At 44.6% G+C, this 71,893-nt stretch overlaps 1 protein-coding gene and 1 pseudogene across 1 annotated transcript; one reads left to right on the top strand and one right to left on the bottom strand.

Moving 5' to 3' along the window:
- Positions 1-26,763: 26,763 nt before the first annotated feature.
- On the bottom strand, positions 26,764-26,868 carry LOC145530742 (5.8S ribosomal RNA; annotated as a pseudogene).
- An 18,334-nt stretch (positions 26,869-45,202) lies between these two features.
- On the top strand, positions 45,203-67,970 carry OLFM4 (olfactomedin 4). Its single transcript, XM_081547768.1, has 5 exons — positions 45,203-45,409; positions 50,995-51,147; positions 57,172-57,384; positions 58,617-58,767; positions 67,118-67,970. The coding sequence occupies exons 1-5, from the start codon at positions 45,227-45,229 to the stop codon at positions 67,918-67,920; spliced, it is 1,503 nt and encodes a 500-aa protein (XP_081403894.1). The 5' UTR covers positions 45,203-45,226; the 3' UTR covers positions 67,921-67,970.
- Positions 67,971-71,893: the final 3,923 nt, after the last annotated feature.

Below are 71,893 nucleotides of genomic sequence, written 5' to 3'. Positions count from 1 at the left end.
TCACAGCATCATCTTTCAGGATTTGAAATAGTTCAACACCTAGTTTCTCTCTCTATATATATGTTTTTTGAAAGTGAAAGTGAAGTCACTCAGTTGTGTCTCACTCTTTGTGATCCCATGGTTTGCAGCCTAAGAGGCTCCTCTGTCCATGGGATTTTCCAGGCAAGAATCCTGGAGTGGGTTGCCATTTCCTTCTCCAGGAGGTCTTCCTGACCCAGGATCGAACCTGGGTTTCCCGCATTGTAGGCGGATGCTTTACCGTCTGAGCCACCGGGGAAGTCTATGTGGAACCTAAAATATGACATGTGTCTTTATTTTTTGTTCAAACTTTGTTGGATATCTTACTTAATTTTTGAAATTTTATTTTATTTTTAATTAGAGGATAATTACTTTACAATATTGTGATGGTTTCTGCCATACTTCAACATGAGTCAGTTACAGATATACATATAACCCCTCCTTCTTAAACCCCCCTCCCACCTTCCTCCCTATAGTTCCTCTGTATTAAAACAGGAAGTTAATACTTTTAAGACTGTTGCATTAGCAATAACATTTGTAGAGCACCTGCCCCATCAGAGACACTCTAGGAATATTGTTATAAGAATATTATATATACATTATTATATTTTGTATCTATATTATAATTTAGCCCTTAATAAGAGTTATGCAAATGCTCAGAGACTGAAGGGAACAGTGCAAGTCAGAAGAATGGGGAAATGAGTGTAACTAACGTAAAACTTAGAATTGACAGAATCAGATTGTTAGAAGGGACCTTAGAGGTGAATGGGTCCAAATGAGTCATTCTACCAATGCAGATACAGAGGCTCAGACACTGACTTGCTCAATATAGTCAGTGAATCAGGAGTGCGGGCCAGATTGACTATACCCTAGGCTTTGCTTTGGGAGTTAGTGTTATATATATAATGTGGTTCCCCAACCCAGTGGCATGTTAGGATATTGTGTGAGCTTTTAATAAAACAGGCTTTCCAGATGCAAATTATTGTGTATAGGATGGATAAACAACAATGTCCTACTGTATAACACAGTGAACTATATTCAATATTCTATGATAAACTATAATGGAAAAGAATATTTTTAAAAAATGTATGTCTATGGGATGAGGGTGAAAGAGGAGAGTGAAAAGGCTGACTTCAAACTCAACATTCAGAAAACTAAGATTATGGCATCCGATCCCATCACTTCATGGCAAATAGATGGGGAAAAAGTGGAAACAGTGAAAGATTTTATTTTCTTGGACTCCAAAATCACTGTGGATGGTGACTGCAGTCATGAAATTAAGACACTTGCTCCTTGGGAGAAAAGCTATGAAAAACCTAGACATCATATTAAAAAACAGAGACATCATTTTGCCAATAAAGGTCCGTAGAGTCAAGGCTATTGCTTTTCTAGTAGTCATGTATGGATGTGAGAGCTGGAACATAAAGAGGGCTGAGCACCAAAGAACTGATGCTTTCGAACTTTGGTGCTGGAGAAGACTTTTGTGAGTTCTTTAGACTGCAAGCAGATCAAGCTAGTCAATCCTAAAGGAAATCAACCCTGAATATTCAAAGGGAGGACTGATGCTGAAGCTGAAGCACCAAAATTTTGGCCACCTATGCAAAGAGCCAACTCACTGGAAAAGACTCTGATGTTGGGAAAGATTGAGGGCAGGAGAAGAAGTGGGCAACAGAGGATGAGATGGTTGGATGGCATCATAGACTCAATGGACATGAGTTTGAGCAAGGTCCAGGAGTTGGTGAAGGACAGGGAAGCCCGGCATGCTGCAGTCCATGGGGTCTCAAAGAGTCGGACATGACTAAGCAACTGAACAGCAACCACAATATGTATGTATATCTGAATCACTTTGCTATATTATGCAGAAATTAACACATTGTAAGTCAACTATATGTCATTAAAATTTGTTTTAAAAATTAGTTAAAATAGGCTTTCAGGAGTGTCTGATTCAGGAGGACTGGAGTGAGGCCCTGAAATATATTTTCTCAGCTTGCTCCTGGCTTGCAGATCAACCCACTGGTACAGCAGAAGGAACACTCAGCTAACTGGAAACTTCAGTCCCAGCATCAGTGACTGTGACTGTGTGACTGTGTGCTGTGTGACTCAGGCAAACCAACCTTTCTGCTCTTAATTGTCTCATCTACCTCTTGAAGGGGTTATCTTGGCTGAGATTCTGGTGTGAATAAAAAATGTTGCCTTCCATAAACAAAGGATGTCATAGCCATTAGCCACGACCACTGCCACGACAGTGAGCCTGAGGGAAGTCAGGATGGAAACCAATAGTATGCCTGCCATCCAACCCTTAGACCCTGCAGCCACCCCCGATGGTGCACCCTGAGGGGACTCAGGATGGCAGAGTGGGGTACTACCCCTGGATGGTTATGGTGCATATCAATGGAATGATTTTAATGAGCCCAGACTCTTGCATCTTCCCAGTCATAGGAAAGGACTAAATTCATTGACTTGAGATATCTGATTTTCTTTTATTAACAGTAATCTTTTGATATTCTGACTATTAACAGTAAACTTTTGATATTGGGTCTTTGGTGCAAAAACTCCTGTTTTCCTCTTTATCCTAGGTTTTCCCTTACCTGTTGGGAGCAGTCCCTCAGAGCTATATGAAATGTTGCCTCTCAGGGGCTTGAGTCCTCAAAAAGCCTGCCAAATCAAACACAATTCTCAACTTTTAGGCCATGCATTTTTTTTTTTTTAGTCAACACCGGTCATTTTCATCTCTTCTAATCACTCCATTCCATGACACCACTTCAGTTCAAGCTGAGACAGAAGTGTGGTGAGGATCTGGCTTGCAGGTGAGGGGAGGGCTAACAGGAGTATAGAGGGAAGGTGGGCCCATGGGAGCAGCCTGGCGGAGAGGAGGTGTCCTGCGGGGCAGGAAGAGGAGTCTTGGTCCATGGCTAGGAGAGGAGAGTTCTGTGGGATAGGCATATTGCAGGAAGGGGCACCCCTTCCAGGGCCAAAGAGTGGGCTCCTGTCTAACATTTGGAAATGAATTGTCCGAGGAGACACATGTGCTGATGAAGCAAGAGATTTTATTGGGAAAGGAAGCCTGGGAAGAGAGCAGTTGGGTAAAGAGCAGCAGCCAAGCCCCTGCCAGGTGGCTGGCGTCTCAGGTTTTATGGCGATGAGGTTAGTTTCTGGGTTGTCTCTGGCCAGTCATCGTGCTTGGCCCATATTTGGTCTGATTCAGGGTCCTTCCCGGTGGCGCACGCATCTCTCACCAAGATGGATTCCAACGTGAGGGCTTCTGGGAGGTTGGTGGGACATGTCATCTCCTCCCTCGTCCTGTTGGCCCCTCCTTATTTTTCCTCGTTAGACTTCGAGGCAGCACTGCATTCTTTATCAGGACCTCCTGTGGTGGGACAACTCACGCAAGCAGGTATCATCACGCCTGGCCAAGGCAGTCTAGGCATGCTGGTCCGGCAGATACATGGGATCAAGAGGTCATACAAAGAGACCCACCCCAGTGTAAGATACTGTTGATGAATTTGGTAGGATAATGGACTCTCAGGAAAGGGCATCATGGGAAGGTGTAAGGAATTAGAAGGAGTTGGATCTATAATTTTTTTAGGTCACTGAGTGCAATAGCCAAAGCTGCTTTGTCAATCATATTAGTAGGGGAAGATGTGATGATGCAGGAGATGTCACAGCAGCCTCCTGTATCATGTCCTCAGCAGTCCTCCTACCATTGTTACTGGGGACAAGGAGGCGGTTTCCAGGAGTACTGTGTTGGGAGTACGTGTGAGGCATCCTTGTGGGAGTGGGCAGGGGTGACTCAAAGAAATACTGTTCATGACTCTTACAGGGACCGCGCCCACTCCCCAGACCTCACCAGGCTGGAAACATGAGCCAGATTGTATTTATTTGTTCAGTTCTTTCCTTCTTCCAATAAAGAATTGCATCAGTCAGTTTTTCTTATTCAGCAATCATGTCACCCAGTTAACAAAAATACTTTTTTCCCCCACACTACTGAGTTCTTTCTCAATATTGCAGTAAATTCTTCGAGCCTAAATGTAGGATTTTACATTTGTCTCAGCTACATTTAATTTTATTTGTATGACCTTACTGATATTTTTAAGATAGTTTTTTTTTTTTTTTTTCTGAAGTGCTAGGTTTTCCTCTTTTTTTGGCACATCTTCACTTTTGATAAATAAGCCTTCCGTTTCTTCCTCAAAGCCATGGAACAGGCCCCTTAGGGAGAGTTTGCAACATGCTTCTAGAGACTTCGCTTGAGTGAGACCCCAGCCTTTTAATCAGCTCTTTGAATTAAATGGTCTGCTTGCCATTCATTCACAGAGTAGGACTATTTTTCAGTGTGTATTTCTCCATCTTGTTCATGGGGAAATCAAGAAAGATTATTGAAATATTTTACTTAATTCAAGACACATTATTTTACACTTTGATTTTCATCCTCTTTTTTTTTCATTCTCTCTGATATGCATAGGACTTTGGGCTTGATAGAAAACCAAAAGTGTATTTTACAGAAAAAACCCTTGCTGCCTTGGGGTGATGTAGGTCTTGCTCTCCCAGTCCCAGGTATGCCCAACAATTCATAGTGTAACAAGCAACGACAGCCTTTTACAAGCATCGAGTTCAAACTCTTTAAGCAGTTTACAAGGCCTTAACTCGCTGACTTAGCTTTCAAGTCTTGTCTTTCCAGGATTTCCCCTCACGCTCCCGTTATCTTTAGTAGGTTGCCTTCTCTAAACTTCTGGCGATTGACACCTTGCCTACACTTCCTGGACGCTCTTCCCCCTTCATTTTGTTTGACTGCCCCCTACTCATCTTTTGGCTTAGATTTAACTCGAGGATGCCAATCTTGATCTCTCAAGGTTGGAATAGGTGTCTTTCCCACATTCTCCTTCCCATCCAGGGCTTACCCGTGTGGTAGCACCTGCCACTCAGGTGACCTTGCCTGTTGGACTTCTCCCACATGGCCTGAACTCCTTGAAAGTACAGACTGTGTCTGGTGAGTAGCAGACTTGCAGAGAATCAATTAAAAACTCCAGACTGTGAGCTCCTAGGGCACCAAGGCACCGAGAATTCTGAAAGACCTCAAGGTCCTTTGCCAGTATTTGGAGGTTGGCCTTCTGCACGTCATTGTCTTTCCTGGGCTTCAGGTTCTTTATCTGTGAAATGAAAGTGATATCGAAGGCTTTAGGCTGACACAAAGAGCTTTCGACTGGAAACAAGGAGCTCTGACCTGGATCTGCGGAGAGACTTGGGAAGGCACTTAACCCTTTCATTCTCGGGATCTCAGTTTCTCTGTTAGATAAAGAGGCTGGACTCCATGCCATGGAAGAGCGTGGAGAGGGAGACAGATAAGTCACTTCATACCCGTTTCCTTATTTACAAATTGCTCCTTACTGGGCAGCACCCTGGTGAGGACTAAGTGAGTTAACCTTAGTAAGGAGGGAAGAAAATAAAAATATATTGAAAACCCACTCTGCGTTAAGCGCATTCATGATGTCAGCACTTTATCCTGGCCACCACCTACATGTAGGTTTTATAAATCTCCCTTTTATAGAAGGAGGAAATAGTTCAAGGTCAGGCGTCTGTGAATGGCAGGGCTGGCTTCCCCAGGTGACTGCAAAGCCCACGCCTGTCCCGTTTCCCTCTGCAGCTCCTTCTTTGTTCAGCGCTCAGCACGGGGCCTGGCCTGACATCTCTCTGCGCCTTTCCAGGCCGGTCTGGTTGGAGGATCTGCTCCGCCCCGGGAAGGAGCTGGGGCCAACAGGAGGCTCTCAGGCCTGCGCGCGGAGCGAGGTCTGGCCGGAACCGGCTGGAGCCATCGGCCTGGCTGGCTGGGAGCCCGGTCCGCGTTCTCTCTCCGGAGCCAGGAGGATCCGGCACAGAGGCGTCCAGGCTGCGTGCACGGTTTATAAAACGCCATCAGGAGCGCCGTCCTGGGACCGCAGTCATTTATCTGCACTTTTTCCTTGTAAAATGTTACTGACTGTTTTACACCAAGGGCAGTTTATCCTGAATGGGATGTACAGGCATTCAATTCACCTCTGCTTTTTGCCAACTCGGCGCTTTTCCCCTCCTCCTTGCCTTGGAAGTTATATACGGTTCTGAGAGAGGGAGCCGTTTTGTCTCTGGGGCGGGGGGCAAAAAAAAAAAAAGCTGACGGCTTTAAAGAGGAACCTTCCATCATAGGAAAGAACATTTGGTTGGAGAGATAATGCCTTTGTTTTTAAAAATGGAATCCTGCTTCCAGGGGTATTACTTTCTTCTCAAATTGACCCCATTTCCGGTCAGATGCTCAACACCTCCCTGAGGTGATCCCTATCGGTGTACTTCGGGAGGGGGAGATGGAGGAGAGATGTGATCAAGTCCATTTTTCAAACAGGAAAAGGGAATCTCAACAAGAGGTGAAATCAAGACTTTCCTGGCGGTTCCCTGGTTAAGAGTCTGTACTGCCAATGCAGCGGTGGCTGGTTCGAGTCCTGGGCAGAGAACTAAGATCATAGATGCTGCGGCAGTGTGGGCAAAAGATTTTAATAAATAAGTAAATAAATAAAATGAATATGAGGAGGGAAGCTTTAAAAAGAAAAACGATTGAAGTTAAAAAAAAAAAAAAGGTGGACTCACTTAAGACCACAAGGGAAGTCTGCCGGGGCAAGTGGGGATTCATCAGGGAGAAACAGAGAGGAAACACCCCCGAAGCAGGTGTTTCCCCTCTTGCACCCCCTCACTTACCTCGGGAACTTCTCCCCCAGTTCATTAGACTAGTGCTGTGCTTGGTTTGCCGATGAGGAGACTGAGTTTCTGTGACATTAGTGTTGGGCTGAAAGTCACATGCTTCATTACTATAAAGCGAGTCTCAAGCCTAAACCTTGTCCAGACCCTCCAGCTGCTTTCATGAGTACCCGCCACTGGCTTGCCCCGTTCACAGAGAATCTAAATATAATGGATTGCTGCTGCGGAATGCCAGGATATTTTAATTTATAGAGAAGAATAATGGAGTTCAGGTGAATGCCCTCTTTTGTAGATTCTCTTTGGAATGAGGCCTTGCTTTATTGTTCTTTCACTTCCCGTTAGTTCTAGCTAAAGCCATTCCATGATGACATATAAACCCAAACATGAGTAATTGATGGCAGCCTCAGGAGCTTGAGCAGGATAAAACCAGACTGACTAGAATCTCCAGGGTGAAGAATTAACATTTATTGGTTTAGTGAAATGAATTTATGTCCCAATAAAGCCAGTTACAGACTAGACAGTGATTTAATGAGGTGCCTTCTGTAAAAAGAGCAAATATGAACTTCTGAGCCTGGGTTAGATGCTAACCGATATGGCACCTACCAGACTGGTTTTTCAGAAATATTCACAAATGTATTCTATTTCCTTAATCCGTGAAATTTGTGTTTAACCCATTGTGTCTATAGAGTTGAAGGTTGGAGGGGAATTGCATCAGCCTCTCTAAACTCATCAACAGTACATTTGCTCACAATCAGGGCTTTTGAGCTCTTTTGGAAGCTTGAAGAATAAAGATAAGGACAAATGCCACCATTAAAAAAAAAAAGGGAAAAGAAATGAAAGAAACACTGAATCTGTAGATGCATGACAACTTTTGAGTCTAGAGGATTCTTGCTGTGGGTCTGTCGGGAGAAGGGGAGGGGGAGGAGCAGAGGGCTGAGGATCTGAGGTGCCTTCTCTGGGGTGGGCAGTGGGCAGAGAAGGAAGTCCTTGGCTGCGATCCCTGGGCCACTAGACAGTGTGCATGCACCTTTGCAAGCCAAGTTGATCCCTGCCTTCCACTGAACTCTTTGCTTTTTTGTGAGTAGAGATGAGGGCTTGTTCTTTGTTTTTCTTTCATTTTGTTTATTTTGGCTGTGCTGGATCTTTGTTGCGGCTCGGGCTTTTCTCTAGTTGCGGTGAGTGGGGGCTACTCTCTAGTTGTGGTGAGTGGGCTTCCCAGTGCTGTGGCTTGTCTTGGTGAGGAGCACAGTCTCTAGGGCACTCGAACCTCAGTAGTGGCAGCACATGGGCTCAGCAGCTGTGGCTCCCTGGCTCTAGAGCACAGGCTCAGCAGCTCTGGCACACGGGCTTAGTTGCCCCGCGGCATGTGGGATCATCCTGGACAAGGGATGGGACCTGTGTCTTATGCGTTGGCAGGCAGATTCTTTACCACGGAGCAACCAGGGAAGCCCAGGACTTATTATTTTTTTTTATGATAAAGTTCTCAGGGCAAAACCCTCTGCCTCATTTCAAATCTTCCTTTTGTATCCCCATATTGAATCCATCAGGAAATCCCTTAGGCTCTCCTTCCAAAGTAGGATCTGGGCCCTTCATAGCATCTCCCTTGCTGCCTTGCTCATCGGGCTGCTACCCTCTCTTTGCCAGGGTCACTTGAACGGCCTCCTAGCTGGCCTTCCTGCTCCAATGCCTGATTCTCCTTCCCTACCCCGACACAGACATTTACAGTCTGGTCTTAACACGGCAGCTGGAGGGAGATGCTTTGAGAATTAAAGTCGGATCCCGCCTCCTCTCTATTCCAATCTGCCAGTGACTTTCCGCAGCATCCAGAATAAAGCAAAAGCCATCGTAACAACCTGCAAAGGCCTACGCAACCAGGTCCTCTCCCCGCCACCCCCGCTCTCTGACCGCCTCTCCATCCCCATCCACCAGGTCTGGCTCTTTCTGCTACAGCCTCTTGCAGCTTCTCAAAGGCACCCAGTGTGCTCCTGCCTTAGCGCTTCTCCTTGAATTGAGCTTCTCTCAAATATCCACGTGGCTTGTTCTCTTTCCAACTTCACATTTTTGCTCTCACCTTTTCTACCGACGTCCGCTGTGATGACTGTATTCACACTGTAACCCCTCCTAGCCCCTTAAGTACCCCTGATCCTCCAGATCCATCTTTGCCTTTTTTCTAGAACACCTTACTTTTTGATAGGTTATCTAACTCACTCATCTGTTATATTTTTTTGTTTGTTTTCTGACTCTCCATTTGAACATAAGCTCTGCAAGGGCTGGGATCTGCCTGTTTTGTTTAGGACGGTGCCTGACACAGTATCTGTTTGTTGGGTGAATGAATGGATGAGAAATCTGCTGAAAGCCATCCTAAAATAGATTTAATACTGATGTGAGGAGCAGGACTAAATTAATTTATTTTCACCGTCTGATATTTTTGCAGCTCCATTGTCATTCTTTGTTTTGCTTTTAACTCTGGTGAATCATATTGAGTTGCACGGAGGCTGTATTTTCTGTGACGTTTTGAGATCTTGTGCAAAAGAATTGCAGTTAGATGAAGAGGATTTTTCATTGAATAATTGCCATTAAATCCTCTCTTGGTGGGTCACATGAGAAATTTTGAAATTTGAAATGAAGAGGAATAACATTAGGAAAAATGCACCCTTTTATAATGTTGCTAATGACACTGACGAAATATTTGAGCGCCCACTGGGTGCAGAGCACTGGGGGAAAAAAAAACACATTAAATGTGTGGCACACACATCTGTGCTGCTGTGAGGCCAGATGTTCTAGTTGTGGGAGTTTTATGCTTCCAGTAGCTCCAAACAGGGCTGTCAGATTTTGTGCATTTAAATTAACTTTTTGAGGAGTAGTGTAGAAAGTGGTCAATAGCAAAAGCAGAGAGCAGACTGGTTGAAGCAGAAATATCCTGCGGTACTTGGCATGCTTGTTTCTTTCATTATACTTTATCAGGCCGAACGTAGACCATAGTTGTCAACCTAATTCACATTTGTATAGCACCGTGCAGCTTACAAAGCACTTGCTTAAATTGGATCATCTCAAGTGTATAGTCTCTGGGAAAAGATTTGCCAAAACCATTGTCTTTCCAAGTGCAGTCACTATGCAGTTTGCTCTTGCAGCCCGAGATGAATGGTTCAATGTCATGCTGTGATGAGTAGTCCCCAGGAGAAGCTCACGGCTGTGGGGATGGTGCCAGACAGTCAGATACATGGTGCAGTATTGAAAGCATATGTTAGTCTCTCAGCTGTGTCTGACTGTTTGTGACCCCATGGACTGTAGCCCACCAGGCTCCTCTGTCCATGGGATTCTCCAGGTGAGAATACGGGAGTGGGTTGCCATTTCCTTCTCCAGGGGATCTTCCCAATCCAGGGATCAAACGTGGGTCTCCCACATCACAGGCAGATTCTTTACCATCTGAGCCACCAGGGAAGCCCAGTTGAGAGCATAGACTCCACCACTATGCTGCCTGTAGTGGAATAGGGGCTTGCCTCATACTTGCTGTAATTCTTGTTGCCTCAGTGTCATCATCTGTAAAATGGGGTTAATAATAGTCATGCCTTCCAGGGCTCCTGTAACAATTAAATAAGTTTATAAATGCCAAGTGTTTAGAGCAATTCCTGGCCCATGGGAAGCCTCCCATGCACGTCAGCTCTTAGTATCACTGGACGTAAAATGACCTGCCAGTTCCTCATCTCTTCCTCAATTTTTTAGTTAGAAAATTTAGTGTTAGAAAATTTCTCCTTGGAGTCTTTCCCTTGGATATATAATTTTTAACATTGTTGAGGAATAGAACCTATGAGAGAATCAGATGAAAAGTGTAGGCCCTTTCTCCAGAACAATAGTTAAATTCACCAATATACTCAATTTTGCCTATAATATAGGGGGTTTATAGATTCCTGGGGCTTCCCTGGTGGCTCAGTGGTAAAGAATCAGCCTGCAATGCAGGAGCTGCAGGAGACTTGGGTTCAATCCCTGGGTCGGGAAGATCCTCTGGAGAAGGAGATGACAACCCACTACACTATCCTTACCTGGGAAATCCCATGGACAGAGGAGCCTGGGGGGCCAGAGTCCATAGGGTTGCAAAGAGATGGACATGACTGAAGTGGCTTAGCATGCATGCATGCACATAGATTCCTGAGGTCCAGATCAAGAATCTCCAGGCTAGAGTATTCTGTTTCCAGATTAAATTGTCCCTGGTTGAACCATCCCATTAAGCCACCAATACCTGACTCCATGCAGGTATGAGCTATGTGACCCCTCATATCTAGAAGGGCTTCCAGAGTATTGCCCCCGCCCCCCAGAAATATGCAGGAGCAGCTTGGAGTATTAATAGATGGAGGAGGATGGAGGAGACAGAGGCAAGGAATAAGTGTCACCAAAAAGCAGCTTCCCCAGAATAATTACTCTCTTGAGACATTCTCCTCACCACCTTCCAGCTGCCTTGCTCGCCTTGGGAGCCAGGAAAAGCCTGACACTGTCTCCCCTTCTGCCTTCTCCCACGTTCAGTCAGTCATTTCTCCCTGGGGTCAGCCAGCTGCTGAGAAGCCCCGAGAGGGAGCGTGACATCCTTGTGAAAATGAAGATCTGAGCACATCGTAGCAGGGGCTGGAGAGTGATCTGACGGAGTTACACTACGGAGAGCAGAGCGTCATTGATTGCCAATATATCTATTTCAAAACACAGTCAAAACTCAGTCTCCAGGTATCCCAACTTCCCAGAGAGATGAAAAGAATCTTTCAGTATGAAAGCTTGTTGCATCTCAAAGAAAGCACGCGGGTGCTTCCCAAGGACATAGGGGGAATTCGGAGTCATAGAACTACACAATATGGGATGTCTGTGACATCTTCTCCCATCACAGCTAGAGGAGCCTTGAGATTTCTGCTTTGTGTCCCTTCCACTTCTGCCGCTTCCGAGGGTGGGGCGGGGTGGTGTGTGATGGGCAGTGTTTGGCTTGCGGAGGTAGCAGCCCTGTCGTTTGGACCCAGATCCTCTCTATAAAGGAAAATGCTGATTCTCCATATTTTCTCGGCTACTCCGAGAGGATAATAAAAGCTTTTCCCCTCGCTCCTCTTGGGGACTTGGTGAAGATTAATTAGATGCTGCCTATGAAGTGTTTTAAGCTCTGGCAGAAGAAGGTGCTAAGCATTATTTCTAAAGTTAACTTCTTTAACCCATTATATGAAGTAGGGATCTGCGCTCTTGAACTGGAGTCTGGGTAGATAAAATCTATTGTCCAAAGTAAAAGTGAAGCTGAGTGGCAGTGGTCATGGGGCTTTAATGATGGAAATAGTGATGAATTTAATCCATTCAATCCCTGGGTTGGGAAGATCTCCTGGAGGAGGAAATGGCAACCCACTCCACTATTCTTGCCTGGAAAATCCCATGGACAGAGGAACCTAGCAGACTAGAGTCCATGGGGTTGCAAAACAGTTGGACATGACTGAGCATGCCTTTTTATACTGTTCATGGGGTTCTCATATCTCATAAACTCAGATATGCAGATGACACCACCCTTATGGCTGAAGGCAAAGAGGAACTAAAGAGCCTCTTGATGAAAGTGAAAGAGGAGAATGAAAAAATTGGCTTAAAACTCAACATTCAGAAAACTAAGATCATGGCATCTGGTCCCATCACTTCATGGCAAATAGATGGGGAAACAGTGGAAACAATGACAGACTTTACTTTGGGGGGCTCCAAAATCACTGCAGATGGTGACTGCAGCCATGAAATTAAAAGACGCTTGCTCCTTGGTAGAAAAGTTATGACCAAACTGGACAGCATATTAAAAAGCAGAGACATTTCTTTACCAACAAAGGTCCGTCTAGTCAAAGCTATGGTTTTTCCAGGAGCCATGTATGGATATGAGGGTTGGACTATAAAGAAAGCTGAGTGCCGAAGAATTGATGCTTTTGAATTGTGGTGTTGAAGAAGACTCTTGAGAGTCCCTTGGACTGCAAGGAGTTTCACCCAGTCCATCCTAAAGGAAATCAGTCCTGAATATTCATTGGAAGGACTGATGCTGAAGCTGCAGCTCCAATACTTTGGCCAGCTGATATGAAGAACTGACTCATGTGAGAAGACCCTGATGCTGGGAAAGATTGAAGGCAGGAGGAGAAGGGAACGACAGTGGATGAGAGATTGGATGGCATCACCAACTCGACGGTGAGTTTGCATAAACTCTGGGAGTTGGGGATGCACAGGGAAGCCTGGTGTGCTGCAGTCCATGGGGTTGCAGAGTCAGACATGACTGAGCAACTGAACTGAGCATGCATGTGCTTTGATCCATTCACTTCCAATGGGGTACGTTTTTATAAACTGTGCGTGCTGGTTGAACAAACCTGTGGGAGAGAGGCAGATTAGGCCCCGGGTCAGAGCCAGCAGAGCTCTGGCTGAGACTTCTTGGCTCAGGGGTTGGTGAGGAAGGGAAGGGATGTCATGATTGAGACTCCAAATGGAAGTTTCTGCCTGACTTCCCGCAAGGCAGAGGGATAGACAGAAACACCCTGACTTGGAAAAGTCAACTCTCCTTCTTGGTCAGGCCTAGTGTCCAAGCCCAGAAGTAAGCTGTGGTTGGAGCAACGATACCCTAAGTTTTCCCAGGGTGTGGTGAGTCCTGGTGTGAGAAAGGTCTTCTCGTGAGTGCATTCTTGGGTGTCTTGTACACTTTCAAAGAGAAGCATAATCGGATATCTCTTCTAAACAGGGAACAAAGTCTTGAATCAAGAAAATTTTCATGTATTCATTGAATAAATATTTACTGAGCATCTACAATTAGTCACAGTTTTAAGTGCTGGGGATACAGTTGTGATCAAGATAATCAAGGTCCCAGTTCCCTGGGAACTTACATTCTAGAAGGTGAGATAGTCAATATACAAGTCAAACAAATTCCCCTGTTTGTCTGCACTGGTATGTAAGTTCTACAAGGGCAAAGTTTTTAAATTTTAAAAAAATCTGTTTTGTTCATTGCTGTATTCTCAGCACCTAGAATAGGACCTGATAGCTAGATATTAGATGCTCAATAAGTATTTGCTAACTAAAGGAACGAAAAAGGTAATTTCAGATAGTGTTAAGTACAGTTGAGGAAGTGTACTGTCAAAGTGTAGGTGGGAGATGAAGACAGGGCAACCAAGAGGTGGAAGATGTAAGGTCCTATAGGCTTTGCTAAGAGTCTGGGTAAGAGCAGTGGATTTTAAGCACAGGAAGTATGCAGTTTATTTTATTTATTTGTTTTCTCCAGCAGCACCATGGAGCATGTGGAATCTTAGTTTCCCAACCAGGGATCAAACATCCGTCTCCTGCATCCCTGCATTGAAAGCAAGGAGTCTTAACCACTGGACCACCAGGGAAATCCCTACTTTATATTTTAAAAAGACCTTTGGATTACTGGTAGAGAAAGGACAGGAAAGGGGAGAGAGGAGAGGCAGGGAAACCAGTTAGAAAGCTGTTTTGGTGGTGGAGACCACAGGTAGTGATGGCTGGTCCCAGGTAGATAGCTGGGCATGTGGTAGGAAGCAGTTGGGGTCCAGACGTGTTTTGGAGGTTGAACCAGTGGGATTTGTTCATGGACTGAACGTGGGAATGAGGCAAAGGGAAGAGTCATGGATGATTCTGGGGGTTTTACCTCCCTGAGTATATAGATGATGGTGTCATTAACTAGTAGAGAAGGAAATGGCAACCCACTCCAGTATTCTTGCCTAGGGAATCCCATGGACAGGGGAGCCTGGTGGGCTGCTGTCCATGGGGTCGCAAAGTCGGACACGACTGAAGCGACTTAGCATGCATGCATGCATGCCATTAACTAGGGGATGAATGTGGAAGCTTCTGGAATACAGGCCCCAGAGGTGGATGAGATTGGGCAAGGTGGGAGTAGGAAAGCCTTGAAGTTAGTTCTTCTGAGATGTGTATTGAGCACCTGAGGCATTTTGGTCAGACATACAGAGGAGTAGCAGGAGAAGGATTGGGTGTGCACATCACAGGGCTGAGAAAGATCTAAACACAGGAATCATACAATTTTTTTCAGCTTTATTGAGATATAATTGACAAAATTGTAAGATATTTATAGTGTACACTGTGATGATTTAATATATGTATACATTGTGAGAGGATTCCTCCCATTATTAATTGACAGATTTGTCACCTTATTTATTTGTTAATTTATTTGTTTTTGTGAGAACAGTTAAGTTCTACTCTGTTAGGAAATTTCACTTATAGAGTACAGTGTTATCAATCATAGTCACCAAGTTTTACCATAGATCCTCAGACTTCATTCCTCTTAGAGCTGAAAGCTTATACCCTTTTCCTGGCTTCTCCTTATTTTCCCCTCCTGTGGCCCTTGGCAACCCCTTTTCTACTACCTGTTTCTACAGTTTGATTTTTTATTTAAATTCCACATGTACGTGCTATGAAGTATTTGTTTTTGTCTATATTTCACTTAGCATAATGTCCTCAAGTTCATTCCATATTGTTATAAATGGCAGAATTTCCTTCTTTCTTATGGTTGAATTATATCCCATTCTATACATACATATATATGCATACACACACAGACACCAAATCTTATATTGTTTCCGTATCTTGGTTGTTTTGAATAATGCTTCAGTGAACATGGACGTGCAGATATCTCTTTGAGAATATGTTTTCATTTCATTTAGATATATACCCACAGGTGAGATTTCTGGATAATGTGGTTGTTCAATTTTTATTTTTTGAGGAATCCGCATACTCTTTTCCATAGTGGCTATACCAATTTACATTCCCATCAACAACGTACAAGAGTTCCCCTTTCTCCACATTCTTGCAAACATTTGCTATTTTTGTCTTTTTTACTGACACTCATTCTAACAGGTGTGAGGTGATATCTCATTGTGGTTTTGATTTGCATTTCCCTGATGGTTAGTGATGTTGAGCAACTTCTCATTATCTATTGGCCATTTGAATATCTTCTTGGAAAAAATGTCTAGTTCCTCTGCTCAGGTTTTAATTGGATTGTTGGAGTTTTCTTATTTTTGAGTTGTATGAGTTTTTATACCTTTTGGATATTAGCTCCTTATCAGATATATAATTTGTAAATATTTTTCCCATGTTATAGGTTACCTTTTCAATTGTTTGTGGTTTCCTTTGCTGTCCAGGAAATTTTTAATATATGTAATCCCACTTGTTGATTTTTGCTTAAGCTGCTTTTTTGCTTTTGACATCAAATCCAAAAGGAAAAAAAAAAATCACTGTTAAGAGCAAAGTCAAGGAAATATCCCCTATGTTTTCTTCTAGAAGTTCTATAGTTCCAGACCTTACATTCAAGTCTTTAATCCATTTTGAGTTGATTTTTGTGTATGGTATAAGGTAGGGGTCCAGTTTCCCTCTTTTGCATATGACTGTCTAATTTTCCCAAGATCTTCACTGAAGAGACTTGCCTTCCCCCATTGTACAGTCTTGGCTCCTTTGTCATAAATTAATTCACTCTTAACGTATGAGTTTAATTCTGGGCTCTCACTCTGTTCCATTGGTATATAGTCTGTTTTATGCTAATATCGTACTCTTATGATTACTATAACGTTGTAATATAGTTTGGAATCAGAAAGTGAGATGTTTCCAGCTTTGTTCTTCTTTCTCAAGGTTGCTTTGACTGTTACTTTTTAATTTGTGGTTCCATACAAATGTTAAGATTATTTTTCTATTTATGTGAAACATGCCATTAGAATTTTGATAGGAATTGCCTTGACTTTGTAGATTGCTTTGGGTATTATGAATATTTTAGCAATACTAATTATTCCAATCCATGACCACAGAATATCTTTCCACTTATTTGTGTCTTCTTCAATTTCTTTCATTAATGTCTTATTGTTTGTTTCCTTGGTTAAATTTGTTTCTAAGTGTTTTATTCCTTTTGATGCAACTGTAAGTGAGACTATTTCCTATTACCATATAGAAATGTGACTGATTTTTGAATATTATTTTTTTATTGTGGAACTTCACTGAATTCATTTACTAGTTCTAACAGATTTTTTTTTTTTTTTGGTGATGTCTTTAGGCCTTTCTATGCTGAGCGACTGAACTGAACTGAACTGATGCATAATACCAGGCCATCAGCAAATAGAGACAATTTTACCTCTCTTTCCAATTTGGATGCATTTTATTTGTTTTTCTTGCGTAATTGCCCTGGCTAGGCCTTTCATTACTATGTTGAACAGGAGTTGAGAGAATGAGTATCCTTGTCTTGTTCCTGATTTTAGAAGAAAAGCTTTCAGCTTTCTTGCATTAAATATGATGTGGATTTGTCATATATGGTCTTTATTATGCTGAGGTATGGGCTTCCCAGGTGGCTCAGTGGTAAAGAATCCACCTGCCAAGGCAGGAGACCCAGGAGATGAGAGTTCAATTCCTCCTGGGTTGGGAAGATCTCATGGAGGAGAAATGGGCAACTGGCTCCACTATTCTTGCCTGGAGAATCCCATGGACAGAGGCGCCTGACAGACTATGGTCCGTAGGGTCGCAGAGAGTTGGACATGACTGAGGACAGCGTGCCCGCATGCTGAGGCACATTCTCTCTATACCTGGTTTGTTTAGAGAAAAAATTATTGAACTTGAATTTTGTTAGATGCTCTTTCTGTGACTGTCGAGATGCTGACATAATTTGTATCCTTTATTTTGTTAATATGTTTTATCACAGTATTGATTTGCAGATGTTGAGCCATCCTTGCATCCCTAGAATAAATCTCACTTGATCATTGTATTTGATTCTTTTAATGTATTGTTGAATTCATCTTGCTAATATTTTGTTGAGGATTTTTTACATTTATATTCATCAAGGATACTGGCCTGCCACTTTCTTTTTCTGTAGTGTCCTTGTCTGGTTTTGTCATTAGGATAATGCTGGCCCCATAAAATGAGTTTGGAAATTTCCCTCCTCTTCTATTTTTGAAAGAGTTTAAGAAGAATTGATGTTAATTCTTCATTAAATATTTGGTTGGTGATCTGGTTTGGAATTTTCTTTGTTGGGAGGTTTTTTTTTCTTTCTTTCTTTCATTCTTTCATCTTATTTTATTGAGACCAAGCTTTACATGAGATTGGTTGGTTTATTGGTTTATTCTTGGTTGGTTTCGCTAAAAGTTTGTCTGTTTATCTTTTTTTTTTTTTAAAGCTTTTACTTTCATTGATCCTTTTTTAGATTTTTTTTTTTTTTATTTAGACACTAAAGGACCTTAGAAATCCTTTAGGGATTTTTAAACCAAAGAGCTTAACTTGTTTTCTCTGCTTTTAAAAGACAAGGTATCTTTTCTCTAAGTGGAAACTTATAAAAATCCTGCCATAGAAGATGATTGTTCTCCAGACTCCAAGTCCAGATCTTCTATATTTGGCTGCACTTTTCCATGCTTGTCCAGATATGCTTACAGAGGCAACAAAATATGTCTCACTCCAACCCACTGGTGGATTGATATCAGAAATTGCTCAGTTAGAGATTCATTCCTTTGACTTTATATTTCATTATTCATAAAAAACAAAGCCCATGCGAGAAAAGCACAGTAGGATATCTTTAAGCCCCACTAATTCTTAAGACTTTAGTGAAACCAAGTTTACATTCTTTCTTTGGAGTCATTTTTTGTTGGGTAGATCTGTGGAACTGAATCATGAAGAGTACAAGGGGGAGAAACGGGACAAGGTCTAGGGAGAAGCTCCAGTGAGAAGAGGGGGCCTTATATGGTTATTTCAGTGAGGCCTGAATCTGAACTGTGTGGTCATTTTTTCTAGATTTGCCTGTCTCACACCAACTATGGACATTTTCAGTGCCTTAACTTCTTGTTGGTTTTGACACATTTTGCTAAGACACTATGTCTTCCTACTTCTACTTCTGGGAAATATTGCATGTTTCTTTGAGTGGGGGATCGTTCAGAAAGGCCTGAGTCTCCATCCAGGTGAGACATTCGTAAAGACTGAATAGATCCCTCCACCTACCCTCTTACTCCCCAGCCCAGATATAATCTGGGGGACTACTAGCAAGAGCAAATCATGGTTCTTTTTCTCGGTTAGCTGCAAACCACCAGCAATCCCCTAAACTCTGCCAGATGGCTTTGCACACTGTGAGTTGGAGAGAAATCGTCTCCAGGAAATAATTGCCAGTCAGGTGGTCACCCTGCACTGCTAACATTCCCTGAGAATCGATGAAAGCTGCAAGCATTTTCCTCAGTGTATTTATGTCCACAAAAATTGTGTGCTGTTTTCAGAAGCCAGTGGAACCCTTGAAATACTATCTCTAGAACCTCTAGGGTGCATGGAGGCCAGATTAAGACGCCCTGAAGGAAGCTGGACTCTCTAGGCCATCAATGTCTTGAAGACAGTCACTGGTGATTGCTACCAACCTAGCCTATCGAAGCCTCACAAACCCGGCCAACATGGACCTCAGAAAACGGTGACTGAAAATGGCAAAGTCGTTCACTTCTTCCCTGGCCTTCAGTTTCCTCAGCCACAAAATAGGGAAAATAATAATAACCCCTACTTAGCTCAAGGGGTTATTGTGGTCATCAAATTGTTTTTAAACAGTTACATATTAATCAAGAATGAAAAATCCAAATGCCTCTCAGAGTGAGGGTGAGGGGCAGGCAAGTAACATAAATCTGTTGCTTACAAACAGATGAAAATAATAGAGAATGGTGAGGTCTGTGGCACACTGACACAGGCCTCATGTGAAATTCAGATTTTATGAAATAATGCGCAGCCGTATAGAACATCTGTGGGCTGAATTTGGCTTTAGACTGTAAGTTTTAGATTTCCAAAAAATGTAAAGTAGGGCACTCTATTAACTGATGTGTGTTGTGGGTGGGGGTGTGGGGGGTTCCAGATGGGACCACCAAGGCCTATTTTTTATGTTTATGTGCCTAGCCTAGAAGACTGATAATTTAGTATGGTTTGGAGGGGCTTTTCTTTAAAGTATGTCCCTCTTAGGCCTTCCAGGAACTGAAATCTTAACACTAGGGTGTAGGGACTTGGGGGGAGGGGGAACAGTGATGATTAAGAGTTCAATGGTTCTCATTGAAATGCAAATATGTTATCTATAATGGAAAACCTATTGATTCTCTTTTGGCTGTTAACACTTAGGCATCTTAAGACAGTAATCAAAAACCTCTGTAAATTGTCATTATACCCTTTAACTTTAATATTGCTGTTTGAGTACCTACTGTGTATGAGAGACCCTACTAGGGGCTGGGATTAGGTGCATGAATACTGCCCGGTCCTGCTTTCAAAGGCTTGTGATTGCAAGGCCCAAGGTGGTGCTTGTTGTTCATTACTGGATACCTGGTGCCCCATGGTGCCTGGAACGTAGTGGGAATTTACGACACGCGTGGAGGCCAGGCACTGTCATAGCCCTGTGACTTGCATGACAGATGCCAAGAGTGAGATGTGGTGGGGTCTCTGGGTTTATCAGGAAAGCTCTAGGAGGGAGAGGAGCCTGGGGAGATGGATACAGGCTGGGGGAGAGCAGGGGGTGAGATTGAAGGAGAAAGAGGGGATCCTGCTGGGAATCCCTTTCCCTAGCGGATCTGAGAAGCTTGAGAGGTGGCGACCCCAGGAGGCGAGGATGTCAATGAGCAGGGGGAGCTGGGGAAGGGCTGGAGTTTGGGGGCCAGCAGGGGCAGAGCTGATGGCAGGATGGCTCTAGGGACCCACTGGGGCTAGTGGTGGCCAGCTGAGAAGGCTCTGCTGAGGGGCCGGGGGCGCGCAGGCCAGGCTGTTAGCAGGCTCCTAGCCTGCAAGGGCTTCCCGCAAGGTCTTACTAGGTGCGTGCAGAGCCACACACGCCCGGTGTCCCAGGTGGCCCTGGACTCTGTGATGTCTGCCGCTGGCCTCATGAGAACGCTCCTTGGGTAGGAGTTAGACACCTTTCCCAAGCCCTTTCCCTTTTTCCTGGCACTTAGAGAAAAAGGTTATCTTCTAATCCTCTTCCAGACTTCAGTGATAATTTTAATAATTGCAGGCTTTTATGTTGGTTATAAGCTCCTGATAACAGAGCTCTTAATTGCATCTCTTATCAACGGCCGTTAGAGCAAAACAGTCTGAAAGTGAAGACAGGGGTTTCAGGTGTGACTTGGATTCCCTCCCAGGCTGGGCACCTTGACTTAGTTTCAGATCAGGACATCCTGTTCCTGGGAGTGAGGCTCTAAGCTTGACTCTTATCTGTGCACAGCCTTAGTGGTTTTTCCTGGTTTATGCAATCTCACCGACAACATTTCAGCCTTGTTGCCTTCCGTTTCAACCTGCAGGATGAGAGGCTTGAGTATCTGCAGTTACTGCACAAGCCTGATGTTTTCACACCTGGAGCTACTGAATGATTCCCTTCTTCTTTAGTCTTTAGAAGCCTTGATTTGCTCATTTAAAAAATGAGAGCAATCACATCTAACTGATAAGTTGCTGTGAGGAAGCGTGGTATGGTTGAAAAAGCATGGATTTCGGAGTCAGATGGACAAAGCCTGTAATTCTTCTCTCCCATTTACCACATTACTCTGTAGTGTTGGGTTATTAACATGATCTCAGTTTTCCTCAACTGGCAAATTCACATCATCGTGATGACCTTCATTTGGCACATACAAGCTTGGATAAGCACACTCCTTTTCTTCCTCATCCGTATGGCTCACCCAAGTCTCAGCTCCTTGTGGACACATAAGGAAGACTCACCATGGTGTCTTATCTCTCACCTTCCCTGGGCTCTCAAAACACTGCAGAACTTGGCGGATCTCCCGTTCTCTACTTACCATTACCCTTTCTTGCAAAATGACCACTCCTCTCTCTCTCACCCCACTCTTCCAAGAAGTTGGCCTCCAACACCAAGAGGTGCTGGGAGGAAAGCAATCTGATTAAATTGATTCATATCAATGTGCTAAGGAATGATCCACCTCTCGGCTTTATAGGAGTATTTGCATTTTCTAACGGAATTCCTATTCAATGGCAGCATCACCTTGGTAAGATTTCTGGCCAGAGGACAAAGGAAAGTATAGAATTTCAGGCATTATGGATGAGGCAATGGTGTTAAGATTGGAAAGGTGTTGGGGTTGGTCAGTTAGGCAGCCTGCAGTGTCTTGCACCTAAATCTGCAGCTGGACAGGATATGAACAAAGAGCACAGCTATTTGAGAGCTAAATCTAGAGGGAGATGCTATCTATCTGCATCCAAGTGCAATTCATTCAAAGATCTGAAGGATTAAGTTCTGGCCTGCTGTTAAAATTATTGTTTAGAATTTGCATGCCCCATTTTATTTTCAGGGTTCTTTTTATTCATTAATTAGTTATTCATTTATTTAATGCAGTTTTTAATTGTGTGCTTATTCCATCTTGCAAAGGTGGAATTATTCAGAGGAACATTTAAAAGAAATTAACAGTATGACAGGGCTTATAATTGTGCTTTAATCTTAAATTAATATCCCTCCCATTTTCACGTTACCAGGACAATTATCCCGAACGGTACCAGAAGCAGGAAATTATGTATTGCCCTATATATGGCATTCCCTCCCGGAGAGCACACCATTTATCACGGCTTTTTAATCTCCTCCATGTGCAATGGAAGATAAAACATCTCCACAATATTTCAGGGTTTGGAGAAGATTAAAGCCCTACACACACTGTGTTTGTTTCCCCCAGTTCCTCTGCTGTATCTAACTGGGTCAGAGTTTCGGTGGGTTTAGATACACCTGTGGACCTCCCTGGCGGCTCAGTGATAAAGAGCCCTCCAGCCAATGCAGGAGACTTGGGTCTGATCTCTGGGAAGGGAAGATTCCCAGGAGTAAGAAATGGCAACCCACTCCAGTATTCTTGCCTGGGAAATTCCGTGGACAGAGGAGTCTGGTGGGCTACAGTCCATGGGGTGGTAAGAGTTGGACATGACTTAGCAACTAATAACAAGACATACTTGTAGGAATGTGGTTGTTTATTGGGGGTTTCTGGGGACCCTCTGAAAAAGTCACACAAGTAAGCCCAGCAGGAAAAACTGGAAGCATGTAGGTTTCTCTTAATATTTTCTTCTCCCATAGCTTCTTTATCAGTGCTAATAGAATATGCCTGTGACATTTGCTGAATTAAGAGTAAAGAGGGCAAAGCCACCATGTAGATCCTTGGACTGGTTGTGGATTTCCTTTTTCTTAGAAAAGAGACCCTCACTGTAGGCTCTAGGCCTCAAATGGAAGAGCTGCGCCTACCTTGTCTACTTTCAGAGGAGGCCTGAGAAAGATGCTTTGAGACCCTGGATAACAATCTACTGGAACCTGTCTTCATCAGGGACCTCCAGAGAAACAACAGTGTTTCTCTCCAGAACCAGTAGTGTAAACCAATATAAATAGGAACCATATAAACCAATATTTATATAAATTGGCTCATACCACTGTAAGAGTTGTCAAGTCCAAAGTCTGTAGGGAAGTCTGTAGGGATATTCACATGAGTTTGAAGTTTGTCAGCCCAAGGCAGAATTTCTATGTTTCAGTCTAGAGGCAGAATTTCTTCTTTTAGGGGAAACCTCAAGTCTTTGCTCTTAAGCCCTTCAACTGATTGGATATGGCCCACCCATATGGAGGATAATCTGCTTTTACCTTATGTCAACTAATTGTGACAAACGATCTCAGCCAAAAGCCTGAGTGATAAAAGCCAACTGATTGTAAATGTTAATCATATCTTCAAAAAAAATGTCCAGTAACACCCTGGTGAGCATTTGACCTAACAACTGAGCATCATAACCCAGCCAAGTTGACACATATAACTGACCAGCACCGAGAAGCAAGCATCCTGCTCAGTGTGGAGTCTGCAGTGCCTTCCTCACATGACAAGCAGGGGACTCCAAAGCTGCCTGTCACCCTGACCATACCTCATGAGCTTGTATAGTTGGCAGTTTTCGCCATCAAACTGATTCCCTCCTTTGGAGAAAAGCTCAGCGTGGCCCTTTTGCAGGAGGGCCAAGGTTTCTTTCTGTGTACCTTTACCCTCTCTTTGGCATCACTGCCCCTCTTCCTAACTCAACATTCCTGACCTCTCACACAGGGGCAAGGGCATTTTCACAATAGCAGTTTTGAAAATAGCAGTCTTTCATCCACATGTAATATACATCCAGAAAAAGATACAAACCATAAGAGCACAGCTTGATGAGCTTCACCTTCACAGAACCAGTCCCACACCCAGAGAGAGGGCATTCTCAGTCCTCAGAAGCCCCCCTTGTGCCCACCCTGGTCACCACTCCTGACCCTTAAGGTGACCTCTATACTGACCTGTGGCAATACACATGAATTTACCCTTTGTGTTCCATATAAGGAGATGGCACAGTACATCTCCTTGCACCACAGCTTCGTTTCTTGTGGGGAAATACCATGCTGGGAAATGCCCTGGGTTCCTGGTCCTCCTCTTTCATCTCTCCTTGCACACCACAAAGCCGGCAGCTCCATTGCACACGGGACATTGTGCCAGAGACTGTGGACACACACAGTTGCCTAAAGGATGTTACAGAGAGCAGCCGATGGGGACACCAGAAATGGGCCGTGTAGCCTCAGAACTGGCTTCAGCCCCGAGTCTGTCATCTCTGCAGTGCCCCCTCCAACTGTGGGAAGCCCTCCTGACCTGCCCGGTGGAGAAAGGGAGCTGATAGTGCTCTCTCAAGCTTTCCTTTCCTGGCAGAGCACGGGCTGGGAGCTTCTGACCTGCTGTTCTTGCCTCTCAGAGCCCTCCTGGCTGTTTGTTTCCTGATAGCCTAGGACTAAACAAAAACAGCTTGCTGATAGTAAGTGCTGTGGATGGTAACAATTTATCACACCACCTCCCTGATATGGTGCTTGTATCTTACTAACATCATCGGGTGCAGGGCAGCCCCGCACTGGGAGGATGACCCGTGTGGGCTGTTTGCTTCCCTCCCCTTCAGCGGCTTCTTCCCTCCACCAGACCCCTACAGAGGCCATCACCCAGTGTTGAGTCCACGTGTCCCTCTCTTTGTGACACTGCTCTTGATCATAGATATTAGCTCCTTCCGCACCTCCAAGAACTCCTGATGCCTGCGTTGTCATGGCCAGAGGACCTTTCGCTCCTGGGATCTTGCCCGCACAAGACTCCTGTTCCTAAAGTGTCTCTTTCCTTCCTTTGCCCATCACCACTGCTGGGTGGCTCTCCTCGCCCACCTCTCCACAGCCCACCCATCCCTTCATTCTACCTGCGAGATGCCCATGTGTCTGAGCCATTTTTGTTTTTACATTAGAAAATGTCAACTTTATTGAAAAATGGGCTATATATGTACCATCACCACCTTCTCTTCTGTTATAATTTTTTTCCTTTAATTTCTTTCTTTTTTTAAAAATAAATTTATTTATTTTAGTTGGGGGCTAATTACTTTACAATATTGTAATAGTTTTTGCCATACGTTGACATGAATCAGCCATGGGTTTACATGTGTTCCCCTTCCTGGACCCCCCACCCACCTCCCTCCCCATCCCATCCCTCTGGGTCATCCCATTGCCCCGGCCCTGAGCCCTTGTCTCATGCATCGAACATGGAATGGTGTTCTGTTTCACATATGATAATATACATGTTTCAATGCTATTCTCCCAGAACGTCCCACCCTCACCTTCTCCCTCAGAGTCCATAAAATTGTTCTATGCATCTGTGTCTCTTATTCTGTCTCGCATATAGGGTTATCGTTACCATCTTTCAAATTCCATATATATGCATTAGTATACTGTATTGTTTTTCTTTCTGGCTTACTTCACTCTGTATAATGGGCTCCAGTTTCATCCATCTCAGTAGAACCGATTCAAATGTATTTTTTTTAATGGCTGAGTAATATTCCATTGTGTATATGTACCACAGCTTCCTTATCCATTCGTCTGCTGATGGACATCTAGGTTGCTTCCATGTCCTGGCTATTGTAAACAGTGCTGCGATGAACATTGGGGTACACGCGTCTCTTTCAATTCTGGTTTCCTCGGTGTGTATGCCCAGCAGTGGGATTGCTGGGTCATATGGCAGTTCTATTCCCAGTTTTTTAAGGAATCTCCACACTGTTCTCCATAGTGGCTGTACTAGTTTGCATTCCCACCAACAGTGTAAGAGGGTTCCCTTTTCTCCACACCCTCTCCAGCATTTATTGCTTGTAGACTTTTGGATAGCAGCCATTCTGACTGGTGTGAAATGATACCTCATTGTGGTTTTGATTTGCATTTCTCTAATAATGAGTGATGTTGAGCATCTTTTCATGTGTTTGTTAGCCATCTGTATGTCTTTGGAGAAATGTCTGTTTAGTTCTTTGGCCCATTTTTTGATTGGGTCGTTTATTTTTCTGGAATTCAGCTGCAGAAGTTGCTTGTATATTTTTGAGATTGTTTGTCTGTTGCTTCATTTGCTATTATTTTCTCCCATTCTGAAGGCTGTCTTTTCACCTTGCTTGAGCGCGCAGCGGCGGGCAGACGCCGCGGCGTCCCGCGGGCCGCCGCCGGGGCACGCGTCCCCGGGGTGCGCACGCGCACGCGGACTCGGCCTCGGGCGCGAGCCGCCCGTCCCGACGGGGCGAGAGCCGCCACGGGGGAGGCGCGGGAGGCGGGCACGGGCCGCGGACGCGCGGCGGGGAAGGCACCGCAGAGGGAGGGGGGGCCGGCCGGGCGCCGGGAAACGCCGCCGCCAAGGGCGGGACGGCGCACGACGGCGGACCGGAAACGCGACCCCACCAACCCCGCGGGCACCCGCCGCGCGGCGCGAGACCGTCCCCAAACCCCCCCCCCGACACCCCAGGGGCAGCGACCCCCCAAAGGCCGCTTGCGGCGCTAGGAAGCTCTCTCCAAGGGGAGGTCCCGCCACGGAGGCCCGGCAGGCCTGCGGCCTCGGCGCGAGCTCACGTCCCCTTCTCTCCTCTCGCGGGCGGCGTCCCCCCGGCCGCGGAGGCGGGGGACGCCGTGTCTGCACTTAGGGGGACGGAGGGCCCGGCGGCCCTGCGAGGACACCCCCCCAGCCGCGCGACCCTCGGGGAGGCGTGCACACGACACGGGGCACCCCGGAGGGGCGATTGATCGGCAAGCGACGCTCAGACAGGCGTAACCCGGGGCCGCAAGTGCGTTCGAAGTGTCGATGATCAATGTGTCCTGCAATTCACATTAATTCTCGCAGCTAGCTGCGTTCTTCAGCCATTTTTCTGGTCCTCTTGCCACCAGCTTCATCCTGTCCCTTTTTACCTCCATCTGGGTTGATGAAAATGCAGCCCTTCTCACCTCAAAGCTCCCTGTACCCATAGTCCCTCCATCATCACTGGATGTGCTATTTAGTCAGCCTTCCATCGCTGCTCAGAGCCTCTGGGACAAAGCTGCGCTTGTTGGCGAGGCATCCAAGCCCTCTGTGGCTTGTCTCCTGGAACTCATCTCAGCGGAGATCCTGCAATTTCCTCAGGCACCTCAGCCCCAGCTCAGCCTTTGCCACTCTTGCTGCTTTCGCTGATGCCGCCTTTGTGGGACAAAAAGTTCTAGCACTGGATGGATGAGTGGGATCACAGAGATCAAGCTCTTCATCTCATGGAGTGTCTTGGTACCTCATGCCCATTACACAGCCCCTTTCCTGATGATCCTTGAAGGAAGTGATCTTTCCCTTCTTGAACTCCATGGCATTTATCACCTGTGCAGTTCTTACCTTATTCATAATTAATTTTATATCTGAGTGTTTAACCTCCCTGTGTTTGACAGTTACGCTCCCCACACCCACCAAAGATATCCATGTCCTAATCTGTGGGCTGGACTGTGATGTTACAGGCAAAGGGGAATGAGAGTTGCAGATGGAATTGAGATTCCTAACCAGCTGATCTTGAGATGAGGAGATGATCTTGGATTATTCACACGAGCTCAGTGTAATCACAAGGATCCTTAAAAGTAAAAGGGAAGTCGCTCAGTCGTGTCCAACTCTCTGCAACCCCTTGGACTATAGCCTACCAGGATCCTCCATCCATGGGATTCTCCAGGCAAGAATACCGGAGCCGGTTGCCATTTTCTATTCCAGGGGATGTGTCCGACCCAGGGATTGAACCTGCATCCTCCTGTGTCTCCTGCATTGACAGGCAGATTCTTTACCACTGTGCCATCTGGGAAACCTTGCAGACAGCCTCTAGAAGCTGAAAAGTTTACTCCAGAAGGGAACCCAGCCCTGATAACACCTTTGATTTCAGCCCAGTGTGATCTGCCCTAGAATTATAAGACAATAAATTTGTGTTGTTTCAAGCCACTTTTGTGGTAATTTTTAATACCATCAACAGAAAACTAATGCACTCCCAGCTGAAGTTTGAGCACACACAGGACAGAAGACATTCCTTATACTTTTCACATGTCCCGGGCAGTGTAGCATACTGCCTTGTACACGTTGCGGGCTCAGCAGATGTTTGCTCTATGGCTGCAGACTAGTTCCAGGAAACTGAGGAGCACAAAGCCAGCCTTTGTGCCTTCCTGTCACCCCCTCAGAGCCCAGGGATGCCCTCCTGGGCTCTCATCCTGGCCCCTCATTACCAACGTTTTCTGTGCCCCATTCCTGATCTTATGTAATTTCTGTTAATGGATAATATTTTAAGATTGAACACTTCCTGGGAATATTTAGATTTAAAAGAGTAGCCCTAGATCTGTAAACACAACCACACCCCAAAGCATTAAGGCATAACGGTGGAAGAAGTAGGCTGTGAACAGCTCACCTGTCTGTGGCCTTGAACCAGCCTCCTATGGGGTTGTTTGTTCTCCTTGCCCATTTCTACTCTGGTGGACAAGAAATCAGAAGATGTGGGTCCTAAACTTGGTTTCCCCATCAACTTCCCAGGTGTCTTTAGAGGAATCACTTAATCTTCCTGACCCCGAGGAACAGGTTCTCCCTACCTCACAGGCCATCTCCTGTTTGACCACTTTGAGTTTACCTTGATTCATGGACCGAACATTCCAGGTTCCTATGCAATATTGTCGTTTACAGCATCACACTTTACTTCCATCACCAGCCACATCCACAACTGGGCATTGTTTTTGCTTTGGCTGAAACTCTTCATTCTTTCTGGGGCTATTTCTTCACTCTTCTCCTGTAGCATATTGGGTACCTACTGACCTGGGGAGTTCATCTTTCAGTGTCATATCTTTTTGCCTTTTCATGGGGTTCTCAAGACAAGAGTATTGAGTGGTTTGCCATTCCCTTCTCCAGTGGAAAACATTTTGTCAGAACTCTCCACCATGACCCATCCATCTTGGTTGGCTCTACATTGGCACGGCTCAGAGTTTCATTGAGTTAGACAGGGCTGTGGTACAAGTGATCAGCTTGGTTACTTTGGTTAGTTTTCTGTAATTATGGTTTTGATTTTGTCGACCCTCTGTGGATAAGGATAAGAGGCTTGTGGAAGCTTCTTGATGGGAGGGACAGGCTGTGGGGGAATCTAGGTCTTGCTCTGATGGTCTCAAAGAAATGCAATGCCAAGGAATGCTCAAACTACTGCACAATTGCACTCATCTCACACACTAGGAAAGTAATGCTCAAAATTCTCCAAGCCAGGCTTCAGCAATACGTGAACCGTGAACTTCCAGGTGTTCAAGCTGGTTTTCGAAAAGGCAGAGGAACCAGAGATCAAATTATCAACATCTGCTGGATTATTGAAAAAGCAAGAGAGTTCCAGAAAAACATTTGTTTCTGCTTTATTGACTATGCCAAAGCCTTTGACTGTGTGGATCACAATAAACTGTGGAAAATTCTGAAAGTGATGAGAATACCGGATCACCTGACCTGCCTCTTGAGAAATCTGTATGCAGGTCAGGAAGCAACAGTAAGAACTGGACATGGAACAACAGACTGGTTCCAAATAGGAAAAGGAGTACATCAAGGCTGTATATTGTCACCCTGCTTATTTAACTTATATGCAGAGTACATCATGAGAAACGCTGGGCTGGATGAAGCACAAGCTGGAATCAAGATTGCAGGGAGAAGTATCAATAACCTCAGATATGCAGATGACACCACCCTTATGGCAGAAAGCGAAGAAGAGCTAAAGAGCCTCTTGATGAAAGTGAAAGAGGAGCATGAAAAAGTTAGCTTAAAGCTCAACATTCAGAAAACTAAGACTATGGCATCTGGTCCCATCACTTCATGGGAAATAGATGGGGAAACAGTGGAAACAGTGTCAGACTTTATTTTTTGGGCTCCAAAATCACTGCAGATTGTGACTGCAGCGATGAAATTAAAAAATACTTGCTCTTTGGAGGAAAAGCTATGACAAACATAGACAGCATATTATAAAGCAGAGACATTACTTTACTAACAAAGGTCCGTCTAGTCAAGGCTATGGTTTTCCCAGTAGTCATGTATGCATGTGAGAGTTGGACTATAAAGAAAGCTGAGTGCTGAAGAACTGATGCTTTTGAAGTGTGGTGTTGGAGAAGACTCTTGGTAGTCATTTGGACTGCAAGCAGATCAAATCGGTCAATCCTAATGGAAATGAGTCCTGAATATTCATTGGAAGGACTGATGCTGAAGCTGCAGCTCCAGTCCTTTGGCCACCTGATGTGAAGAACTGACTCATTGGAAAAGACCTTGATGCTGGGAAGGATTGGGGGCAGTAGGAAAACATGATGACCAAGAACGAGATGGTTGGATGGCATCACCAACTAGATGGACATGAGTTTGAGCAACTTCTGGGAGTTGGTGATGGACAGGGAGGCCTGGCTTGCTGCAGTTCATGGGGTCACAAAGTGTTGGACACACTGAGTGACTGAATTGAACCTCACAGACTGTAGCACCAGGCCGTCTCAAGAAATGGGGTGAGAGCTGACCCTACTCAGAAATTCAGCAAGTGAGACAGTGAGTCCAGAATGTACCCCCTGTTTGTTTTCATATAAAAATAACATTCAGGGCTTCCCTGGTGGCTCAGTGGTAAAGAATCCACCTTTTAGTGTAGACACGGGTCTGATCCCTGCTCTGGGAAGATTCCACATGCTGAGGAGCAACTAAGCCTGCGTGCCACAACTTATGAGTCTGTACTCTATAGAGCCCGGGAGCTGCAACTACTGAAGCTGTCATGCCTAGAGCCTCTGCTCTGCAGTAAGAAAAGCCACAGCAATGAGAAGTCCAGGCACTGCAGCTAGAGAGTAGCCCCTGCTCTTTGCAACTAGAGAAAAGCCTGCCCAGCAATGGAGACCCAGCACAGCCAAAAGAAATAAATAGATAAATAAATAAAATTACATCTACATGGACACAACTAGAAGACATGCGTTTATCCTGTGGCCTTCTACACTCCTGGCACATTGAGGTCAAGAATGCCTCAGTCTAGGTGCTTAGTTTGGCTACCTTGCATCCATTTTAAATGCTGTTGTATTCAAGCAAACATGGACACATTCCAGACCCACTGTGTCATCTGCTACATCTCTGGGCAGGGCCAGCCCTCACTCACAAGGTGGCCAGAGGTACAGCCAGCGGGGGCTCAGGCTACTGGCCCTGATCTCATTTACACTTTCTGGTACTCCAGCCCTGGGATCAGGCAGGCAAAGAGAACCCAGAGCTGGCCGCCCAGAAATCCAGCAGATGAGATGGTGCCCCTCTTGGACAACCCCGTTTCCCCCTTTTCTTTGCCTGGGGTTAGTTCCTGACCGTCTTGCCTCACAGTCTGGTACGAGGGGCTCTGGTACCTCATCTGCAGTGTGGAGCAATGGCACTTCCGTTTCCGCTCAGACACACCTGTGTCCTGCAGTGGCGGCGTCTGTGGAAGGCCTCTTCGGGTCTGCCGTCAGCCAGCTGGCAACGCTAAGCAGCTTCCCTCGCAGGTATGAGCCAACCATTCCTCAATTAAGAAGATGGGCTTGGAGCAGGTGAACTTGGAAAATGGGGCAACCAAGACCCCTCCTCAGAACTCTTTTAGGACTCCCATCTGCATCAGGAGGAAGCCCAATCTTCTCACTGTGGCTCACAGAGCCTTTTGTGGCCTGGTTTGTCTTTACTTACAGGACTTCTTAGTCTCCTTCTCAGATTCCAACTTCTGGTTATAATGAATGCCTGGCAGTTCCCAGAACATGCCATAGTCTCTCTTGTTCTCAGAATTTGCAGTCTTGGCCATGCATTTCCTATGCCCTTCCCCACCTCTCTGTCCCTTTAATTCTTACATACTTTGGGGGGCTCAGCTAACACCTCACTTCCTGAAGTAGCCTTTCTGACCCCGCCCACTCAGATCCTGTTAGGAGCTATTTTCCTGCAAGCCACAGACACACTGCCTTTATCTCTATTTTGGCACAATTCTAATAGCCTGATTACTTGTCTGAACCCTGTCTCAATTCAGAGTAGCCACATTTCAAGCACTTGAGATGTGCTGGAAGTATAAGGCAGACACTGAGTTTCAAAGATTTTAATACAAAAAATGAAAAATAATTTTATAGTCTTCATAACGTTTTTTTAACATTGATTACTTGGGAAAGATTGAAGGCAAACGGAGAAGGGGACAACAGAGGATGAGATGCTTCGATAGTGCCACCGACTCAGTGGACGTGAATTTGAGCAAACTCCAGGAGATAGTGGAGGACAGAGGAAGCTGGCGGGCTACAGTCCATGGGGTTGCAAAGAGTCAGACACGACTTAGCAACTGAACAAGAACGAGAACAACGACAACACTTGTTGGAACGATAAGACTTAGGATATACTCAGTTAAATAAAACATACTCCTAATGTTAATTTCACTTGTATTTTTTTACTTCTTTGGCTACTAGAAATTTTACGATCACATATGAGGCTTTGCATTTGTGAGTTGTATCATATCTCCTTTGAACTATACTGGCCTAGAGTTTAGAGCCTGGCACATGGGTTGAGTGAATGAATTGGTGGATAGGTCTATGGGAAAGAGAAAGGGTGGGTGATTGTCTTCCAACCTCAGCCTTAGCTTATGTTGCTTTAAGAGCTGACTCTGTTTCAGGTATGACCCCATGGCCCTCTCGTGCTGAATGCTCTGAGTTGGGCAGTCTTCCAATAGGCCTGGATCCCCAAGGAATGGGGAAAACTGGGGTGAAATATGTTGCCTAGAGTCTATGGGCTCAGTCCTGCAGGCATATAGTGCACCTTGCCCACATTTTCAGTCATAAAATATTCACTTGACATCCTCAAGTGGGAACAGGACAGATGCTCATTTTGAAAAATTGTAGCGCCCTTCAATAACCATCAGGGGCATTTGCTCTCATTAGCAGTGGGTGAGGACACTTCTCTTACTGGAAACTTCTCATTTTATATTATCTTGATGTCGTAATTAAGATATGTTGATTGATTTGGAAATTTTCCAAGGCTCTGTACCCTTGCAGGACAAAGACCTCTTTTCTTAAAGACTATCTGTAGCTTTCTTTTGTGTATAGAACTTTGATTTGTTTCCCTCACTCTGTACTCAGTGGGGGTGATTGCGATTGCAAAGCCAGATTGGGAAGGGGAGTTGAGTAGACCATGCTTGTCACTGTGAGGTATCTTTGAACTTTGATTTTTTTGGGAAGATTTAGTGATTGCTTGGAACAACTGTGAGTATTGTGAGAACACAGTCTTCTGAGGTGCTAAGGCTCTAACTGAGCACAGAAATGCTTGAGTCTGGCTGACATCCTGAAAACCATATTCTTAGAACACAGAAGATTCAGGTTCTTATAATCACAGCCAGCATTTACATAGTACATTTATAATTTCACAGCACTTTCCCATGTAGTATCTCATTTGGTCCTTACATTTTATTGGTGCCTGTTAAACAAATCTCTGATTGAATTGCCTGTACTTAGAGGCTTTGATTTCTTCCTTCTCGCTGTTAAATGTCCTTAATCATGCTTTCAAGGCCCACTACTCTGTTAAAACTGCTCTGTCAAGGGTCACCCTGACCCACACATTGCTAAGTCCAATCATCAATTCAGTTTCCTCATTTTACTTGACCCATTTAGATTGTTTGACACAGTTGGTTGCTCTTTCCCTCTTGAAATTCTTTCTTCATTTGGCCCAATGAACGTCACACTTGCCCGGCTTTCTTCTGACCTCAAAAGCAGTTTGTTCTCCATCTCTCTGGCTGTTACCTCCACATCTCCCTGACTTTTAATCTTGGAGTCTTCTAGGTCTTAGATCTAAGACATTAAAAAAAAAATCTATGATCACTCCATTGGTGATTTCACCAAGACCCATGGTTTTAAATGTCCTCAATACACCAACTATTCTCTGAGCCTGGACCTCTGCTCTAAATTTCAGACTTATATATACCCCACTGCCTACACAATATTGCAACTCGCATGTCTGAAAAGCACCTCCACCGTTACATTCCCAAGCTGAGCCCGCGAACTTCCCCTCTAGACAGGCTCCCTCTGTGGTCTTTTTCCTCCCAGTTAATGCCGATGTCATTCTTCCATTTGCGAAGACCAGAGACGTCAGGCCCCTCTCTTGGTTTTCCAGCACATGGAAGATATCTTCACCTCTAACATAAAGTTTCGTCTAGAGCGTGACCACTGCTCACCATCTCCACTGCTGGCAATTGGCCCTGTTCACCGTCGTCCCTTGCCTGGATTATCACAGAAGTCTGACAACAGGCTCAGGACAGTCTCATCTCCCAAGAGTCGTCAGAGTGATTCTGCTCAAACAGAAACCAGGTCGCGTCATCCCTCTCCTCAAATGGCCCCCGCTTACCCAGAGACAAGGCAACGTCTCTGTAATGGTCTCAAAAGCTCAGTGCAATACGGCACTTCCTCTGACGCCACTGGCAGAACCCTTCTACCTCATTCCACGCCAGCCAGCCTGACCTCCACGTTGTGTCCCTCGATTCCAGGCAACACGTGTGCCCTGTGGGGTTGCCTTTGCTTTTCCCTGGATTTCTCTCCCCGCAGGGAGCCACACATCTTCTTCCTCCACCTCCTTTACACTTGACTCTTCCCATGTGCGTTCTCAGTCACTTCATGTCCAACTTTCCGACCCCACGGACTGTAGCCCGCCAGGCTCCTCTGTCCATGGGAGTCTCCAGGCAAGAATATTGGAGTGGGTTGCCATGCCCTCCTCCAGGGGATCTTCCCCTCTGCCAGGGACTGAACCCACATCTCCTGCATTACAGGTGGATTCTTTACTGCTGAGCCACCAGGGAAGCCCCTTCTGCCTACGTGGAACCCCAAAGCTCCCTGTTTCCTTTCCCTGCTATATTCTTTCTCCATGGCACTCAATACCATCTAACACACTATATATTATTTATTTGTATTTTTTATTGCCTGTCTTGCTTTAAAATGTTAGACCCATGAAGGTAGACATTTTAATTACTGTAACACCTGGCATCTGGAACACTGCCTGACACATAGGACACACTCATTAAAGATTTGTAAATAAATGAATGGTTTTATTAACTAAGGATTATTATTATTCTTTTCTCCCTTCTATGAATGAAAGAATTGGGAACTTAATAAGGAGCCAGAGACTTCCCTGGGGGTCAGTGGTTGAGACTCTGCACTCCCAATGCAGGGGGCCTGGGTTTGATCCCTGATCAGGGAAGTAGGTCCCACATACTGCAACTAAGAGTGTGTATGCTGCAACTAAAGGTGCTGGATGCAGCAACAAAGATCTCGAGTGCTGCAAAGACCCAGTGCGCTAAGACCCAGTGCAGGCAAATAAATTAAAAGAGAAGTAGTTAAAACAAAGGACCCAAAGGGATACCAAACATGTATTCACATCTACAGATCCCTACACATACCAAACAGAACAAAACTTAACTAAAAACAGGTGTGGCATAACCAATGTGTTTGACTAAAGGAAGGGGATCAGATGGAACACAGGGGCAAGATTATGTAGAGATTACTTATTTTTGGTAGTGGTTTGTCAGGTCACCAGAGGGCTGTAACTAAGCAAGAACTGGAAAAAATTCAGGTTAATGTTTTATACATGTTACTTATTTTTCAAATAGTCTTGGAAGCTTTTCATTAAATATTAATTTTCATGACATCAAAGTCACCATCATTCTAACGCTAAGCTTTACATCCTGTAAGAAAAGTTGAAACTGTAAAATGTCATTATATAGCAGCCAGAGTTGGAAATTCTTAAAAGCGAGATTAAATTAGAGGAGGTTCAGAGTCCCTCTCATCACAGTATTGCTGGCACCTTCAAGTTCTACTTGCCAGTTGTCAATGGCAGTTTGATTGGGCCAGGGAGAGTTCAAAGAGTACCTCTTCCAACCTGATGCTGCAAAGTCCATTTTTAGATGATACAGATTAGAAAATAAGGTTTCAAGTCTCATTTTGGGCTTTTACCTGCTATAGGAAGACTTTCTTGGGGCTTCCCAGGTGGCGCTAGTGGTAAAGAATCCACCTGCTAAAGCAGGAGACATAAGAGACTCAGGTTCGATCCCTGGCTTGGGAAGACCTCCTAGAGGAGGGCATGGCAACCCACTCCAGTATTCTTGCCTAGAGAATCCCATGGATAGAGGAGCCTGGCAAGCTACCGTCCATAGGGTCACAGAGTCAGACACGACTGAAGTGACTTAGCATGCATGCAGGAAGACTTTCTGCAGTTCAGTTCAGTTGCTCAGTCATGTTTGATTCTGCGACCCCATGGACCGCAGCATACCAGGCCTCCCTGTCCATCACCAACTCCCGGAGTTTACCCAAACTCATGTCCATTGAGTCTGTGATGCCATCCAACCATCTCATCCTGTGTTGTCCCCTTCCCCTCCTGCCTTCAATCCTTCCCAGCATCAGGGTCTTTTCAAATGAGTCAGCTCTTTGCATGAGGTGTCCAAAATATTGGTGTTTCAGCTTCAACATCAGTCCTTCCAATGAACACTCAGGACTGATCTCCTTTAGGATGGACTGGTTGGATCTCCTTGCAGTCCAAGGGACTCTCAAGAGTCTTCTCCAGCACCACAGTTGAAAAGCATCAATTCTATGGCATTCAGCTTTCTTTATAGTCCAACTCTCACATCCTTACATGACTACTGGAAAAACCATAGCTTTGACTAGACGGACCTTTGTTGGCAAGGTAATGTCTCTGCTTTCTTAAGCCCCCAGAGTTTGCTAGATGCCCCTTGCTGTAGTCAGGTTTGGCTTCATGGGCATGCCACCTGTATGGTCACACGGGGCTCCCTACTTACAAGGGCTTCACACTTAGCTTTACGCTTTGCTATCAATGTCTTAAAATTCTTAATCATTTTAAAATGAAGGAGCCCACATTTTCATTTTGCAGTGGGCCCACATGGGCCAAACCTCATTTTTAAGTCATAGCTGAGCTGGGTGGAGAGTGTTAAGTGGGGCTTAGGACGGACAAGGCAGGAGCCAACTTCAGGTATGTTTAAATGATCATAGATGAGGTTGGGTTATTCGATAGTTTTGTGATCATATTTGCATAAATTTCCTGCACATGTTTGGCTATGGCTTCATTTTATGATTCATTAAATTTTGTTCTGTTTAAATTGCAGTTTCAAAATTTGTCTCATTGTGTTCTGATAGTTTCCCCAAACTCATAAATCTAAGTTTAGTGATATGGCATGTAATCCTTGGTAATACATTCTAACACGATGCTATTCTTCTGATGAAATAGGGGAAATGCAATATCCAAATTGCCACATTTTTTTTTTTTTTTGAGGAAATTTACTTTGCCTCTGAAAAGCTGGTTTATCAAATCTAAAAGCATTAGCACAATAGCTGCATATCTAAAGGGACTATACCGGCTAGATAGGTCATGCACATAAAGGAAATAGACTGGGTGTGAATGATAGGCATGTGGCCAACTGGGGAACAGGCATGTGGTCTGAAGGGGCAGCTGCTTCGCCACTCAGGCTCACTGATACGGGGTATGTACATCTGCTGTTACCAGAACTCTCTTTTGCCCCCAAAGGAACTCCCAACATAGGAATTCATGTGAAATCTCTTGGTTTTTAAAAATGTGGGCTCAAATTAAATACCATGTGACCATTCTTGCAGAGGTGATTCTTTTTTATATATAATTTTATGTATCTGTGTTGATATTTGGTTGAGCCTGGTCTTCGTGCCACTCGGGCTTTCTCTAGTTGTGGCAGGTTGGGGTCGCTCCCTAGCTGCAGCGCATGGACTTCTCACGGCAGTGGCTTTCTTGCTGCAGAGCATGGGCTCTAGGGCACTCGGGCTTCTGTAGTTGCGGCATGTGAGCTCAGTAGTAGCAGCTCCCAGACTCCAGAGCCCAGGCTCAGTATTTGTGGCACATGGGCTTACTTGCTCTGCAGCACATGGGATCTTCTCGGACCAAGGATCAAACCCATGTCCCCTGAATTGGTAGGTGGATTCTTTACCACTGAGCCACCAGGGAAGCCCTTAGAGATAATTCTTAACATGATTCCCTCCCTTTGTTCCAAATGGTTCTGAAATAGTTTTCCTTTGTCTTACATGATAAAACCTTTAAAGAAAAAGAAAAAGAAATCTGTAATTTCATTTTGAAGATCTTTAGAGAGAACGTCTGTAACATTTAACACTTATGAAGAAATGTTAAATTTGAAATCTAATGACAGCAACTCACCTGCTTGGCTAACCTCCTGTCAGTGGGAAGGGGCAGCTTCCGATGTTGGTACAGCTTCTGATGTTTCTGTAACCTCCAGAAGCTTCTCCATCATAGCAATAGAAGTATAATGTAAACCCCATAAGGTGTCAGGTTTTTTCCTAGGAGTTCCATTAAAAAATTTAAAGAAAAGACAGGTAAAATGAATTATAATAAAATATTTTATTAAATTCAATAAATCTAAAATATTACCATTACAACCGGTGATCAGTATAAAAATTACTAATGAGATATTTTACATTCTTTTCTTTTATACTAAGTCTTTGAAATCCAGTGTGTGTTTTATACTTACAACACACTTAGGTACGTACCAGCCACATTTCAACTGCTCAGAGGACACACGTGGCTAGTAGCTACCATATTGAAAGCTCAGGTTTGACATGTCCTGCTGTGATTACATGTCCCAAGCCACTCAGCTAGGAAGTTGGTAGATCCAGTAGTTTTGCTCAGTATTTTAGATTCTTTGTCCTTTTCACTACATGAACTTGTCTCTAAGTGCAGAATTCTGACACCTTGCTTGGGCTTGGCATTTATAGGGTTTGAGAAGTTTCAAGCAAGGAGGTAATGGAAACAGAAAAATAAAAGATGGGATGAAATCTGAAAATGCTGCAGGAGTGGCAGGGGTCACAACTGGAATTTCCAGGTGACAACTTCTCGTATATGTAGAAAGTGTGCCTCTTTTTCACCATGAGAGGTGTATGAGGCTGAAAGTGGGCAAGTAACGCTGGGGAAAATGGGATGGCTGCTATTATAACCTCTGGTTTGGGTGAGAGGCAGGCAGACCTTCTGCAGTAGGGCAGATAAGCAAGAGGAGGAAGCTTCACCTTGGGTTGGAGAAACCAACTTAACCAGCCTTTAAAAGGATGACTGGGGTGATGTACAATATCCAACCGGCGTGGAAAATACAGTTGCTGCTGTGGGGTGAAGTGAAAGCAGTGGTTAGGAGACAGCAAGAGGAAGTTATGGGCCAGTCCTCAGTCCCAAGTCTCTGGGCAGAGTCTCTCTGGAGGGGTCCAAAGATAAGTCTGGGATCCTGCGCTTCCCATGTCCACTGGACTCTGATGGTGGTCTTTCCTGACTGTACACAGACATCCCTAAGGAAAACAGTTTTGAATACACTTGTGGCTCATTAGGAGTTTCCCGGGTGGCTCAGTGGTTAAAGAATCTGCCTGCAGTGCAGGTGATGTGGGTTCAGTCCCTGGGTTGGGAAGATTTCCTGGAGGAGAGGATGACAACCACTCCAGCATTCTTTCCTGGAATATTCCATGGGCAGAGGAGCCTCTCAGGCTACAGTCCATGGGGTCAAAAAGATTCAGACACAATTGAAGTGACTGAACACGTGGCCTATTAGTGCAAGCTCTATCTTTTGAGGGTGTACAATTTCTCTTTTTCCTAAAAAATTAGCATATGTTAGCTTTTAAAACTTTTTTTGGTTATTGTTTTTGCTTTTCAGCATTTGCACAGAACTTTGCACTGGTTTCCATCAGTTGCTCTTTGGACTAGCTTGGTTCTGCACTGGGTCAACATTGATGATTTTGCTGCAGATTAAGAAAGTAAGCATTTGGTTGGAAAATCCTGTATTTCGAAGGTGGAATTTTCTAAACCATGATCGGGTGGTGGTGGTTTAGTTGCTTAGGGAATTAGAATGTTTGGGTCAAGCTGAAGAAAACTTTGGGCTTCCCAGGTGGTAAAGAATCTATCTTCCAATGCAGGAGACATAAGAGACGTGGGTTCAACTTCTGGGTTGGGAAGATTCCCTGGAGGAAGCCATGGAAACTCACTCCAGGATTCTTGCCTGGAGAATCCCATGGACAGAGGAGCCTGGCAGGCTATGGTCCATAGGGTGGCAAGGAGCTGGACATGACTGAAGAGTCTTAGTGTGCATGCATGCATGAGAAGCAACCTTAGGAAATGACCTAAGTGTTAGGGTGGCTACATGAGATCACAGGGGCATGACCAGCACCATGACCTTGGAGAGAATTCAGGTTGCCTGAGTTCTTATACTCTTGTAATTTCTCTTGCTGGGAACTCACTCCCTTTTCTCCAATAATTTAAAAAATTCGCAATTCTTGACAGTTCTTGAATCAACTCATTCATTCATTTGTTCACTCATGTATTTATTAAATATGTCCCTTTTCAGTTGCAGATGTCTATTGGACACCAAGTACCATGCACCTGGCTAGGTACTGGAGGTTCGAAACCAACAAGGTCTCTATCTTCTGTCTCCATCCTTAAGAAGCTCATCACCTGGCTTATGTTCCCACATCAACCCACTCAGCCTGGGTCCCCATCACCCATTCTGTCACTCCTCAGTATTCATGTAATTAGTTTCAGGTCCAATCTGTTGTTTTCATTCCTAGGATACTCTCTGAAGGAAACTGCCTCCCCTTGAGTGACAAGACATTTTCATGATCAAAAATTATACTTTCTTCTTTCTTTTTAAATCTTCACAGGGCTTAATACTTTGTACAGAGTGGGGTCTGATACACATTTTCAACGAAGGCCCAATACCCATTGTTAACCTTCTTTTGAGGGTACCTGAATGATGTCAGTTGATTATTACATTTTACATATCATTTCTGAGTATTGCTAATAGAGATTTGAGGGTTGTTGGGGATGGGGTCAGCAGATAAGGAAAATGTCACCCCAACACTACCTCTGTGGTCAGTCTGTTGACTAAACATGGTCTCTATTGTCCTTTTATAGATCAGATACCCTAGGACACTGTCTTCTGAAAGTACCATGGTATGTTTGACATTGCTTTTTAATGATGGGGAATTGAATTAAAGCTTTATCTAGATGGCTATTTTTATTGTGTATTGCAATTTTTCAAGAAGTACAGCTTTAGGAAGTTCCCGTAATGAAATGCACACACAGTAACTTTCCTTCAAGCTGTCAGTGAAGAATGCATTGTTACTCAAGTGAATTTCGGTGACCTCTTACTCTAGAGAGAGCCCAGTGTCGGAACAAATTTTTATAAATAATGCACTGTTTGCTTTGCAGTGCTGATAACCAAGAGGCTTGCTGTTTCTTAGGACAAAGGCATTTGCAGAGGAACTGATCAAACTCTTATTATTAATAATCTCATTACTGAGTCATCACCAATGCTTTTGTGCCTTTGCTGCTACCAAAATGCACAGAATCTGAGAACTACATAGGCACACAGCAGCTTGTGAGCACAGTGGCGGTGTGGGGGCTGCCTTTCCTGTCTAGGGCACACTTGGGTTTGAGAGAATTGCTGTCTCATTTCCGCAGGAATGCAACCCCTCTGGAAGGGGGTCTCTGAAAGGATTGGCCATAGAGGGCCCCGAAGGTAGTCATGACTACCAGCTACCATTGTTAATGAGATTTTTTTTTTTTTTTGACAAGAGCACTGACATGCTCCTTGAAAAAAGGAACAAGGAGAGCTCATTATAGCCACAGACAGAGGCTACTAGCAAATGAGAGGAGATTTTGCCCTTTGCTTTGGTGGGAAGCAGGAAGAAGAGGGAAACTGGATGGGAGAGAGAGAAAAGCTCTCCTCCCTGTCTCCATATGCATAGTGTTCATCTCAGGATCGTAGATTTGTTGCCTTCTGGGACCCGAGAGTGGGCTCATGTCTAACGTTTGGAAATGCATTGTCTGGGGAGACACATGCGTGACAAAGCAAGAGACTTTATTGGGAAAAGGTGTCCAGGTGGAGAGCCGCAGGGTGAGGGGGCCCAGGAGAACCGCTCCTCTCGGTGGCTCGCTGGCTCAGGTTTTATGGTGATGGGATTAGTGTCTGGGTGGTCTCTGGCCAGTCATTCTGACTCAGGGTCCTTGCTGGTGGCCTGTGCATCACTCAGTGAAGATGGATTCCAGCCAGAAGGAATTTGGGAGGTTAGTAAGACATAGGGACTGATGTCACCTCTCTCCATTCGACCTTTCCTGAGTTCTTCCAGTTGGTGATGACTTGTTAGTTCTGCGTTCCTTGCCAGGACCTCCTGTTGGAAGAGAACTCATGCAGTGGTTACCCCCTTGCCTGGCCGGGGTGGGCGGTTTCAGTTGGTGGTTCCCTTAACAGACTCAGCGCACCGATTTCTACTCTGCTTCTCTTCTCTTGGGTCAGACATCTCAGCAGCTGGAACACTGAGGCCAAGGCTGAACTGCTTCCCATGGAGAACAGTGAGTTTTGAGTCTCACACTCTTGCCCAGGAGGCCCTGTCCAGGTGTAGCCAGCAGCCTTCAGCAGTCAGGTTCTCAGACAAAGCACAGGACAGCCAATGTAAATCAAATGTTAAATAAGCAATCTATAATCACTTTAGTATATGTTTGTTCCAAATCTATTACATGGAATAGACTTATACTAAAAAAATGATTTGTTATTTGTCTGAAATTTTGGACTAGATGTCTTGTATTTTTGTTTGCTACATCTGACAACCCATCCTAGGGCAAATGAGAGGTAAGGGCTTCAAAACACTCTTCCTAATTTTATAAATTAGGAGTTTGGATTAACACATACACACTACTATATATAAAATATGTAAACAATAAGGACCTACTATATACAGCACAGGGGACTTTATAATATCTTGCAAAAACCTATAGTGGAAAAGAATATGGAAAAGAATATACATATACATACACACACATACGTGTACACAAAAATATATAAAAATTTGAACCACTCTGCTGTATACCTCAGACTAATACATTATAAATCAACTATACTTCAATAAAGAAAGGAAAAAAGAGCCCACCTCCTATCCCCTAACAGCTGGCCGTGGATGTGTCTCAGTCGTTCAGTTTGTTCAACTCTTTGTGGCCCCATGAACTGTAGCCCTCCAGGCTCTGCTGCCCAGGGGTTCTCTAGGCAAGAACACTGGAGTGGGTAGCCATTTCCTTCTCCAGGGCATCTTCCTGACCCAGGCCATGGACCCCCTGTCCCTGACCTCAGTCTTCTTTGCAGACTGCCTTGGAGCAGATAATGTAGACAGAAAGCTTCTGGGAAAATGCTTGTGATCTTCCTGGGTCTGCTCTAACTGCCTCTGATCGCCACGTCCACCTGAATGCAGGTATGAAGCTGGCCGCAGAAGGCATCTGTGTGGCTGGACAGGTGTGTTTCAGTGGGAGAGGCAGCAATGATAGGCTGCATGGTGGGAGTGGGGTGGACCCTAAAGCCTGGGGGACTGGTGTGGGTTAGGGTCTAGTTAGCACTTTGGGTCAGGGGGTTGCGTGGGGCATGCACCCAGGGATGCCGTCCCAGGGTGCCTTGAGTGTACCCTTTCCCTCTGGCTCTTCCTTCCCTCACTCTCTATTCATTCGTTCATTCATTCATTCATTCTTATTTTTCCTGCTCATCCCCTCCCCCGTATTGAATCACGTACTAAGAGTTTAAGATCCTGTTTCTCACAAGAACACGGTGTTCATTCTGAGTTTGTGCAGCCTCTGAGGTGAAAGAACCCTTCAGACCGGGGCTTCCAAAGCACTCCCTCCTGGGAGGGGGTGGGGATGGAGCGGGGCAGGGGCCTTCTTTCCGTTTTGGAATCCGACAACTTTACCTACTGAGCTGGGTTAGGAAATTAAAAATAAAACCAAAAAAGCACACAAAAAAATCTGAGTGGCTCCGATGGTTATAGAATGTGCCTGCAACGCAGGAGACCCAGGTTCGATCCCTGGGTTGGGCAGGTCCCCTGGAGGAGGGCATGGCCACCCACTCCAGTATTCCTGCTTGGACAATCCCATGGGCAGAGGAGCCTCATAGGCTACAGTCCATGGGGTTGCAGAGTTGGACACGACTGGGAGACTAACACATTCAAAGCTTAGAAGCAACTTCTTATACAATATTTCATTAAATTCTAATAACTTAGGGATTGTTCTAATACTAGGAGGCTCAGGGATTTGCCTAAGGTCCCTGACTAAGGAGAGAGAGAGCTAGTTTTTATTTTTCAGGCCAACACACTTGTTTCCTCTGCAGAAGGAAGGTGGAGGTCACAGGGGTGTGTGAGATGGCGGAGAGGTGCACATGGGGCCTGATTGTTGTTTAGTCACTCAGTCATTTCCACTCTTCGAGACCCCATGGACGGCAGCACGCCAGGCCTCCCTGTCCCTCACCATCTCCCGGAGTTTGCCCAAGTTCACGTCCATTGCATCCCTGATGCCATCCAGCCATCTCATCCTCTGGGGCCTCTGCACATGGGGCCTGAAGACCACACCTATTTCTCAGTTTCATTAATACACCTTGAGCTCTCGAATGCCCACCCGGGCCACAACAGGGTCTGGGATAAGGAGGTCAAGAGAGAACCTTCTGGAGAAAGAAACTGTCCAACATGGGCCTCTGGACTTGGTGTGGGGCAGTCTCCTGCCTGGGTCCTTTCTCCTCTGTCAAGCTCACAGGGGCAAGTGCTTGAGAGCACAGAGTCCTGGACTGGGTTTCCAGGGTGGACTCACTGCAGGCGTCTCCTTCCTGGTGGGGCTGTTGAGATGCTCTGTTTAGATACATACACTGCAGGGTTGAGGTCAGAGACAGCCTGAGCAGTGACCAGTGAAGACGGAGTCTCTGGGGAGAGTCACAGTCTCTAGACGGAGTTCCCCAACTGTCCATGGAAGGCAGCATTCAGGACAGTGTTGGGGGGAAGTTCAGGGAACAAATAGAGGTGGCCTCTGGGAATAGTGCTGAGACTTGCTTTTCTTTCCCGGCACTCCCAACCTCTGTTTCATCCACAAAGACTACTTTCATCTCATCAGTTTCGAGGAAGTGCCAAGTCAGAAACCAGATATGGGGCTTCAAGAAGCTTATTTGAGTTAATATTTGTCAGGTGATACCCAGATCTAAGGGCAGCTGGCAGAGTGGGGCCCAGGACCCGGTGGGCGATGACTCAGGATCCTGGGTGTCCTCACCTTCCTGGGTGCTCATGTGTTCTGTGGCAGCTTCCTCTTTGCCTGTAAACTGGCCTGGGGGGAAATCCCCACCAGCTCCTTTAAGAAGCCCAGGGGCTCCTGCAAAACTCAGTGACTTCAGCCTAGAGCACAAGATGAAGCCTGGCTTCCCCTGCCTGTTGGTCCTCCTGGGCCTCCTCCACTCAGCTGTCATGAGTGTTTGGGGGGTCACCACCACCTTCCCCTCCTTCCCCACCCCCATCTCCTTCCCCACCTCGGACTTCAGCTCCAGCTCCCCACCTGACTCTGCCTGGTCCACCTCCAGCTCCAAGTCCCAGGTAAGGAGGCCGTTCTGTCCCTTTCTCTGGCTTTTTGGAAACCTGAATATAATTTCATGGATGGGTAGTAGTCCTGAACACTCTAAAAGATTTATGACTCCCTTTGTTAACTGCAGGTGCCTTGAAAATGAATTAAAACCCTGGGTAAAATAATTAAATTGTTAGCAAGAGAGATAGCATTTTGGTTCTCCAGCTGGGGGCTTTAGGGAAAGAATCTAAGCTTTCAAGAGGTTCTCCAACCTGACTGTACTTTAGAATTGGGGCAGAGTGGAGAGAGACTTAAATGAGGTTGCCTGGGTTCTCACCCAGATGTGAATGGTAACGGGATGAGCCCTGCCAGGAGAAGCTCCAGAAAAGTTTGTCTAGTTGATTTGCTGCCATCGGGGACCCTCGATGCTTCTGTTGGAGCCCTGAAAGTGACTCTGAGCCTTGTTTGCAAGGGAGACGGGTGACAGAGTAGGAGGAAGAGACACTGGTCTTTGGGAAAGTGCTGTTACACGTGGTATTTCCCTGGAGGAGTGTTAACTCTTTTCTTCTTTCTTATAAGGAATCTTAAGAGCCATTTCCAGCTCAAAATGACAATAGCAAGAGCAAAAAACCAAGACAAACAAACAAATGAAAACCAAGCAAGGGCTAGAAAGGGTATGGTCTGATGGCTCAGCAGGTAAAGAATCTACCCTCAATGCAGAAGACACAGGAGACCCGGGTTTGATCCCTGGGTTGGGAAGATCCCCTGGAGGAGGAAATGGCAATCCACTCCAGTATTCTTGCCTAGAGAATTCCATGGATAGAAGAGCCTGGTGCGCTATAGTCCATGGGATCGTGAAGAGTCAGACACAACTGAGTGAGTACGCACACCAGCTGGTCCACATCACTGGGACGTACAGTGACCTTAGTTTAGGGGATGGATCTCCTTTGAGGAAGTGCGAAGAGGCCTGGAGGGGTGAGAGGTTGGGCGCAGGAAGCAGTTCCATCCTCCTCCTCTGCCCACATCAGCTCTGGATACTTCTGTAGGAGTCCTACTCGGTAACGACTAGGCTTTCTGTGCTAAGGTGTGATTTCTGTCCTCTGTATTTCTATGCTCTTTACTCACATTTCAGGTGGCTGCTTATGTGATCATTGGACTGAAAGGGCCAATAGGAAAAGAGGAGGAAAAGGCTTTTGTTTGTTTCCATTTCACCATCAGAACCTCAAGGCAATGAAAACCATTTGATAACTGCATAGGGCTCAGATAGAAAAGGCAGCAATAATGTTCACTGAGTGCTTGTTATAAATGCCACGACTACATTAAGTATACAATGTATACTATTTAATCCGCAGAGGTAAGTAAAATTTATGGTCCCATTTTAGAGATGTGAAAACTGAGGCTTAGTGAGATAATGTTATTGGCTTAAAGTCACTAAAGCAGCCACTGATACAGCTCAAACTTAGCTGTTCATATGCTCAGTGCTCAGTCACTTCAGTTGTGTCTGACTCTCTGTGACCTGTGGACTGTAGCCTGCCAGGCTTCTCTGTCCATGCTATTCTCCAGGCAAGAATACTGGATTGCCATGCCCTCTTCCAGGGGATCTTCCCAACCCAGGAATTGAACCCATATCTCCGTGTCTCATGGTTTTCAGGCAGATTCTTTACCCACTGAGCTACCTGGGAACCCCCTAGCTGTTCATGCTTTCCACTGCCTCCATGCAGCTTTCTTTATTTTCAGAGAGCATAGATGAAAAGTGCTCATTTTAAACAGAATGGTTTGAGAATGCACCCAGCTTCTTTGTAGCCAGAAGGCACATCATTTTACTCCATGATACTAAATGATTTCTGGGGACAATGAGACCTGGTTAGCATTTTCTTTATAAATGAGGTCAGAGTTTGATCACCAATTAGAAACCAGCTTTTGGGTAAGATGATCAGCTAAAATACCAGAAAAGAAAATATAAGTCAAGAAACAGAGAAATCCAAAGTGTCTGTTGTTTGGTAAGGAGATAAATATTTAAAAGTAGATAACGAATGGTAGTTAAATTATACTTAGAGGCTTTAATTTCCTTCCTGGTTTACTTATCTGCCTCTGGTGAGTTAGTATCGCGACTCCAACTTCTTTTTTTAGAGCAGGCTAGGTGTCACTTCCACTATAAACCCAGTTTTCTAGGGCTGGCTGTCAGTTTGATGAGCTCTTTGGAAAGTGGTAGAACACCCCTTTATAACTGTCATTGAGCAAGTTCCAAACGTATCATTTTCTGTACTTTGAAAATGTTGAGTACCATTATTTTATGCCTTGAATCTTTACAGGCACTTAGACTTGGCTGCTAATTAGAGCCAATTGCAGCCTGAAATCACAAATGTGCGTCTCACCGTCTGCTGGCATGCTCAGAGCACTTAGATGCCTCAGATGTCACCCTCCAAAGCGGGGGTGGGGGCGCTATCACGGTCCTCATTTCACAGACAAGGTAAGGCTCCACGCTTCGCCCCACACAGCAACAGGCAGAGTCAGAACCACGAGCCATACACTGTTGTCATCAGACTAAGGGACTTGTTGAGAAAAAAGACACTAAGGCTTCCATAATGACAGTGGGCCTGATTCACTGGGCAGGAATTGGGTCTTATTTGTCTCCTTTAGTCAGAGCCTGGAAAATTGTAGATGCCACTAAATGTGAATTGAACACGGCTTGAGTGAGAATTGATCAGCGTAAGGTGTCCGTGGGGTCCGCAGGGTGGCTCATGTACCCTTCCAAAGGCCAATGGGACAAGCACACATTTTTGTTGCCCATCCTCCACATTATACTCACATAGAGATTAAGCATCTGCCACGGAGGGAGACCCATCACCATTAGTTTCATCATCTCTGAATGCAAGGAACAGAAATATCTCTAATGGGAAACACTGATCAAACTTACGGACCATTGTGATGTCAGCTGAGCACCCTGGGCTGATGATAAACAGGATGGGAGCTGGGGAGTCCACAGCGCTAGGACAGAGATGTTCAATGCAAGACAGAGGAATGGCTGTCAGCAGCGCTCATAATTATTTGCCTGCCTTTCAGGTGAACTTCAGGACGAAAAGTTGTGAGTTGGTAGTTTCTAATTGATAGTCTAGAAACCGCTTGATGATCTCTGCTGTTTTGGGAGTTGACAGAGCTTTTTCAGAACTCTCAGACTGGTCCAACCCTGTCTTGTGCAGCTAATTGACCTCCCCTTGTCAAAATGCAATGCAAGACCTTTCTTTTGGTAGACAGTTTTTATAATAAGCTATTTCTTCAAAGGTCTATGATATACGGTTCCTCCTGTAAAAACCTTGGCACTCTTAACTGGAGGCTTTCTACCTTCCATGTGAGTGGTAAAGCTGGTTCCCAAGAAGGCTGGCCTCTCTAACAGGCTCCTGGTGTGACCTGTCTCGTCCTTATTTGTCCCTGGTAAAGACCCTTCCCTTCCCTTCCTCCCAGCCCCAGTGTTCAGCATAAACCTGCTTGTCCTTCTTCTTACTCCCCAAGGTTTTCAGGTGTGAGGTGTGATTGGCAAAACAAGTCAAGGCCATTGTTAAGAATTAACATGCCATACAGTGTTTTGGGTACAAATAAATATATATTTTTGTCTTCCCTGGTAGCTCAGCTGGTGAAGAGGTCTGCCTGCAATGCAGGAGACCCCAGTTTGATTCCTGGGTCGGGAAGATCCACTGGAGAAGGGATAGGCTACCCACTCCCTTATTCTTGGGCTTCCCTGGTGGCTCAGCTGGTAAAGAATCTGCATGCAATGTGGAAGATCTGGGTTTGATCCCTGGGTCAGGAAGATCCCTTGGAGAAGGGAATGGCTACCCATTCCAGTATTCTTGCCTGGAGAACTTCATGGACAGAGGAGCCTGGCTGGCTACAGTCCATGGGGTTGCAGAGCTGGACATGACTAAATGACTTTCACTCACTCATATATATATATAATTTGCTCATCTTAAAATAAGATTAGGTTAAAATAACAAGCAATTTGGGCTTCCCACATGACGCTAGTGTTAAAGAACTTGCCTGCCATTGCAGATGCGGGTTTGATCCCTGGGTAAGGAAGTTCCCCTGGAGGAGGGCGTGTATTCTTGACTGGAGATTCCCATGGACTGAGGAACCTGGTGGGTTATGGTCCACAGGATCACAAAGAGTTGGACATGATTGAAGCGACTTAGTGCGCACACATGAAACAAGCAATTTAGCTTCAAAAGCCTGAATTAATTGGTCCAGGGGTTACTGGTGGACTAGATCTTGATTATACAAGCATCCAGGTTCAGCTTGTTTAGGAATTAGGGAAGTTGGTAGACATTAAATCACAGAGCACAGAACCTCAGCAACAGCCAGCTGACCTCTGAAACTTTGAGAAGCGTAGCCTGCATCTCTTCAAATTCTGAAAACCATCACTTTGCCCTTGGTAGTGTCAGAAAGAGACCCTTCGGGCTGATGTTCTACAGGTGAGCTTTGGGCTTGCCGTTAGAGAAGATCATTGAAAGGCACAGTCAGTCGGCTGCCAAGAGTTACTCTGCAAGGCAATTGGAGTAATAAAAAATGTTAATTGTGCTGGGATCCCCTTGGGGAAGTTCAAAGGGGACAAAAGAAAAACAGGATCTTTCAAACCTGTCATTTTAAAATATGCATTGGCACCAAAGTGTGAGCCTGAATATATTAAAGAAACATCAAATATTTTAAAACGACTTTTCTGCAAGTGGTAAGCTGGAAAACTTTAAAAAATTTGTACAAAACCTTCAAACTCATACATTGTTCAGTTTGTGACAAATGGCTGGTTTGTTGCCAGTTTGAAGGATATTAATTATGTATTTTCCCAGGTGAAGAGAGAATGTGAATTTGCACTGTACAACTTCACTGTAACCCATATCTTTGATGTTTTCCTCATTCTACTGGAGGGCAATGAGTTGGGACTGGCATAGAGGTGTAGGAAAGAAAAGGAGTAAGTAGAAGGAAAAGGAAAGTGACATTTACTGATCACCTACCATGTACCAGGGACTTGGTTTACATTACTTGGTTCCTCTTAGGGACAACCCTGTGAAGTAGATTTTCTCTGTTTGACAGATGAGGAAACCGAGGCTTGAAGAGAATTCAGACCCAGTAAGTGGCAGAATTAGAATTCAATCTTAGGACTCTCGTCACTTCTTTATTTCTTTTTCCTTACATGGGGACAGTAATAATTTCCTTTAAGACTCTACTGGAAAGGTGAACCATATGGTTTGCTTAACAGGTGGAGAGGTGGCTGACCACTGAATGAGTTCTGCCTGTGACACATGGTGGCAGCTTCGGGGTGTTTCTGTGATCCTGTTCATTTATGTATCCGGTTCCATTTGCTTGCCTCTAAGAGAAGGGGACGACAGAAGATGAGATGGTGGGATGGCATCACCGACTCGATGGACATGAGTTTGAGTGAACTCTGGGAGCTGGTGATGGACAGGGAGGCCTGGCGTGCTGCGGTCCGTGGGGTTGCAAAGAGTCGAACACGACTGAGCGACTGAACTGAACTGAAGCACTCTTTTGACAAGTCAATTTCTGCCAGTCCCCTTGCCAAAAAGCTCATTTCCCAGCTTATCGCTGATGCTGAACTTACTTTTATTTACAGTCATTTTACAACTTCACCGGCCACAGAGATGACCGTGGGACCTGCCAGTGCTCCGTTACCCTGCCGGACAGCACCTTTCCTGTGGTGAGAGTGGAACGCCTGGAAATCATAGCTCAGACTATCTCCACGAAGTTCGAGAAAGAGCTTTCTAAAGTAAGCATTTGACTCTTTTTGCCTCTCCCAACAAAAATCTTGTTATGCACAAACAACATGCCTTTTATTCAGGACTATGTAAGCAGCCATTCTTCACTCTATCAAGGAGCACATTTGCATCTAATGGAAGCTTTAGCATTTCCTTCTCAGTAACCTATGGAGTTCCTTATAGCAGGAGGGGTGAGTGCGCAGGACACAGACGGGTGGGGATGATTCACCCCACAGCATAAGCTCTCTTCAGTATCATGGTGTGCAGGAAGCTGGAAGGAAGCCTGTAAGTTTCAACCCTGCAAACTTTATTTGGCTTTGTGGCTTCTTTCTCCTCTTGGTCTTCTTCTTTGGTGTTCTTCCAGCTTTGCCTTCTTTTCTTTCCTCTCCTCTGTCCTTAGGTTCTGTCTTCCTGTCCTTGGGTTTTTCTCATCCTCTTCCTATTCCATTCCTTCTTCCCTTCGTTTCCATTTCCCCTCTTGCCTCAGTCCTTTCTTCCCTCTTCTTTCTCATTTTGTTTTCATTTTTCACTCTTTTGGATCTTCTCTTGCATGGTCTCTCCCCTTCTTTCTCCTCCTTCCCTCCCCCAAATCGCCCTCTCACCTTCCCCCCCTCCCCTCTTTTCCTCCCTTCCTCCTGTTTTGTCAGTTCACTCTCTTCCATCTCTGCTTCTCTCTTTCTTGGGGTTAGCCTCTGTTGTCTCAGCAGGATATTATATCAGATGCATCTCACATTAACCCCAAATTGAAGACTTCCCTGGGAATTTGAATCTAGTAGGTCACTCAGCCTTGGTAGAAACCTCCTGAAACCCTGATTACTGCTTTCTCCAGCCCGAGGACATCATATCCCTGAGTTAGCCCTTCTCCGAGCTGGTTGGAGCAACGAACTTGGCATTCCAGTTTTGACCCCTTTAACCTTTTTAGCCAAGTTAAAATCAGTTAGAAAGGCCTGCTTTCTGCACAGGTGAAGTCCACACTAGGCTAACATCACATGATGCATTATTTATTAATAATGCTACTCCGTTAATTTACAAGGAGCTCTGGCTTTCCTGCAAGATTCAAAATAAGTTTTCCCAAGAAATTTCAGCTTAGCTACCTCAGTATCCAGCCTAGTTATCTTTTAAGAAAAAAATTCCGATGAGGCTGAGACCCTGCTTCCGGCCTGAATTGGTAGATAAGTATTCTGAGTTTAAATGAATGTCCAGGAAAATGTGTTTGACGACTCCAGGAGCCTAGCTTCTTAGGAAATAAAATGTCCTTGAATTAATCAGCAGAAAAGGCACAGCACTAAATTATAAATTCCAATCATTAATATTCATAGTCTTATTCCAGCATAATCAAGTGCAGATAAGAAGTTATGCATAAAAACATAACAAGTGGAGGAAAATCCTAGGTAAGGATCTTTTCAGTTAGAGTCATTTGCTTTGAAATAGTGGAAGCTACTGATTTGCATGTCTTCTTGGCTTGCAGGGATGTGAAGGGCAGTTTGAAACCCCAGGCTGCTCCAGGGAGAGATTTGTGAATCTGGGACGAATAATCCTAATCCTGTGAGGGGGGCAGGAGGCATCTGCCTTGCTAATAATCGACTGGGAAGAAGTATAGAGTAGAGGAAGAAACTCTCAGTTCTGAAAGTGTCAGGAGCTGGTCCTAAAAAAATTCTCCACTGAGGCCTAAGAAAGGAACTGACCTGCCCCCTGAGATTTACATAATGGATTCAGGGTGTGCCAGCTAAGGATGACAGCAATAACAGGAACAACTTCCCTCTGTGCTTTTTCTGAATGTTTCCGGTTCTATACGCAATCAACCCTTTGAGGCAGGTAGGCCAGTGCTCTTTCCCCCATGGTAGGGATGGATCCACTGAGGTTCATACGGGTAAAGAAGCATAAATGTAAAGGTCTCTTGGCTTGCTAAGCCAAGTCAGGAATCTGGGTCTTGGAATCAGTCCATTTATCTTTCCTCTCGGCCATGCTGTTACCATTCTCTAAGAAGAGACGCGTGCTTCCCTGGCGGCTCAGTGGTAAAGAATCCACCTGCCAATGCAGGAGATGCAAGAGACACAGATTCATTGATCCCTGGGTTGGGAAGATCCCCTGGAGTAGGAGATGGCAACCCGCTCCAGTATTCTGGCCTGGAGAATCCCATGGACAGAGGAGCCTGGTGGGCTACAGTTCATGAGGTCAGGAGTTGGACACGACTGAGAGACTAAGCACAGCCCACACAAGAAGAGCTGCAGCAGATCAAGAATGCTTTCCATCCAAAGTTCTCTCTTCAGCTGAGGGCTTTTGAGTTCCAGGTGAATTATTATAGCTGTCCTTAGGTTGCCTTGGAAATCCCCGTTTGTCTTGAGGCCTGGGGGAATGCCCGTTCGAGCAGGCCGGTAGAAAAGGATTTGGATTGTCAGACATTGATTCATTATCTGTCAGGACATGGAGAAGACAGGGACGGCCCCCGCATAAGATGCTGAAAGCATTTGATACTTTGCTGTGGTTTCTGAGATGTCCCCTTGTGACTGTACTTAGGAAGGAGATAGCACAAAAGCGGCTCAGAATTTTTTTTCTCTAGAGGGTTATGGTCTTCGGGGCAAATTATTTAATATGACACTTTTGCTAATAGTCCCTCATGCATGAGAGGGTTGAGGCGGCCCAGGAGACGTTTAGGCAACCCGTAAACAAACAACATCGATTGAGCGATGTTTTGTGCAGTGAAATATAATAAATTAAAAGGTCAGATTGAAAAAAAAATACCTTAAATCACTGTCTCTCTAATAACTGCTATAATTTATAGGGGACCCACTATACCAGGCACTTAATATACATTATCTCTAGTGTTTGCAATCATCTTGAAAGTGTGACACCATTATCCCCAGTTTATAGGAGGAAACGGAGGCTTGGAGAAATTAAGTGATTCGCCCATGAAGCACAGACGCCTGATTTGTGCTTAGGTGGGTCTCGCTCCGCAGTGCTTCATATGTCTTGATGATCAATTCACACTCAGTTAATCTTGTTGTCAAAAATATATTAAAATGATAGTATGTGGCAAAGTGCATTTACTTGTTTTGAATAATCTGGCTGTGGTGATGATCACAGGTTTTGAGGAACTGGCAGAAATGCGAGCCAGATTAATTCTTTAGTCTAACAGCCAGTTGGGCTGCGTTCTTACATATTGCAAGACCACAATGTAGAGAACAACCAGCCCCAGTGGTTGTTGTTCTGTACAGTCTGATCCTTAGAATCCATCAATGATATGATATGTGCATAACAAATATGAGAATGAAAAACTCTGCATGAAGGGCTGAGGGTTTGAAGGCAAGCATAGATGAGTCATCTAAAGCTCAAATTTGTAGTGATGGGGAGCTCTGCAGTAAAAAAGTTGAGACAGGGAGGTGTCCCCTTAGGGCTAGATGCCCCTGGGCAAGCTGGGCTGCCTCTGCTGAGGCTGCACCTTCCAGAGAGAGCTGGGGATGTTTCCAGAATTGTCCATCTCAACACTAGAGATCCGTACACGTGAAGGGTTCAGACTTACAATCTATTTAAATGATTACAGTGTACACCATGAAGTCTTTCTGGCCCATTCTCAAACTCTCTCCCACCTTCTGTAACTCCGTGGATGATCCCAATTTTCCTGAACATCCTGGAGTTATTCTTGAAATGTTAGTTGAGAGAACCTCAAGATTTTCCCCAAACAGACCTTTAGAGACCCTTCACTCCGTGGCAGAAGCAGGGCAAGCCCACCGCAAGCGCTCCGAGGCAGCAGATGTCAGGATCGGCCTTGGTGTGCAGGGTGAATCTGGAAGAGCCACATTTCATTTAGCAGAAATGACAGTTGAATCACTCATTTTTATAGAACAACAGCTGTGATATGCCACCAAAATGTTCCAGGAAAGCTGAGGGTGTTTCATTTGTTCCAAGAGCTGGCAAGGCCAAATGCCAACAAGAATATTCATTTTGCGAACTTCCATCTCTGCCGTGGGTTGGCACTTCATTATTATTATGGTTTTTCTCACAGCCAAAAATCTTATGCCTGATTTTTGGAGAAGTTGAAACCTGGCTACCTTATATCTGCATTTGTGCTCTTGAGTGAGTCTTGCTAGGTTTATATATATATATATATATATATATGTTGTTGTTTTTTTTAACCTCCTTATCCACCAAAATGTCACCAGCCTTATCAGCCTCTTCTGATGGCAATCAGCATCCATTGCCCGAGGAGATATACAAGCAGTGCCAAGGGCTGTGTTTTCAACTTTCATTAAAATCCTCTCTGCCTGCAGCCCTAGGCCTTTAGGTCTGTGGCCTATGAGTCTACTCTAATTTGTACAGTGGGGTTAAGTGGAAGGGCTAAAATGACAGAAGTTAGGGCTGCCTTTGGTATTAGAAGGATTAGAAGCTGACATCTGGCTCTGACTTCATCCAGGCCCTGTGGATCAGCTGCTTGACATTAGCACAGTTTGGGGGGAAAAGCATCACTTCTCTTCAAATTTTTAAAAGAGTATAAAACTGGCAACTTTTAATGAGCAGGTCCTTAAAAAAGCCATGGCATTTCTTGTAGAGATCAGATACCGAAAGAACCTCCAACTGTGTTTATTGAAATATCCATTTGGAGATTCCAATTATACACTAAGCCACCACGGGAATTTTTGGAAGTATTTTAGCTTAATGATCAGACATTTAAATATATGCAACAAATGTGTAATTTAAAGGTCTGATTGCAATAATCAGTTCTTGGAAAAAACTTGGGATAAATATGTGGATGCAGTTTATGAAATGTGCACTTTATAGTAGCACATATCTCACACATTGTGGAGTAAGTTGGGTCTTTTTTTGAAAATTGAAGTATAGTTGATTTACAGTTGTTGTGTTGGTTTCAAGTGTGCAGCAAAGTGATTCAGTTATACATACGTACGTATCTGTTTCTTTTCAGATTCTTTCCCCTTATAGGTTATTTCAAACTGAGTATAGTTTTCTGTGTTATATGGTAGGTCCTTGTTGGTTACTAAATAGACATTTCTCTGAAGACATACAGATGACCAAAAAGCTCATGAAAAGATGCTCAACTTCACTAATTATTAGAGAAATGCAAATCAAAACAACAATGAGGTATCACTTCACATCCACCAGAATGGCCATCATCAAAAAGTCTACAAATAATAAATGTTGAACAGGGTGTGGAGGAAAAGAAAACCTCCTACACTGCTGGTGGAAATGAAAATTGGTCCAACCACTATGAACAGTTTGGAGATTCCTTAAAAAAACTAAAAAAAGAGCTACCATGTGACCCAGCAAATCCCACTCCTGGGCACTCCAGAGAAAACCATAATTTGTAGGTTGAGTCTTTACGCTACTCTGTAGAAGGCAGAGGGATTGAAAACTCATTGCATATGGTAATCAAAGAGGGAATTCTTCTTAGCGCATTTCTCCCTCTTCTAGAAAATAGTTCAATTTAAAGCAGTGGTTCCAAATGGAGGGAGGGTGGTGTTTGTGGCGTGGTGGTGGTGGTTTTGCACCTGGGGAACATTTAGCAATGTCTGGGACATTTTTGGTTGTCACAGCTGGGGGTGGGTGGGTGGGCGCTATCTGCACTTAGAGGCTAGGGATGCTATTAAATATCCTATAATACACAAGGAAGAATGATCTAGCCCCAAATGTCAATAGTGCTGAGGTTGGGAAACCCTGATTTAGAGCATGTGTGTTGAGTGGCAGAGGGTGGGCAATAGCCTGATTCAAGCCAGTGTAGGTTGGAGAGTTAATATCTTCGAACATTAAAATGGAGATTAAACTGTAGATGCGAATGATGATTTGAAGCACAATTATTTTTAGTCTAGGCAAGTGTAAAAGCCACCTCCTTCCCCATCGTAACAATAAATTCCTTTTAGATTGTACTTGGATTGATTTTTAAAAATATCCAGTTAAATATATTTTTGATACTTTGCTTTACTTAAAAAAGATTGACCGCGATCAAATAGTCCCTGAGGACTTGGTAGTGGAGGAAGGCTGCATGACATCTCCCTGAGAATTGACTTGAGCTGTTTGCCCTTCAGGTAAGGGAGTATGTCCAATTAATCAGCGTGTATGAAAAGAAACTCTTCAACCTAACTGTCCGAGTATCGATTATGGAAAAAGATTCCATTTCCTACACTGAATTGGACTTTGAGCTGATCAAGATGGAAGTGAAGGAGATGGAGAAACTGATCAAGCGGCTGAAGGTCGGCTTTTCTGGAAGCACAGTGATCATTGACCAGTTGGAAGTGGAGGTATGAAATCACTGCTTTTATGTTAGTAATAAAGTCTCTTTCTCTGGTGACCAAGACAGTAAAGACTCCACCTGCAATGCAGGAGACCCAGGTTCGCTCCCTGGGTTGGACAGATTCCCTGGAGAAGGGAATGGCTTCCCACTCCAGTATTCTTGCCTGGAGAATTCCATGCACAGAGGAGCCTGGTGGTCTACATTCCTTGGGGTTGCAAAGAATTGGACATGACTGAGTGACTAACACTTTCGCTCTTTGGTGAGCAAGTGCTAGGATCAGGAGAGGAATCTTTTTCTTCTGATGTCTAATTCTGTACTTGTTCATGACCAGCTGGCACGTCCTGTGTTCCACTTTATTTATTTGTTTATTTTTTCTGTGTTCCACTTTAGATGGATGGCTGGCTTTCAGTAGTAGATCACACACATGTGGAATGTATTAACTGAGGAGTAGGTGCTGTCTAATGGTCAGAGTCCCGCTCCAGAGCCAAACGACTTTCAATATCTCTAGAAAGAAGATGATATATAAGTGTGAACAACTCCAAGGCCAAGCTAGATCAGGGGGTCTTCATTCTGAATTTATCCTCATGGGACTTGAAAGTCACGATTTACCTGATTTTGGACATGCTAGGTCTGTTTCTTCTTTCCAATGGGCATGTAACCTTTAATCCCTCTTGGAACGCTTCTCCACATACTGGCAAGTCTCTTTAAAGGAGTTTCTTGGAAGTATGTTTTTCTGAAGGCTTTTAAGCTCTGTGAATAAAGACCATCCCATTAGTATTAGGCTTGGATAATTTACATCAATGAGGAGTTTCCTAGCACAGTCATGACATGGACTATCACTGAGAATTCCAGTTCTGTGTTTTAGGATTCAGGTTTTCTCTGGCCTTCACCATTCATTAGGAACTTAATTATAATATGGCACGAGTAAACACGAGTTTACAGGGGAAGGTTGTCAGAGATGAACTTTAATGGATGTTTGGGGATGCTTCGATGGAACCTGTTCTCTGTCATTACAGCTGTTAAAATCTTTGCCATTTTCTTCTTGTCACACACATCGGCTTGCAATCCGACAGGCGTTCCTGCTAAACCATGAAATGTATTCTTCCAAATGAAACCATTCAGAAGAATCTCGGGTGTATTCTCTGGCAACCTTTCCTTAAGTGACAAATTCAGCCCTGGAATGTTTATGAAAGAAATTGCACGATAACAGAAAATCACTCTGAATTTTGATTTCCGTAGATCAGGAATATGACTCTCCTGGTAGAGCAGCTTGAGACGCTGGACAAAAACAATGTCCTTGCCATTCGCCGACAAATCGTGGCTCTGAAGAACAGGCTCAAGGAATGCGAGGCCTCTAAGGTCGAAAGTACCCCCCCGCCCCCTCCGCCAGGTAAGGGCACTCCGGGCTCTGGAGGGGCTGAAGTTGGGGTGGGGAAGGGCTTGGGGATGCAAGAGGAGAAGGCAGGATGGGACTTTTGCAGCTCTGAGTTTATCTCCCGCACTTTTAGATCTCACCTACCAGTTCTATGCACAATCACGTTCTGGGGCGCACAGAGGAGAAGCGCAGACGATGAGTTGATTTAAAACAAAATCCACAAGTTGCATGTAGCCTTTTTGCATTTGCTAACAGGGAGAACGTCTCTATGGTGATGGACTGGTTAGCGGGGGCCAGGTGAAAGCTTCTGCAATCTGCATGGCATCACCTCCTTTGTCCTGAGGATTCTAAGGGCTGGTTGGCTCATTTATCTGATGAGCCGGGTCGTGCCTTGAATCCTCCTTGCCTCTTTTCCATCTCCCCCAACTTCCCTCTCTTCTTCCACCTCTTTATTTCTCCTTCCTGCTCCCATTAAATGCACATGCTGGGTAGCATGTCCTAGGATTCAGTGAGGATGTAATGGATGGCCCAGTGGCTTAATGCGTCAAGAATCCACCTGCAATGCTGGAGACACAGGAGATGTAGGTTTGATCCCTGGGTCATGGAAGATGCCCTAGAGGAGGAAGTGGCAACTTACTCCAGTTTTCTTGCCTGAAATATTTTATGACTAGAGGAGCCTGGCAGGCTACTGCCCAAAGAGTTGTAAACAGACAGACATGACTAAGCACGACTAAGCACGCACCCATTCCAGTGCCATGTAGGTGTGTCCTACCGTCTCCCTTAGCCTGTGAGTTCTTGGAGGGCAGGAATGGTGTGTCCCCCTCTAAGGAATTATCCTTGAAGGGGGTTAGGTGTAGCATAGAGACGGGTGCCTGTAACTGAACTGCCTCCTTGAATGGAGTGGTGGAGTGTAGGGCTCAGGAGCTTGGCATTGGGATGCCAAAGGCCTGAGCTTCCCAGCTACATAGCTACGGCAAAAAGATCCTTAATCTTCTCCTTGGTAAAATCGGAGAACAGTACTAGATACCTTGCAGGGTTGCAGTGAGGATTCACAAAACAGTTCTTGAGAAGCTCACAGCTCTGTGACTGACATTTATACACTGGCAATTGTTATTGTATTAATGGATAATTAAAGTGAACACCTTGCTGCAAACAAAAGCAGAACTAGATCCTTGTGCCTTTCAGCACATCCCTTCAAGTCAACTAAAGCCGTAGTGTCCAGCCCTGGAGCCAGGGTCACAGGGAAGCTCTCTCTGCAAGTCCTGAGCATCTCAGCCTGAATGGGGACTGTATCCGTTCATCAAATCATACAGCTCTTGTGATTCTCATTCACTCCTATTGTCACAAGCTGCTTTCTTTCAGGCCATGCATTTTTGGATCCTTGTCACTGTCACCGGTTTCTTTAAGGATTTAATTAAATACTGCCATTGTATTTAATTGTATAATCCTCTTGGTGTTGTTCAGAGGCCTATCTTTCCTTCCTCTGTGGTTGAGAATCTGTCACAGTACAACACACAGAGGAGGTCTGGGACAAAGGCCATGTTCTGTCCTCTGTAATAAACTAGGCTAAATGTGGTCTGGGATCAGCAGTGTCAAGGTTGTTGGAAATGAGAGCTTGGTCTGTGGGGCCCCGAAGGGCTCCCTGAGGGCAGGAGTCAAGCAGTGACCCCTCTTGATACTACCTGAGCGTGTCTTTCTTTCCTCCTTCCATCCGTCCCTTCCTTTCCCACTTCTTTCTCTCTCTTTTTATTTTTTTAAAGGATTTATTTTCATTCGCTTGTTTATGTATTATTTTTGGCTGCACTGGGTCTTCACTGCTGGGCGAGACTTTCCATGGCCGCGGTGAGCGGGGCCCACTCTCTAGTTGCGGCGTGCGGGCTTCTGATCGCCAAGGCTTCTCTGGGTGCACAGGCTTTAGTAATTGCGGCCCGCAGGCTTCGTTGCCTGGGGCCATGTGGGATCGAGCCCCTGTTCCCTGCCTTGGCAAGTGGATTCTTCCCCCCGCCCCCGTTCCCTGCCTTGGCAAGTGGATTCTTAACCACTGGACCACCAGGGAAGTCCCCCCGCTGCAGCCCTGGTCTCTTTTTAAACCTCAGCAAACTGTCCTCATGGAATAACTTTTCTGGCAGTTTTCTATGCATCCCTTGGAATGAAGACAGTTTAGAGCAGGAAAGAAGGTTCGGGGCTGCCATGTCTCAGAGGAGGGGACATGGTGGGGAGGAGGGTGCTGCTTTTCCTGGGGTCACGCAGGCCTCAGGAGACAGAGCTGAGGCTGAGGTGCCAGACCCCTTCCTGCCTATCATCCTGGGACCTCAGGCGTCAGCACCTCAAGGCCGGTGGTGGGGGAGAAAGCACACTGCTTAGGATCTAAGGAAGAAAACGGTCAGTCTGTTTTCCTATTTTCGTTAGCTTTTTTTTTTTCTAGAACTTTCCCCCAGGTCCTCAACACTTAGGCTTTTGTGAGCCAGCTCAGCCCAGCTGTGTTGTTTAAACAAATTGGACGCAGACTCCCTCTCACTTTCCCACAACCTTGGCTGCAGCTGGATCCCTGCCAGGCCGCTTGGCCCTCCTCCAGCTCTGTTCATATTATATTTATGATGTTTATATTAAACTGACTTTTTGTCATGTTTTGAAATCAATTTCTTTCACTCGCTCCCTTTCTATTTGGATTGGTTGATAATGCAGGATTGGAAAATCCCCAGGCACCACCACATTGTGAGCCTGTGGAGACTTTAATTAAAGTTACTCACTATTATGGGACTTTAAAATCTGGCCTGTCTGCTTTTTTTTCACTGCAGAGTTGCAGAGAACAAACAAACAAAAAAAAAGACTCGCTGCAAGTTTCAGCTATAAAGTAATTCTGTGCTGTCTTGGCCCCTGCAGGCAGCTGCCGTTTGCTACCCCTGTGGTCAGCTTGATCTGAAAACCAGTACATAGCATTAGGGTTCGATAAAATGTGCTTTATAGATGCTTTATGCCACAAATAGCATCATTTTCTGCTTCATTTCATAGAACTTCCTAATCTAAGATAATTGGCCTTGTGCTCATTAACTGTTTTCCCTAAAAACAACCGACTTTGGTTTCTCTCTGTTCTTCTCCCTGGATCTAACGTACTATAGATACGAAAATGAGATGCGAATGCCTAGGATCATCAACATGTTATAGGTGGAGATGCAAGGCTCTGTGCGGGCACATAGTAGGTGCACAGTAAATGGCCCACGAAAGATGTAGGGTGATTGGCTAAAATCCCTAGCCTAGGAAAGAGCTGAACATTCTGGGGTGAATATCCAACAATTCAGAGTCAATTTCATCTTAATTATTTTATGATTATGACCATTTTGATTGCCTGAATCTCACAAGTCAGTTGTATTCTCATCTTTGCTCCAAGTTCCATTGCCCAGGTGAGAGGGGGCATTGGTGGGCCTAAGATTAAGTTTCCTCTTGTTGAGTGTGCTCAGTCATGCCCGACTCTTTGTGACCCCATGGAATGTAGCCTGCCAGGCTCCTCCGTCCATGGCATTTTTCCAGGCAAGGATACTGGAGGGGTTTGCCATTTCCTCTTCCAGGGGATCTTCTTGACCCAGGGATTGAACCTGCAGCTCCTGCGTTGCAGGCAGATTCTTTACCCACTGAGGCATTGGGGAAGCCCCACGTTTCCTCTGCTGGTATATAGTCTTTAGTTTTAAAAAAAAAAGTGCTAACCACAAAACTTTAAAAAAAAAAAAAGCCAAGTTAGAGTATTTTAAAGTCTTACCTTGTGGCCTCCCAGGATAATTTCAGAATACCATGGCAATATCTAATAACTTCTATGATGAAGAGATTGCCAAACAAGGCTGTCTGGTATAGAGAGTTCCTTGCATTATGTTCTGTGCAGTGAATACCAGGTTCCTGGAAGCATTCAGATATGTACTCGGGTAAAGAGCTAGTGTTTTTATAAATAAAGCTAAGGACACAACTTAGTGACTAAAATGATAACCATAACAACAAAGGTGAGTTTGGGAGATCTAAACAGTTTTTCATTCCATAATTTAGTGCCACTGTGTGGTTGGTACTGTTCTGGGCACTTGGCTACCAGGAAGGGTCCATAAACCTCCAGAAACCACTATTTAATGTAAACCTTCAGTTGTAATATCATGTGATTATAATGCTGATCATTTATTGAGTTCAATGTACATGTCTTCTGTACTCTTAACATTTCTGCAGAGCAGGTATTATTGTTTTTTCTTTTAACACAAGGAAGCTGACACTCAGAAGGTTAGGTAAGCTGCTCAAGGATACTCAGCTCACTAGTGTTGGAGCAGGATTAGAATTGGAACCTGTCTGGCAATGTTTTCACTGTACCAGGCTGCCTTCCACAGATGCTCAAATGGCGAGAGAGGTTGCACCTGTGATTCCTGGGGTGATAAGAAAGTTCCAAGAGCTCACTAACCTGATTAACACCAAATTGTCTCGGCTTTATTGCTGGTGGAGTAGCTGAAAGGGTGCTTTTGTTCTCAGTTCTGTGGTGGGTCCTCTTCCATCAGAAAATGCAAAAGGATTTGTCGGTCTTTCACAACTCTTGGGTCATGGTTGCGCAGTGGGTTGTTGTTCCAGTGGCAGGAAAAATTGGGGATAAAGAAGGAACGGCATGGGGTATCTCAAGTCCTTGAGATTCAGGAAGGGGCTGGGAAGGGGTATGAGATAAGGCAGGGTGGGGAGAAGCTCGCTGTAGACAGGGTAGGGGATGGGGTCTCTCCCTGGGCTAGATGAGATGGGGATGCCAGGCTCTGTGCTGGCAGTGGGCACCAGGCTGCCTGTCAGTTTCATCCTTGTTTCTAGGACAGTTTGCAGCCAGGACACGAAGAAGCCTGCGGTAGCCTTGTCGCTGGTCTGTCACTGTTGTGGCCACATCGGTAGCATTGACAACGATACTTTGCTCTAGTCTTATTTCCTCTTTCTTTGTTGGGAGCCAGGGCTATAAAAATAGACCAAAAGAGTTAGAAGATAAAGGGAGGATAACAGAAAGGACATGATAGTGTTTAGGGACAATTGTGGGGTGAGGAAAAGAGATTTAAATTTCATACCAGGTGCAATTTTACTTTTTAATTGGAGTATAATTGCTTTACAGTGTTGCATCAGTTTCCGCTGTACAAAGAAGGGATTCAGCTCTGTGTCCACAGACAGCCCCTCCTTTTGGGTCCTCCCTCCACCCTCCACCCCCATCGCAGAGCACAAGGTTGAGTTCCCGGTGCTATACAGCAGGTCCCCACCGGCCATCTATTTTACACACAGTTGTGTATATATGTCAAGCCCAGTCTCCCAATTCGTCTCACCCTGCCCTTCTCCCCTCGTGTCCACACGTCCATTGTCTACATCTGCATCTCTATTCCTGCCCTGCAAATAGGTTCATCTGTACCATTTTTTTTTAGGTTCCACACATACGTGTTGATATGCAATATTTGTTTTTCTCTTTCTGACTTACTTCACTCTGTATGACAGACTCTAGGTCCATCCACATCTCTACAAATGACCCAATTTTCCCTTTTTTATGGCTGAGTAATATTCCATTGTATATACATACCAAATCTTCTTTATCCATTTACCTGTTGATGGACATCTAGGTTGCTTTCATGTTCAGATATTGTAAATAGCACTGCAATGAGCACTAGGGTACATGTGTCTTTTTGAATTTTTATATGAGGTACAATTTTAATCTCTTGGTCAACTTGTGAAATGATAAATGTTAATTGTTATTAGTAGTAGTAGTAGTAATTTTTAAGAGAAGTTTATTTTGGATCCTTCATATCTAAGGATTTCCCCCTCTAGGACAGAATATTTTATTATCTATAATCCCATGATAACATGCTTAACTATGCTATAGCACATAAGTTTTCCTTAAATATTTTGTTGCTGTTGGTTTGGGATATTTCTTTTCCAGGAGGGCAAGATGCAATTAAGCAAACAATGCTTAAGTCTTCTAACCTGCAAGAAAAAAGTGACTTTCTTTCATTTCCTCAGGGTGAAATGTCATTGAATAAATAAGTTCTCAGGAAGATATTTTAACTAGAAAATTTGGTTAGTAGCATATGGAAACTCAAATAGTTTTTGTTATCATTAAACTGAACACACCGCTAACTTTATTTTAATAATTCATGCATTGTTTCATAAACAAAAGCAAACAAGCATTCATCTGAGAGATCACTTTTCGAAGAGGAAATAATACTTTATAATTTTATTTATTATTTCTTTAGTGGAGAGTAGTCTCTTGGCTGAACATGCATTGCTTTTTTATTTATGAAATGGCGCATGCATTATTAAAATAAACCTGCGACTGTGTTCTGCTTAATGATATGCAAAATTGTTTGAGGTTGGGTACAGAGCAGTTTCATTTCTCTACCTGTTGTATGGTTGGCTGGCTTTCCCACCAACTGCGGATTTATGAGAGCATTTAAGGAGCACATATTTAATTCCGGAACCAAAAAGCCCCAGCAGATTGGAAAAATAAAAGCAGGATTTCTAGTAATGGTTTCGCCTCTGAACAGTCCTTGAATGAGAAGGGGAGAGAGGAGAGGCATTTGACAAGGGAAGGAATGGGTCTTTCTGTAGTCCTCAGAGGTAGAGACTCAGGAGAATGCTTTGCACCTCCTTGCTCCCCGCAATGTTAACATCAGGCAGTTCTTTGAAGTTCTGATCCTGGCTTGAGCTCACCTCATGTGGCCTCCGTGGCTCCCTGCGTCCCTCCCCTCTGCGCATTTACAGCCAGGTTCTGTCCCCTCCTCTCTCACCTGCTCTGCTCCAGGCAGCAGGATGGGGGAAAATGACCTCCAATGTACTTGGAGTTGACTTTCCTCTGTAATTCCAATAAAATTTCTGGCCAGCTTTTTAAGGGGATTTATTAAGATTCCAGAAACTGTATGTTCAAATCTTTAGATAGCTATTGTAAAAATACTGGAGGATTTTTATTCTATTTTTTTATAGCTCATAAATGTCTGGGTTGGCAGGCATTTCAGAGGGAGGACTCTGCAAAGGGCCAAAAGGCCCAGCCTGAGTCACTTAGCCGGGTGTTTCAGGGAATGTAGATTCAGTGGACCGGTGAGTCTGGTCCCACGTGATTGCACACATCGTGACAATGACAGCGTCAGAGTGTCAGTGATGTTGTGCTGGCCTGTCATTCTGTGGCACAGCAGACTGTGGCTTATGAACCACAAGGCCCGCCTTGTAACTCTGCAGTGAGGTAGTCACCACGCCATCTACGCTTTGGGCACAGAACAGGCAATGCTGCCCTAAAACACCTTCCGTGACTTTTCAAAGCTGAAATCCCACCATTAGAGGACCTCCTAGAGGGCCATCGAGGACCATCTTTCGTTTCTTTTTTTTAACATTTTTTTATTTTGTATTGAGGTATAGCCGATTTATAATGTTGTGATAGTTTCAGGTGAACAGTGAAGGGACTCAGCCATGCATACACATGTATCCATCTTCCCCCAGAGTCCCCTCCCATCCAGGCTGCCACATAACACTGAACAGAGTCCCATGTGCTCTACAGCAGGTCCTCGCTGGTTATCCACTTTAAATACAGCAGTGTGTACCTTGTCATACTGAGTCAAGTAGGTCAGACAGAGAAGCAGAAATATTATATGACATGCCTTATATATGGAATCTAAAAAAGAAATAATACAAATGAACTTATTACAAAACAGAGACTCACAGACTTAGATAATGAACTGATTGTTGCAGGGGAAAAGGGATAGTTAGGGAGTTTGGGATGGACAAGGACCATCTTTCTATATCTTTAAAATGCCACAGTAAAAACTTCCTCTTCTAAGGGTAACGTGGGCAGCTTTGGTACCTGGTATGGACAATGCCCTTGGGGTCCCAGGGAAGGGCAGAGGGTGAAGGGAAGAAAGACTTGCCCAGGATCGACTTCTCCTTTATCCCAATTCTCCCTGTCCTGGTGAACACCACTGTAAGTACGGCTTTATGGCGATAGGAAGGCATTCTCCTGTGATTTTGCTTTCTTGATTTCTCTGTAAGGAAAATAAAATAAAATAATATTGTTGAAATGCATTCTCATAGAAGAAAATACATTAAATTCACCAAGTCTTCTTTTTTTTAAACTTTTTAAAATGGTTGTTTGCACTTCCACTATTCCCATTTTCCAGATTGAAGGCCCATCCGTGTAAACGCGAGATAGTTCTCTCTAGAACTGAGAGCACATTTGCATTGAGACCAAGGCCAAGGGTAGCTTTTGCCTCTTCTCCATCAGAACCATGGTGTCGACAAGAAAAATGTTCACGGATTCCTTTGGTTCTTAGAATATTAAACTGTTTGTTTCTTGACGTGCATTTTCTCTAAGAATGTCCTTTTACTTGTTTTGTTCCTCCAGGGAGCTGTGCGCATGGCGGTGTGGTGAACATCAGCAAACCAGCTGTAGTTCAGCTCAACTGGAGAGGGTTTAGTTATAAGTCTGGTGCCTGGGGTCAGGATTACTCTCCCCAGGATCCAGGCAATGGGCTGTACTGGGTGGCACCTTTGGATACAGATGGGAGAACTTTGCAATATTATAGACTCTACAATACAAAGGATGATTTGCTGTTGTATACAAATGCCCGAGAGAATCGAATTACCTATGGCCAAGGCAGTGGTGCAGTGGTTTATAAGAACAACATGTATGTCAATTGGTACGACACCCGGAATATGGCCAAAATTAACCTGACCAGCAACAGTGTTGAGTTGACCCAAACTCTCCCTAATGCTGCCTATAATAACCGCTTTTCGTATGCTAATGTTGGTTGGCAAGATATGGACTTCGCTGTGGATGAGAATGGATTGTGGGTGATTTATGCAACTGAAGCCAGCACTGGTAACATCGTGATCAGTAAACTCAATGACACCACGCTTGAGGTGCTAAACACTTGGCACACCAAGCAGTATAAACCATCTGTTACCAACACGTTCATGGTGTGTGGGGTTCTATATGCCACTCGTACTCTCAACACCAGAATAGAAGAAATTTTCTACTATTATAACACAAACACAGAGAAAGAGGGCAAACTTAGCATTGTAATGCAGAAGATGCAAGAGAATGTGCAAAGTATTAACTATCACCCTTTCGAGCAGAAACTTTTCGTCTATAATGATGGTTACCTTCTGAATTATGATCTTGTCTTCCAGCAGATACCCAAGTAAACTTTCATGTGTTAGGGTGCAGGGAAATAAAAAATTTTTACTGAAAAAAATGTGGTCTTCTTCACTTATTTAGGGGCTGGGTTTGGGGTGGGGAGACGGGGCAGGGCTCAAGATCCAAAAGTATATGTGCTTAGTTGTAATATTTGGGAGTTGGGCTCTTCCATGCTAGAGACTCAGGGCATTGCCTTATTGGATGAGCTCTCTTGGAAGCCATCTGCTTCCCGGGAGGAATTTCTCAGACTGAAATAATCAGGAATTGTCTGAGGTCTTGGGCATTAAGGTTCTAAGGAAGCCTTTGGTGAGGTAACATCTGAAAATTAAGTGACATAAAGAGAACTTTGTATGGCTTTTGGAGATTCTTTGTACAAAAAAAGGTTCAAGGGCCAGCTCCCATATTACCTGAATGATTCTTCCATACGTGCAAGAAATCTGGGACTTCAGTTCAGTCGCTCAGTCGTGTCCCCATGAATTGTAGCACGCCAGGCCTCCCTGTCCACCACCAACTCCTAGAGTCTATCCAAACCCATGTCCATTGCATCTGTGATGCCATCCAGCCATCTCATCCTCTGTTGTCGCCTTCTCCTCCTGCCCCCAATCCTTCCCAGCATTAGGGTCTTTTCAAATGAATCAGCTCTCCACATCAGGTGGCCAAAATATTGGAGTTTCAGCTTCAACATCAGTCCTTCCAATGAACACCCAGGACTGATCTCCTTTAGGATGGACTGGATGGACCTTCTTGCAGTCCAAGGGACTCTCAAGAGTCTTTTCCAACACCACAGTTCAAAAGCATCAATTCTTCGGCACTCAGCTTTCTTCACCATCCAACTCTCACATCATACATGACTACTGGAAAAACCATAGCCTTGACTAGACAGACCTTTGTTGACAAAGTAATGTCTCTGCTTTTAAATATGCTATCTAGATTGGTCATAACTTTCCTTTCAAGAAGTAAGCATCTTTTAATTTCATGGCTGCAGTAACCATGTGCAGTGATTTTGGAGCCCAAAAAAATAAAATCTGACACTGTTTCCACTGTTTCCCCATCTATTTCCCACGAAGTGTTGGGACCAGATCCCATAATCTTAGTTTTCTGAACGTTGAGCTTTAAGCAAACTTTTTCACTCTCCTCTTTCACTTTCATCAAGAGGCTCTTTAGTTCTTCTTCACTTTCTGCCATAAGGGTGGTGTCATCTGCATATCTGAGGTTATTGATATTTCTCCCGGCAATCTTGATTCTGACCCGTGCTTCCTCCAGCTTTCCTCCATGCTTTCTCATGATGTATTCTGAATATAAGTTAAATAAGCAGGGTGGCAATATACAGCGTTGACGTACTCCTTTTCCTATTGGAACCAGCCTGTTGTTCCATGTCCTGTTCTAACTGTTGCTTCCTGACCTGCATACAGGTTTCTCAAGAGGCAAGTCAGATGGTCTGGTATTCTCATCTCTTTCAGAATTTTCCACAGTTTATTGTGATCCACACAGTCAAAGGCTTTGGCATAGTCAATAAAGCAGAAATAGATGTTTTTCTGGAACTCTCTTGCTTTTTCGATGATCCAGGGGATGTTGGCAATTTGATCTCTGGTTCCTCTGCCTTTTCTAAAACCAGCTTGAACATCTGCAAGTTCACAGTTCATGTATTGCTGAAGCCTGGCTTGGAGAATTTTGAGCATTACTTCACTAACGTGTGAGATGAGTGCAATTGTGCGGTAGTTTGAGCATTCTTTGGCATTACCTATCTTTGGGATTGGAATGAAAACTGACCTTTTCCAGTCCTGTGGCCACTGCTGAGTTTTCCATATTTGATGGCATACTGAGTGCAGCACTTTCACAGATCATCTTTCAGGATTTGAAATAGCTCAACTGGAATTCCATCACCTCCACTAGCTTTGTTCGTAGTGATGCTTTCTAAGGCCCACTTGACTTCACATTCCAGGATGTCTGGCTCTAGGTGAGTGATCACACCATCGTGATTATCTGGGTTGTGAAGATCTTTTTTGTACAGTTCTTCTGTGTATTCTTGCCACCTCTTAATATCTTCTGCTTCTGTTAGGTCCATACCATTTCTGTCCTTTATTGAGCCCATTTTTGCATGAAATGTTCCCTTGGTATCTCTAATTTTCTTGAAGAGATCTCTAGTCTTTCCCATTCTATTGTTTTCCTCTATTTCTTTGCATTGATCACTGAGGAAGGCTTTCTTATCTCTCCTTACTAGTCTTTGGAACTCTGCATTCAAATGAGTATATCTTTCTTTTCCTCCTTTGCTTTTTGCTTCTCTTCTTTTCACAGCTATTTGTAAGGCCTCCTCAGACAGCCATTTTGCCTTTTTGCATTTCTTTTTCTTGGGGATGGTCTTGATCCCTGTCTCCTGTACAATGTCATGAACCTCCATCCACAGTTCATCAGGCACTCTGTCTATCAGATCTAGTCCCTTAAATCTATTTCTCACTTCCACTGTGTAATCATAAGGGATTTGATTTAAGTCATACCTGAATGGTCTAGTGGTTTTCCCTACTTTGTTCAATTTAAGTCTGAATTTGGCAGTAAGCAGTTCATGATCTGAGCTACAGTCAGCTCCCTTTCTTGTTTTTGCTGACTGTATAGAGCTTCTCCATCCTTGCCTGCAAAGAATATAATCAATCTGATTTCAGTGTTGAGCATCTGGTGATGTCCATGTGTAGAGTCTTCTCTTGTGTTGTTAGAAGAGGGTGTTTGCTATGACCAGTGAGTTCTCTTGACAAAACTCTATTAGCCTTTGCCCTGCTTCATTCTGTACTGCAAGGCCAAATTTGCCTGTTATTCCAGGTGTTTTTTGACTTCCTACTTTTGCATTCCAGTCCCTTATAATGAAAAGGACATCTTTTTTGTGTGTTAGTTCTAAAAGGTCTTGCAGGTCTTCATAGAACCATTCAACTTCAGCTTCTTCAGTGTTACTGGTAGGGGCATAGACTTGCATTACTGTGATATTGTATGGTTTGCCTTGGAAATGAACAGAGATCATTCTGTCATTTTTGAGATTGCTCCAAGTACTGCATTTTGGACTCTTTTGTTGACCATGATGGCTTCTCCATTTCTTCTAAGGGATTCCTGCCCATCTGAGTTAAATTGACCCATTCCAGCCCATCTTAGTTCGCTGATTCCTAAAATGTTGATGTTCACTCTTGCCATCTCCTGTTTGACCACTTCCAATTTGCATTGATTCATGGACCTAACATTCCAGGTTCCTATGCAATATTGCTCTTTACAGCATCGGACTTTGCTTCTATCACCAGTCCCAACCACAATTGGGTGTTGTTTTTGCTTTGGCTCCATCCCATCATTCTTTCTGGAGTTATTTCTCCACTGATCTCCAGTAGCATATTGGGCACCTACCAACCTGGGGAGTTCATCTTTCAGTGTCCTATCTTTTTGCCTTTTCATACTGTTCATGCGGTTCTCAAGGCAAGAATACTGAAGTGGTTTGCCATGCCCTTCTCCAGTGGACCACATTCTGTCAGACCTCTCCACCATGACCTGTCTGTCTTGGGTGGCCCCACATGGCATGGCTTAATTTCATTGAGTTGGACAAGTCTGTGGTCTGTGTGATCAGATTGGCTCGTTTTCTGTGATTATAGTTTCAGTGTGTCTGCCCTGTGATGCCCTCTCGCAACACCTACCATCTTACTTGGGTTTCTCTTCCCTTGGACGTGGGGTACCTCTTCACGGCTGCTCCAGCAAAGTGCAGCTGCTGCTCCTTACCTTGGACAAGGGGTATCTACTCACGGTCGCCCCTCCTGACCTTGAATGTGGAGTAGCTCCTCTTGGCCCTCCTGTGCCCTTGCAGCTGCCGCTCCTTGGACGTGGGGTAGCTCCTCTTGGCTGCTGCCCCCGATCTTGGCTGTGGGGTAGCTCCTCTCTTGGGCTTAAAAGGCAGATTAATTTCTGAAGCTCCTTGAGGGTCCAAACCTTCAACTTTGTTTTTCTTAGTAGTGCCTG

The sequence above is a fragment of the Giraffa tippelskirchi genome, chromosome 12, assembly GCF_054371585.1.
Source record: "Giraffa tippelskirchi isolate mGirTip1 chromosome 12, T2T-mGirTip1v1.2.pri, whole genome shotgun sequence".
NCBI lineage: Eukaryota > Metazoa > Chordata > Mammalia > Artiodactyla > Giraffidae > Giraffa > Giraffa tippelskirchi.
The sequence above is the reverse complement of the archived record's forward strand: the minus strand, read 5'-3'. Positions and strand labels throughout refer to the sequence as shown.

Excerpts from the sequence above, each read along its gene's own strand:
- OLFM4 (XM_081547768.1), top strand. The coding sequence starts at position 45,227 with ATGAAGCCTGGCTTCCCCTGCCTGTTGGTCCTCCTGGGCCTCCTCCAC. Across the intron at positions 45,410-50,994 it reads CCTCCAGCTCCAAGTCCCAG|TCATTTTACAACTTCACCGG; the intron begins GTAAGGAGGCCG and ends TTTTATTTACAG. Across the intron at positions 58,768-67,117 it reads CCCCCCGCCCCCTCCGCCAG|GGAGCTGTGCGCATGGCGGT; the intron begins GTAAGGGCACTC and ends TTGTTCCTCCAG.